This window comes from Macrobrachium rosenbergii, unplaced genomic scaffold, assembly GCF_040412425.1.
Source record: "Macrobrachium rosenbergii isolate ZJJX-2024 unplaced genomic scaffold, ASM4041242v1 13902, whole genome shotgun sequence".
NCBI classification, from domain to species: Eukaryota; Metazoa; Arthropoda; class Malacostraca; order Decapoda; family Palaemonidae; genus Macrobrachium; species Macrobrachium rosenbergii.
Window position 1 is genome coordinate 966,699 of NW_027100722.1, and position 61,377 is coordinate 1,028,075.

A 61,377-nucleotide genomic window follows, 5' to 3' on the forward strand; every position below is an offset into this window, starting at 1 on the left:
TATGGGCTGTCGCATGACCGAAGCAGCAGAGGAACGGAACTGATACACCTGTCCTCAAGACCAACCTCAGGAACTTCCTTTGAATCTAGGTGTGCATTGGGACGTGAAAGTAAGCCGCCTTGGAGGTCTATCAAACCATCCAATCCCCCTGATGTAAAAGACGCCATGACCGACTGAGTTGTCTCCATGGAGAATTTTGTTCTTTTTGAACGAAAGATATTCAACGCATCACGTCCAGGACGGGCCCCATCCCCGATGCTTTCGTAAATCAGGAACAGACGGCTGTAGAAAATCCTGAGATAGAGGGGCATGAAGCGTTCTATCGCTTCCTTCTCCAGCATGGCTCGATCTCTCTGAGTGAAGGGCGCCTAGTTCTCATGTGGAGCCAGCGAAAGTACGCCTGTAAAGAAACTGAGCCTCCACTATGAGGTTTAAAAGGAAGGGATGGCATATCCTTCCTTTAAAACTTGGATCGTCCAAGGGTCTGCCGAGATCCGTTGCCACTCTTGCCAGAACCTTTGCAGTCTGACTCCTACTGCTGAATGGGGGACAAAAGGTTCATTTCTTCTCTGGGGCCGTAGAGGTTCTAGGCGTGGCTTTGCCTTTTCCTCTGGCCCTGCCAAAAACACGTCTAGAGGATCTTCCTTTATACTGTCCAAACGAGAAAGCAGGAGACGGGAAACACTGCCAAGCATTGGGTGAAGTGTAGGAAGCACAGGTCTTTCCGCTTTCTTGGCAGATCAAGCATAAAAGATCTTGTTGACTTCTTGGCCAACGCCCGGGAAATTGCAGCAACCAACTCTTGCGGAAACAGATGTGCCTTGTCCAAAGGAGAAAACAAGAGAGCTGACTCTCTGGTTTCCAAGAAACACCTTTTGCTAAGAAGGAGCACCAAAGTTGCTCTCTGAGAACTCTGCCGTAAATAAAGAGGCAAGTTCTACTGCACCGTCGCAGATGCCCCTATCAATGCAGTCCACTACTCCTACCACATCATCCAAGAGCTCAGAAGGAAGATTAAAATCCTTAATCTTCCTGGCTAAGGCCGCAATCGCCCAGTCCAGGAAGCTAACTATTTCAAGAGTCCGAAACACGCTCTTGAAAACTTGATCCAGCAGAATTAAGTGCGGTCCTCCTACTGGCATCCATGAGACTGGAGAAGTCCCCCTGTGCGGAGGCAGCCACACCCAGGGAAAACATTTCCCCAGTCTCGTACCAACTCCGGTTACGGAAGGAACGACGAGAAGGAGGAAGACAGGAGACGTTCTTTCCAATTTCTCTCTTCTCGGCCAGCCAAGCATCCATCTTCTTAAGGCCTTTCTTCGCCGAGACGGACAGGACAAGTTTCGGTGAAACCAAAGCTGAAGAAACAGAAGCCTTGTCCCTCTTTGTACTGGGACCCAGGAGACGCAGGAGCCGGGCGAACGAATCAGGAAGTTCCCACAAAGAACTTCAAGAGCTTGTAAGAAGAGAATTCATGGAGACTTCTCCTCCTTACACTGCTCCTCTAAGCCCGAGAGGAGTTCGTCAGATACTGGGGATAAGTCCAGCTGGACAACGTCTTCATCCAAGTCCCCTTGAACTGAAACTTGAGTTACACGAGCGGGGGCTGGGAGGCTCGTGACATATTCTTGCTGTGTCACCGAAAGAGTTTGGAGCATGTTGAGGAGCTTCATCGGAGGCGCCTAAAGGAGGCACAGTTGGCAAACAAACTGGGTGGTGCCAAAGGAGGAGCCGCCGAACCATTAACGACAGGTGGCGCTACGAAGCGCAAGCGGCGGCGCTACCGGAGCGGCTGACAGAGTAGTCGAGGCGGGCGCCGCTGGAATCACAGGAGGCGCCAAAGGAGGTGCAATCGGCACAGCAGCCAAAGGTGTTTAACACTGAAAGGTAGAGAGGCATGGAAGCATTTTTGGTTGTGAGATGGTTCTGTTGAGCTCACACTTGAATCGTTGCATTCAGCAAGCAAATAACTTTCTCTTCTTAAACAACTCAATCAACAACAACATCCAGCATCACGTGACACTGGTCATATGACCAAGTTGCTATGCTGCGTACAAGAGTTCGTGTGTTACAGAATCTCGATTTTGTGTCTAATTCACCAAAAATTGTCTGGTTGTTCATTAGCAGAGCTTAGATCGGGATCGTGAAGACATTATCTTTGGAGTGTGGCGAGCTCTAGAACTGGCAGAATAAGGTACAGTTAGACTCTTCGTTTTTCTATGTGAAGTGAACTTATGTTTTTTACCATATTTCAAGACATTTTTGATTTTTGTGGGAAGTGGATGTAGCATTTTACTATTTTCAATATTCTATTTTATTGTGTTCTATATTTTACCAGTATGCTATTTACTCATGCATTTTAGACTTTTCATTATTATGTTTTTGCACTTGTATATTTTTGGGAGTATTATCTGTGTTCATTTTTTCGACAGATGTCATGGGTGTGGTTGTGGTGATGACTTTGTGGGCAAAACATGATGTTATCATGCTGGTGTGATCATAGAGAGAGACAGACGCAAACTTTTGCAATGTCTAGTATTTTATGTGGGAGACCTGAGACTAGACCTTACAAAGTCTATAATGGAATCTGTGAGAATTTTTGAATTTGCAGGCTATTAGCCATAATCAGATTTTTAGTTGGACTGAGACTAAATCTTGAGTTAGATGTTTTCTTAGTTGACAATTCCATTTATGATGCATTTTAATCTTTGCTTTGTTTATTCATTGCTTGTTGGGTTGCTTAAATAATAAATCTATTTTGAGGGAAAGATTGAGTTTTCCTATATGACCCATTTCATTTCTTTTTAATGTGGAATGAGAGAGAGAAAAATCCATGCAAGAACGAAAGAGATCTTTGTGGGTAAGAGAGAGAGAGTTGAGATATGATTGCTTTAAACACACCTATTTCCATACACTGGGTTATGGGTGTGAGGTCTTGTTAAACTATATTAGGGCTGTACTGTACTATAATGTATTAGGGCTGCAACAGTATTTTATCTGAAAATGAAACTGTTTAAATGCAAACATAGAAGGTTGCAATATACCTTAACATACTGCATAGTATCAAGAGCTGAAGCATCATCTTCAAAGACATCTTCTTTTTCATGATGTCTATGGGAAACTTCATGTGCTAAAGAGTGGGCCTTGCTTACAGCAGATTCCATCTTTCGTCCGAGGAATTTTTTGAGCTGCATCCTGTAATAAACTGGGTTTAAAAATCCAACGCAGTATATGAAATGAAGTAAAAGTATGATATTGCTAGTTTCAGATGTTGCTTTTACCTCTTCCAAAATATTTTGCAGCCTGCATATTTTTAGTTTCTTCAGCCTAACCTACAACAAGACATTTTTAAGATAATAAAGTTTTATATATACTTAACCAGTAATTACTTAATTAAGAGTTTCTACTCAAACGGCAGCTAGAATTTTGAATTCCGTGGCAGCGATTCTTTTGTTAGTGTAGGTGACTAGACCCCACCCACTTTCAGGGTAAGAGAGAGGAACACCACCAACAAGACAATTTGTTTATGCAAAAAAAAAAAAAAAAAAAAAAAAAAAGACATGCGCGGGGAGGAGGGCAGGCTCCATCTGTAATTACTGGGTATATATGTTTATCATAAAAATAAAATTTTTATAATAAAATATAGTTTTGTATATATTTACCAATTAATTACATAGCTATAGTTTCCTATTTAATGGCAGCTTAGATTCAAAATTTCGTGGGTAGCGCTTCAATAGTTTGTGTAGGTGATCACCCCGTCCCACTAACAGAATACTGGAACGACCTAGCAAACAATTCTCATTCATTTCATGCCTTATGTCCATCAGAGGGGAGGTGGGTGGGCTCTGATTCTGCAATTACTTGGTAAGTATATATAAAACTACATTTTAATATAAAAATGTCATTTTTATATACTGTAAGTAACTTACCAAGCAATTACATAGCTGAATCCCACATTGACAGGAGGTGGGATACATGGCCATAGTATTCTACTCCAAAAACATTAAGTCATGTAATGAATTTGAAATAGAAAAGTTGCTGGCTTTGAATACAAAGCTTGTTGTTCCTTATTAGTTAAGAGAGCCTGCAGTATAAAACTGCAACTGGTTAACGCTCAACTTAACCTGTAGTGGCGCAGCGGTAGAGCCAAGGGTCACCTCTACTTCAGTGGGAGCTTCAGCAAACGAGTACTCTGATGCCTACCAAAGCATCAGTGGAAGTTAGGTAGCTAGAGTTATCCAATAGCTCATAAAACTTTAATGGGTGCCCTTGCCCTGGGCGCAGTACCAATGTAAAGAAAAACAACCAGATACACTTTCACCTACACTGAAATAACACCACAACCCACCCACTGAGAGTGGTGGGTGCTCCAGGTACTTTGTACCTCCTGGCTCCTAAAAAAACTCTATACCTCACCAGAAGGTGAAGACAGTAGGAAAAAATCTTATGCTTCCTCCTGCCGTACCATGCCAGTCATTATCCTGTGGTGCTGCAGAATTTACACACTACTTAGTTGGCGCCAGTCTGGAGTTGATGCCAGGCAAGCTGTGGAAGCTTGCGGATTGGTATGAATATCGCTGGTGCCAGACTGAAGCTGGCGCCAAGCGAGCTGGGCGCCAGGTGAACTGGGCGCCAGGCGAGCTGCTGGGAGATCACAAAAGCCTTAAGCTCTAAAGTTAGTGCCAGACTGTAGCTGGATGCCAGGCAAGGTAGCAGCTTGAGGCTCTGGAAGCTCTAAAGCTGGCGCCCAAAGAGTTGGGTGCCAGCAGAGCTAGAAGTTCAGGTTTCTCTTCTTAAGATAGTGAGATGTGAAGGACGATTATACTTCCAGTAGGTCGATGGAGAATGGAAGCAATGGCCATATGTGCCTGTGAGACGTGAAGGATGATAAACTTCCAGTAGGCTGATGCCAAATGGAAGTAAGGGACATATGTGCCTGAAAGCTGAAAGCTAAAGAAGTAGAGGCTGCTCAGATGACCTTAAGTTTCACTAAAAGAAAGCAAAGTTGTTCTTCTGAATCCGAGTGTTTCAGAAATTCTCTTCTGAATCCGAGTGTTTCAGAAATTCTCTTAAGGATGAAGGACAATGCGATCTAAATCCAAGGGAGAGGGGTTCTTGACCAAACATCAGAGGACAAGAAAGTCCTCTAGATTATCAAGTCCTGTTCAGGTAAATGCCTAAAACTCCAATTGGACAAAGAGTTCACTCTTTTCCCTCAGAGTTGGTGAGTGCTCCTGGGTGCTTGGAGCATGCGGTGGCACTAGGTTGTAACTGGTGTCAGGCAAGCTGGACACCAGGCGAGTTAGGAATTCGGGAGCTGGACGGAGCTCCTGGAAGCCAAGGATGTCTGTTAAGCTCTAAGAGAGAAAGAACGGAGCCAGGTCTCGGATGGATCCTTGTTCTTGGCTAAAATCAAAGGAAAAATCGAGGATAACATATCTCTTGCTTCCTAGCTGGGTGCTGTAACGGTATGCTTAACAGTTACCAAAATTCACTCATAAATTTCCTCTTCAAGTATCCATATAATACCGATATGAAGTCCACAATAGGGTGGAATCATACCAAAACTCAATAAACAAAGTGCAAGAATGAATTCAAGGGGGGGAGTAAACAAACACCACGAAAAAACAAATTTAATACAAAAAATAAACAGAAATTACACCTGAACCTCTTTAATATAGGTAATAAATAAATCACTTTCACTCTTAATAATAATAATCCAAAATACACCTACACTTAAGATAGTTACTAACACTCAAAACCAAAAATTAGGGGGTCCAGAGAGGAGGAGGAAATTGTAAAGGAAGAAAAACCTAACAAGTTACAAGCTAATTTTCCTATAAATAAACTTGTCACTTATTAGCCTCCTGAATATGAAGTTTTCATAATAAAACTAATATTGTAATACTTACCTGAACACCTGAATTAGCCCTGGTTTACCAGCCCGAACTATATCCCCAACTCATTACCCACTAAGTGGGTAATTAACTGTCAGCGTTACCAACGCTTACAGGAAAATCCTAACAAATGAGTTACCTAAGCGTGCCGTTGGCAACGCTGCTGCAAGTCCCGGCTGTGTATGGCGAGAACCCCAATTGCGTTATTCATTAATCATATTGAAGTGGGGAGGAGGGTGGAATCATTCAGGTGTTCAGGTAAGTATTGCAATATTAGTTTTATTATGAAAACTTCATATTGCAATACACTCCTGAACACCTGAATTAGCCCGATTAACAAAAATTTAGTGGAGGTGGGTTCAATTAAGTCAGACCGACCTACCAACAAGTAAGGCAGGTAACTCATTATCGTCTATTCTGCATAAAAAACAACAACAAACCTCACCTGGTAGTCTACTTAACAGGTGGGGATGCCTGGAAGGAGAGAGTACCCTTAACGTCAGTCTCGAGTCATGGTACTGTCTGGGTCGAGCTACTTCCCATGTGGTATTCAAGGAAAACCTCCAACGGAAGAAGGAACTAACTCCCATGTGGCTAATCAAAGCCTCGCATGTAGCGGAGCCTGGCGAACCTCCCATGTGGCTATTGGTAGCCTCTCATGTATGGAGGGAACGACACGAGTCTCCCATGTGGCTATTGTAGCCTCTCGTATGTGCACGGAGGATAAGTTGAATGTGCAGTCGGACTTCCGAATCATTGCCGTCCGTTGCTGTCGATGCTGTGCCGAGAGGTTGAATAAATCTAGCTGAAAACCACCTGGTTATACCTATCCTCAGTTTCGTAAAAGAATTCGATTCACTGACAAAACTACTCCCCTATCTTATGCTGTCTAACCTTGCCCTACTCCCCACCCCACCTTTCATCTACCCTTTACTAAAGAATTGAATTGGCCACCACAAAAGGACCCAGCGGTAACCCTTATCCGACGAGAATTGAATATCCTTAAGGTAGAAGGAAGTGAAAACTGATACTGATTTCCAAGTAGCTGCTTCTAAGATTGCCGACACCGAGAAATTCTTGAGAAATGCCGACGATGTCGCTACCCCTCTAATACTATGAGCTCTTTGGCGTTCAGAGGAGTTCGATGGTTCGAAAGAGACGAAGAATTAGCGGCGCTTGTTGTATTACCTCTCTTAGGAAAAAACTATAGCATTCTTCGAGATCGAGTGTGAAGGACGTCTGGGAGAAACGAATAACGTTCTCGGGTGAGGCAACATCTTTCTGTGCGTGATAAATAAGCCTTCAGCGCCCTGACCGGACATAATAGCATTTTCTGAAGCGTCACCTCCCACGAAATCTTCTAAGGCGTTACTCCTAAACGCTCTGGGTAAAGGATTCGATTCCGATTCCGATTTAGCTACGAATTCCGCAAATATGACAGAAAAATATCTTTCCTGAGAAAGATACAGTTCTTGAGACAGCTCGAATCTCTCCTACTCTTCTAGCTGTACAGAGCAACTAGAAATAATACCTTCTTCGTTAACTGTCTTAATGACAGTGACTCTAATGGCTCGTATTCTGACGACCTAAGGAGAGTCAAACCGCCGCTAAATCCCACGATGGTGCCTGAAGGGGAAGAACTGGACGTTCTATCTTAAAAGACCTTAAGAGATCGTGAAGTATTCTACTGGTCGCCAATTCCGGGAGATGGAAACGGAACGTACTACTAGCATTGATCTGTAACCGGCGATCGTAGAGTACGAAAATTTCTTTTCTTTCCTCAGAAAAAGAAGAAAGTCCGCTATCTTCGCCACCGTTGGTAGAGAAATCACGATGACCTTGGTTCCGGCACCAACTGCGATAAACTGCCCACTTGGCCTGATATAGTTTTCTGGATGATCTTCTCAGACAGAAAGACAGTTAGCGAGCCACTGCCTTAGAGAGTCCGGCATGACGTGCTGCTCGCTGGATAGTCTCCACGCAGCTAGCTTCAGCACGCAGAGGTTCCGGTGGAAGTGATGGAAGTGCGGCTGTCTGAGAAGATCTTTCCTCTCTGGCAGGAAAACCGGAACATCTATTAGTAAATCGAGAAGGTCCGGGAACCAAGGTCTTTGAGGCCAAAAGGGCAAATCAACGTCATCTCGGTGTTGCAGGAGATCCTGAGTTTCATTAACACTTGTTGAATCATTCCGAACGGAGGGAATGCATACGTCTGCATGTCGTTCCAAGAATGCAACATGGCGTCCGCCCCGAACGACATGGGATCTTCTACTGGGGAGAAGTATACTGGGAGGCGAAAGTTTAGTCTCGTAGCGAACAGGTCTATGGTTGCTGGCCATTTCTTCAATAGAAGTTGAACCTCCTCCTGCACTAACGTCCATTTCCCCTAGAACCTCTTGCGACCGGCTTAGGCGTCCGCCAAAACGTTGAGTTTCCCGATACGAATTGAGGAACAAGAGTAGTCCTGTGGCACTCGCACCAGCGGAGAATTCTCTGGGCGACTTGATTCAAAGTTTGTGATTTTGTCCCCTCCTTCTTGAGGTATGACACAGTGATTCGTTGTCGCAAAAGAGCACTACCGTCCTGTTTGCTTAACTGATCTGCGAAGCAAACTTAGAGCCTCTTCTACTGCTCGTAGTTCTCTGTGGTTGATGGACTCCCTCCGATCCAGATTCGTCCAAAGGCCTCTGGCCTGACATTCCTCAGGGTTGCTCCCCAACCCTGATCCGAGGCATCTGTGTACAGATGGAAATCTGGAATGGGGAGTCCAATCTTACGATCGATGGTCAGATGATATTCTTCTGACCACCACCGAAGATCCTTCAGGCAAGAATCGTCCCAGACTATGAACGCGTTCTCTTCCGAAAGTCCCAGCGATTCCTGAGACATGCCTGAAGAGAACGCATCCGGAGACGAGACCCTGGAATTAGGAGAGAGAGGGAGGCCATCTGCCCAGCAAGCTCTTCCATAGGCTTACAGGTTGCGCTCTGTTCGATCTGAATGTTTCTAGTTGGCTCAGCATTGCCAAAACTCGTTCCTCCGTCGGGAAAGCCCTCAAAACAGCGCGTCTGAATCGTTATCCTAAGTACGTTTTTGTCTGAGCTGGAATCAAAGAGCTCTTTTCTAAGTTGATGCGTATTCCCAACTTTTGACACAAATTCAGTAAGAAGTCCTCGCCTGCAAAACTTCCTCTACTGACGAAGCCTGAACTAACCAATCGTCGAGGTATCGCCTCATCCTGAAACCCCGACGATGCATTATCTCTGAAATAGGAGACATCACCCTCGTAAAGACTTGAGGTGCTGTGGTCAGACCGAAGCAGAGGACTCTGAACTGAAATGTTCCAGTTGGACCCGAGAATCGAAGGAACTTCCGAGATTCCGGATGGACCAGAACTTGGAGATAAGCGTCCTTGAGGTCCACTGAAATCATCCAGTCGTCTCTCCCGGACCCGACCGCAGCACCGACTGAGAAGTTTCCATATGAAACTTCGGGGAGATGATGAACCGGTTGAGACTCGAGAGATCTATGATGGGTCTCAAGATCCTCCCGACTTTGGAGCCACAAAAATCCGACTGTAAAAACCTGGGGAAGAAGGAGCGGGTTCTAATGCCCCTTTTCCCAGAGGGCTCGGACTTCTGCTGCTAACGCTATTCCCCTGATGGAGGAAGGGGAATAACTGGGGAAGATGAACCGGTGAGCTGGATAGAGGAGGCAGGGAACGAAAGGACTCTGTACCCTTCCTTAACACCTCCACTACCCAACTCTCCGCGCCATACTCCTTCCAGGATTCCCAGAATGGAGCTAGGCAACCTCCTACCGGTGCAGACGAGGGAAGTGTCTCCTACTTCCGAAAACCCTTCTTAAGGACAGAAGGTTTCGGATCTGAAGCAGAAGCTGAAGTCTTGGATGAGAAACGGACTTTCTTAGGGGACCTGGTTGGTGATTTGGAACAGGTCCGCTTGGCTGGAGATGTCATCCTGGAACCTCTCGGAGATCTAGAGGACTGTGCTGCCACTCGAATCATGGCTTGCTGTGACTCGACAGCTGAAGAAGAGAAACGAAATTTACCATCGAAGCTACATCTTCCTCCTGAAAAGACTGTTGCTGAGCGCCAAAGGTGCTCTCAACAGAGCCCTTTGTGAATATCTGGATAATGCGGAGGTAGATGGTTCAGAAAGAAATCCTCCTTTTCTTACCAAGAAGGTGTTACAACCGGCCGATATATTTGCCTGATAAGCCAGTCCCATTGACACTGAAGTGATGAGATTGTCGAACAAAACCAGGTCCGAGGGAGAATAACCGTCCTGTTTAAGGAACCCCATTAAACCAGATAACATCCACATCGAATGGGATAGAGCCTCTGACTGAGAACGAAAAGTGTCTTCCAAAATACCCGCTTCTCTCGCCGTGACGGAAACCAAACGATTCGAAGAAGGGACCCTAGATAGAAGAGCTTCCACTGATTCATTAAGAGGTACCCTAACACCCGCAGAAGGGTTACCCGCAACCTTATAAAAACCCTTACGAGAAGGAAGTAAGGAGGAATCCTGCCTACCCGACCCAATTAATGCCGCTAACCTACCGTCCGCCTCCCTCAATGCCTGCTCGACACGGCCAAACCAAACTAGATTCTTTGGTGCATGAGCCACCACTGGTTTCGTCATGAACAGTGACTCAAACATTGCCTGATTAGGTTGAAAAGGTTCTTCGGAGCCTTGGACTGTGGGTAAAGAGCATGAATGAAGTCCACCATCCGCTTGTATTCGCTCTCTCGCTGAAGGAGAACAGGCTTCCGCACCGGATCCTCTTCCTCGCAAGAGAAATCCTTATCAGAAAGATCCGACCGAGTCGGAGACAGGAACAGAGACAGGCTGACCCTAGAAAACGCTGGATCAGTTAACCCGAACACGAAATACCTGAGTGCGCAAGACGCACACCTGGGAATCAACCGCAATGTTGGGCAGCCGAGAAGGGTTGCGCAAAACCCGCACTCTCCAACAATGGTGGAGCTACGCTGAGCCAGACACACCTGGGCGAACCACGCCCCCTCAGAAAACGGAGAAGCCGCAATACTCGCCAACCCCGAACTAGGCTGAATAACAGAAGCATGCTGATGAGGAATCGCCGCAGCAGACACTCCGCTATTTTGCGGAAGAAGAACAAGGTGGAAAACTCATGTTGACCAAGAAGCCAAACCCGAACCTACAAAACCGTCCCTAACGGAGGAACAGAGACACCTGTTGGAAAGGTAGAGAAGGAAGGTACAGTAGGAGGGAAGAGAGAAGAAGAAGCCACACTCGGGGAAACCACCGGAGACCCTGCCGATGACGTCATACATGTAGGGAACGCACCAGACGGACCGGAGCTCACAGGAGTTTCGCATGGGAAACTGCGAGGTGCCGAACCCGAAGCGATTGTGGATGATAGGTTACCCGAAAACCTAGCTACTGGAGTGATTGTTGAGACTACCGGGGCCGAAACATTGAACACGGGAACAGTCGCACTACTAGATGTCTCAGTAACAGGCTCCGGAAGACGAGCGAACATATGATTTGTGGAAGATTGTCCCGAAGGCAAGTCCGTTAACGGTAGAGAGCTCGGATGAGCGAGAGAAGAAACCGAAAGTCTCCCCGAAGAATGACCCGAAACGGAAGGTTGAGAAAAACCCAAAGAAGAAGATTTTGAAACCATAGGAGAAGAGATGTCCGTGGATACAGAAGAAGCCATAGATTTTAAGGAAAGAAAATAGACTGATTCTGTTCCCCTGATAATCCTGTAAAGCATCATTTGTAAATTCAGGTAGATTTTTCAAGACATGCTCAAAAATGTTGGAAACCCAATATTAAAACAATTTCTAACCAAAGATCTGTAGCCTTTAGAGAGTCCCAACAGATCAGCATTATACTCTGCAATGTTCAGCAATTGATCAATTGAATTGGACTCTGAAAGGGACGAAGGTTTGTCCTGAGGGGAAGAAGAAACTTGGAAGAAGAGAAAGGGATACTTTCCAACCTATCCACACTAGAAGAGCTAGGAACCAAAATTGAATCATCCTCTACCGAATTCGCAACCTTTTTGTTGCAGAGAGCCTACTGCGGAAAAAAGAACCGCTGTTGGATCCAACAATGGAGCCACCAACCTTAATGACACCTGACTCCAACTGCACCTTCAACTTATCTTCCTGCTTCTTTACTACCGTCCTATCTCTAACTGTCTGCGTCAATCCTAAATTAGATTTTACCTTAGGACTTACGTTACCAGGGTGAAAGGGGAAATCTGCTGCTGACACTGCCTGCTCCCGCCGGGGGGGCCGGTAGATCCTACCTTTGAGGTTTGCGGTTCTCCATGACCCCGCCACCCGTTAGGGCTGATTCTGGAACAGGCAGGGGAGCTGAAAAAAGAGCGATTAGGTTCTGTGTCCCTATTAACTTTTTCCTGATCCTTTATCTCTGTTAGTTTTGACATGAAACTTGAAAACAAACTAGACATGCTGGCTGACAATTTGTCTTCTAATTTCCTAAATAATTCTGACTCTAAAGCCTCTTTGTCAAAACCCTGAGTTTCTACCGCTGAATCCTTTACGTTTACTCTTAGAAGCTAATGATTTCCTATGCTTGAGATAATCCTCCATCTGTGTTGTCGACCATGACCTACACTCGTCACATCGCAATGTGACGCTACATTGTACCTTCCTGCAATTTATGCACAACGAATGTCTGTCGTTTTTAAGGGTACTCATCCTTTTCTTGCAGGCGGTGCACGAACGATGGGCTGCGGTGTCTCCAGCGGTAGCGATCTCCGTCGTCACGGCAGAAGCAGAAGTGGAAGCCGAGGAGTTGTCCAAGGGTGGTGTCTTATCCATTTTATCCATTTCAAAATCCAAGCCAGGCCAAGTCAAAACGGGAGAAAGAACAATCCAGAAGAGGAGGGGGCGATCAAAACCAGTCCAAGTCGTTATCCAATCCAAAAACGAAAATAAGGGAGTCGGGCTAATAACCAAATTTCGCCTGATGTAGGACAAGTCCTAGCAGCACGGCGAACAAAAAGCAATTGGGGTTCTCGGCCATACACAGCCGGGACTTGCAGCAGCGCGTTGCCAACGACGCGCTAGGTAACTCATTTGTTAGGATTTTCCTGTAAGCGTTGGTAACGCTTGACAGTTAATTACCCACTTAGTGGGTAATGAGTTGGGGATATAGTTCGGGCTGGTAGGTAACCAGGGCTAATTCAGGTGTTCAGGGAGTGTATTGCAATAAATAATTTATATTCTACTCGAAGAATAAGGGTATCCTCCACGTCTGGAGTAGAATAACAGGTGGTCAACCAACTCAGGCCTAACCAAGCAGCCACAACAAATCCACAGCCGTGACCGACACAATTCAAAGGCATAAAAACCTTACCATGGGATAGCGAGATCCCCCTGCTTTATAACTGAACCAGAGGTGGTGCGGTGAATCCGAAAGGACCTCCAGATTGGTAATCCAGAGAGGTCTTCTAATTTGAAGATCAGTAATCCAGTATAAATCTTCAAGTTCTGAAGATAAGTGAAATCCACCAGCAGAGGCAGCAACCAGCAAGAAGCAAGTCACGGTAATATCCTTAATCTACGAAGCAAGGCAAAAATGTTCCGCATAGGCAAAGGTCCAGAGAACAATCACCTGTTCTCTGAACAGAAGCTACGAAGTCACCCCCATAAACCACAGGGGAGGGACCACACACTTACAACCTCCTTGAAAAGTAACACAAAACATTAATAACAAGCAAACAATTGTTATACTCAAGAGGAGGTCCATGACAAGTGGAACTTACAAGACTAGTTTTAACAAGTTAAATAAAAACTAAATTTAATCATAATACTTAATGAAAAAGGATCACATACTGACAGTGTGAAAAAGGCTTGTGAGGTCTTTGAGAAGATGAAAGATCCAAGTCTCTGTGCTTAACCAGAGATAAGCATAGATTGGTACCTCTTCAAGGAAAGTGAGAGAACCCAGATCTTCTCAGAAAACAGAGGTAATCTGCAGCAGGGTCAGAGGTATCTAAAAAGAAGAGATGAAGTGTCTGAGCCACCAGCTTTGGAAGACAACCACCAAGTCTGGGAGACAGAGGAAGAGGGTGACATCTGAATCTTGTAATGGCCTCTGCAACACGTCTTGACTCTTCGGAAGACAATCCTATGGACAGTCCAGTGCCTGTCTGGGCAAGAGCGGGCCCCCCTGGTAGTATCTCTGAAGCTAGATTGTCTGAGAAGACATAGTTTGGGGAAAAGATCTTGAAGAGTTCATCAACAACTGAAAGTAACTGGAAACTGAGCCTGACACTGTTCAGTGCTTTCTCGATCATGTAGAAGGTTCCTTGAAAAGGCAAACAGGTCCAAGGTTGGCTTGCTTCATACAGTAAAGCGATTCTGACAACTCAGGATCGAAAGGCCATGATAAGGACAAGCTTCTGACAGCCCAGTACGTCCTTTGACGCTTGGTCCCCGAATAAATCAAATGACTAGAAGACTTGACTGACTTGTCAACGGAGGAAGAACTCTGCTGATTGGTTGAGAGGGAATGCTGGATCCAGCTTCCTGCTTAAGTAGATGTGTTAGGACTGAGGTCTAATCCAAATAGACTGCCATAGAGCTAGGGTCGAGCAATACTAGGGCTGTAAGAGAAAACGCTTTAGCTCTCCAAAGTATAAGTGAGGTTTCGTTCTTCTTGGGGAGTGAGTCCTAGGCATCTTCCCAGTTCTTCAAATGGGCTCCTTTGACCAAGATCTGAGGTGCTGTGAAGAAGACCAGAACTAAGCTCAGCAAAAGAAGGAGTTCCCTTGCACAAGTCATGTTCAGACAGCCACCACTGGAAATCCGACTAAAGAAACCTGGGCTAAGAAACAGCACAAAGGTGTCAGACTGTGTTTTCCTGTCCCGGTAAAGGTTACTGTCAAGAGCTTCTGAGCCCCTTTCTTTGAAGATAATGAAGAAGCCAGTTGACATTTAAAGACTGAAGTAATGCCCAGACAAAAGGGGATAGTCAAATACAGGAAGAGCTAGTAATCAGGAGAGGGCAAAGCACAGATTCCCAATTAGGAAGCCCTGTCCTGAAAGGAGGAACTAAAAAAGTCTGGAGTTTGGATGGGGATCTGGAAGAGTGCTCCCTGAATATCCAAGCTCCAATCCAATCGCCCTGGAGAATGGGTGAAAGAACTATCTGGACTGTCTCCCTCTTGACCTTCATCTACTGTCTAAGAGAGAGAAATGAACTGTGGTCATGCAGCCCATCGTCAGAGCCGAGTACAAGAAAGTGTCGAGCACTCCGAAACTAGTGCTGGAATGGTGTCATTTGGGAGCGATAGCCTGTTGCAACTGTATGAATCTCACAGTAGAAGAGAGCACCAATGATCTCCTTCTAGAGAATACAAAACGAGTGGAAAAAATTCTTCCAAGTCTATACATGACACGGCAAAGAAACAATCCAGAGGGTTGAGCCTCTGGTGCTGGGTGCTCTGACACTGGAAACTTGGAAGCTACTTTTGGTGGACGGTGTAACAGGCCCAACAAAATTACTAAGTTGGTGCCGAATGGTCTCCAATGAAGCATAGGAGTGAACGAAATCGAAAAAACAAAGAGGTAGTGTCTGTAGTCCCGAGTGTGGTGTTAGATAACTGACAGCTGGCTTGAAACAGACAGGAGAATGAGTGGACATAGGACACAGGTCGACATGCAAACGTGAGCCCAGACACTGGACACTTGGACACAGACACTGGGTGCTTGGATAGTAGTCGCTTGACCACTGTGCACTTGGACACTGAACCTCGGAGGCCACTGAGTACTCGGACACTAGGATAAATACGGACGCCTGGAACCTGGGCTCTCGGAAGGTGGGAACTTGGGTGCTCGGAACCTGGGAGCTCAGAACTTGGAACTTGGGAGCTTGGAACTGGGGGGAGCTTGGAACCTGGGAGCTCGGAACTTGGGCGCTCAGAGGTAAGGAGCTCGGAATTTGGGCATTTGGAACTCGGGAGATTGGAGCTCGGGAGTTTGGAACTCGGGAGCTTGGGACTTGGGCGCTCTCTGACTGTCTGGGTTGGGAGAGCAACGACGACAACCACTGACGCACCAAAACTGGGAAATACTGTATATCTTTACGATGGCTGAGATAAAAAAAAACACGCCATTGGCGTCACTAGTCCACACTGTGATCCATAACTAACCACACTGGAATCCTGAAAGTGTCAATGGAGCCTCCTGTCCACACTGGGACTCTTTTCTTGTTCACACTGGGATCCATAAACTGAAAAAAAAAAGCCATCGGCACCACTACGGCCAAGGCAAGCACATCTTTATGGACACCTTTCCAATGGCAGTCCGTCGAGACAACTGGCTCGACTGAGGGGTAACTATCCGGGGCAAGGCCCTTTCAGATTCACATGGACTGACAGTATGCCTCCTCCCAGGTGCAAGGGAGTCTGACAGGGACTGGGTTTATGAGATCCGATAGGGCCGGATAGTTACCTCCTCCACTACACATCCAACAAGACGCCTTTCCAGTGGATGTCTGCAGATACCTGGGACCGCAACAGGCTCAACTGAGGGGGCAACAACCCGTGTGGAACCCCGACCTCCCTTGGACTTCCAGTTTGCCTCCTTCCAGGTGCAGGCGAGTTTGACAGGGACCTGTCTAGAAAGCACTGGGGGATGAGTAGTCACCTACTTAAGACTGGCAAAGGTATGGAAAGGGAAGCAAGGGCACCAGGTGTGGGAGCATGTGGTAAGACGGCTAGTAGGAGAGAATTGGCGCCAGGACACTAGTGCTGGCGCCAAGCACATGAGAGAGTGCTGGGGGCAAAGCTGGCGCCCGAGATCGGTGCCAGCAAGGTTCGTAGTGTGAGCTGGTTCTTGGCTGTCGAGAATGTCAACTCACAGCCGCCAACAAAAACCCCCAATTCTCTCCTTACTACTTTCTGCTTAACACTTTGAGTTCTGCAAAGGATGGTGTGACAGTTACGTCAAAAATGATTTACCGGAGGCTTCCAGGAGGCATAGGTCCGGCAAATAAATCATAATTGCAAAAGTTACAGGCTTAATGAAATGGCAAAATACTCAAGAACTATTTTCAAGGCAATTATCGGTGGCTTGCACGAAGCATATGGCTGATAAACAAATCATAAATTGCCAAAATTTTGGCCTAATGAAAGATAATAATGCAATGTTGTAACATCTGAAAATTACTTTAAAGCAATAACATTATTGGCGTCTCACCAGTAGCCTATGGTTGGTAAACAGTTCATGAATTGTGAAAGCTAATGCCTAATGAAAAGGCGTAACATATGCCGATTACTTTATAGTGGAATGCCGTAACATACGAGAATTACTTTTAAGGCAAAACTATCATCTAGTATATTAAGGCCGTAAAACAATCGTAAATTGCAAAGGTTATGGCCTAATGAAGAGCCTAATATACATCAATTATTTTATAATAAGAGTGTCTAGACCAATTATTTTATAATGGAGTGCCGTAACACCCGAGAATTTTAAAAACAAAATTATTATCGGTGGTTCGCTAGTAGTTTATAGCCGGAAAACAAATCATAAAGTGCCACAGTTATGGGCTAATGAAAATGCGAAACATATAATTTACTTTTATAATGGAGTGTCATAACATCCAAGAATTACTTTTAATGCAAAACTATTATTGGCGCCCCCAGAAGCCTAACCGGTGAACAACCCATCAATGCAAATGGTGTCACTTACCAGTGGCTTGATGAGGACTGAATCAACATAAAACAAAGTAAGAAAAAACTTATCCTGCAAGATTTCAGCTTGAACGCTAAAATACACACATTCTGATGGTTGATTTAAAGAATCCTCCATCAGAATCCAGTAAAATAACCGGATAATAATTTAAAAAAAACTACTGCCAGACCAGGTGTTGCCACCAAGGACGGCAGGGAAACAAATGAGAATGTTTGCTAGGTCATTCCAATATTCCGTTAGTGGGACGGACTGATCACCTACACAAACTATATTGAAGCGCTACCCACAAAATTTTGAATCTAAGCTGCCGTTGAAGAGGAAACTACAGCTACGTAATTACTTGGTAAGTTACTTATATAAAAATGTCATTTTTATATAAGTAACGTACCCAGTAATTACTTACTTAGCTGATTCCACATTGAAAGGCAGAGGGGAATCATGGACAATAGATTAGGCTAGCACTGAAAAAATGTTTGTTGTTTCCTTACCTGGTGAGAGAGCTGCTGCAGGTAGATACTGCCTCTGGTTGGTGCTCATCTCAACCTGTAGCGGCATGGCAGTATGGCCATAAGCGCCTCTACTGAAGTGGGCCACTTCGCAGTGAAGGTGTACTCCGAAGGCTGACGAAGTATAAAACAAGCTTTGCGACGAAGGTGCTTACTGAAGGTCGACAATCATACATGATTAACCCTGCCCAGGGCACAGTACCAAAACAAAAATACCAGAAAACAAAGTCACCATACACCAAACATTTAAAAACGTAGAAATTAAAAGACTACAATACATGACCTCTACCCAACACTAAAAAACTGGTGGGCACTCCAGGTACTTAGCACCCTCACAGGCTCCCCTAGAACTCAACACCATGTCCAAGGCAAAGGGACAGAAGTAAGAAGGGACACTTCCTACACTTCCTCACCCAATACCACGCCAGTTAGAGACACAGGTCCCAGGGCACTGCAGTTTTCCTAAATCGTCTCAACGTCCCACAAGTAATACATCACAAATACTGATCTACACTCCCAATACGTTGCTTGTAAGATCACAGAGAGGGAAAGGTTGTGCTTGAAAGCTGCTGAAGTAGCAAATGCCCATACATCGTGCGCTCTAACCTTTAAAAGTGATAAGTCAATTAAAAGTCATAAGTCATTCTCCGCTATTTGGGAGTGTGACTCAATGATGAGATCCCTCAAGAAAAACGAAATGGTGTTCTTCAAGGGATTCTTCACTGAACACCACAGATTACTGAACTGTCCTCTAATCTTCTCTGTACGATGTAAATAGTACCTGAGGGCTCGTACCAGACACAAGTCTCTCTCTTCCTCTTCCATACCTAGGTTATCTGTTAAACTTTTAATTGTGAAAGAACGAGGCCAAGGATGAGATGGGTTCTCGTTCTTTGCTAAGAATCCTAACAAGAGGGAGCAAACCGTATCCCATTGAGAAAAACCAATCCTTTCGTCTACTGCAAGCAGCTCACTTATTCTTTTTGCTGTGGCTAAGGCCACTAGAAAAAGTCTTCCATGTCAGATCCCTAGGCTCAAAACAAGGACTAGCAAGCCACTTATAGACTACATGATGATTCCAAGAGAAGGTCTCCTCTTTTCTAGACTTGGAGATATTAAAGGATTTAATGAGATCAGACAAATCTTGATCGTTCGAAATATTAAGCCCTCTATGGCGAAAAACAGAGACAAGCATTGCTCTATACCCCTTTATTGTCAAAGCAAACAGGCCATTAGAAGATCTCAAATAGAAAAGGAAATCTGCTATTTGAGCGATAGATGTTAAGAGAAACTTTGTTTCTTCTACAACAAATCCTAAACACTGACCACTTGGCCTGTTAGATATTATCGGAGGAGTTACGTCTACATTTGGCGATAGCCTCCGCCAATGACTTGGAAAACCCTTTCGCTAAGATGAGCTTGCAGACAGTTGAAATCTTGTCAGGGCCAGAGAGGATAGACTTTGATGGAACTTCCTGAAGTGGGGTTGTCTGAGAAGACTTGGAATCTTGGGGAGGCGTCTTGGGAAGTCTACGAGGTGATTGAGCACGTCTGGGAACCACTCCTTCAGAAGGGGGCAATGAGTGTCATTCTTACAATGCGGTAAGAGCGGAACTTCTTTAGTACCTCTTGAATTATCCCGAATGGAGGAAAGGTGTGAAGATCCAGGTTGGACAGTCTAGTATCATCACATCCGTCGCACAAACTAGTGGGTCCAGGGAAGGGGAGCAGAACAGAGGCAGGTAGTGGTTTCTGGATGTTGCAAATAAATCTAAGGTCAGCTGACCCCATAGATTCCAAAGGCTGGAACACATAGAAGATCTAGAGTCCATTCAGTGGGCAGAATTTGTTTCTGACAACTCAATTCGTCCGCCAGGACACTGCACTTGCCCTGAATGAAACGAGTAACCAAACAAGTTTGATTCAGATCCGCCCAGCATAGAAGGTCCCTCACTACTTCGCAGAGAGAAAATGAGTGGGTTCCCTCTTGATGATTCATGTACACCAAGGCCGTGGTGTTGTCCACATGGACAGCCACCGTCCTGTGGCGGACCTCTATTGCAAAGTGGTGCAGACCCAGATGTATCGCTTTTAACTCCTTTATGTTGATATGAAGTTTCTTCTCCTCTGAGGACCACCTTCCGGAGACTTCTAGGTTACCAAGGAGGGCTCCCCAACCTAGATTCGACGCGTTGGAAAAGAAGTCTAGGTCGGGGCTCACCGGGAGAAGAGTTTCCCTTCCGTGAGTTTTTCTTTCGACCTCCACCACCGCAGATCCTCCTTTATTTCTGAAGTCATCGGAAAGAAGTGCTGATCTTGATGAACCTTCCAATCTCAGCAAGCTCTTAGGTAAAACTGGAGCAGGCCTCTAGTTTTACCAACTTTTCCAGAGAAGCCAGACCCAAGAGTCATCCACTCTCTTGCAAAGTGACAGAGGTCTACTTTCCTCAAGCTCTTGAAAACTGAAAACAGAGTCTATCTGAACCCCCAAAATAGAGAATCTTCTGAGTGGGGGTCATCCGCGACTTCTCGTGATTCAGTAAGTCCCAATTCTTGAGTTAAAACAAGTCTTCTGCAAGTCCTCCATGCAATGCTGCTCCATGGTCGAATGGAGTAGGCAATTGTCCAGATATAGCAATACTTACTCCCGCTAGATGTAGCCATCCCGCCAGGGGAGCCAACACTAGGGTGAATAACTGTGGGGCAGTCGAGAGACTGAAACAAAGTGCTCGGAACTGATAGACTTTATTCTCAAATAATAACCTGAGGTGTTTCCGTGAGTCTATGTGGATCAGAATATGAAAATGCGGACCTTGCATGTCCAGGGAGATCATCCAATCTCTCTGACGGATGGACACAAGAACTGAATGAGTGGTCCCAATGTCGAATTTTGTCTTTTTTTTTTATGAAGACATTCAATACACTTACATCGAGCACTGGCCTCCAATCTCCTGAAGCTTTGGGCATTACACAAAGACGATTGTAGAAGCTCTTCAACATTACATTCTTTACTACTTCTGTGGTTTCTTTGTTCAGGAGAGAGGAAACCTCCTTTGAGAGAGCCGAATATCTCTCCGATCCTATGGAGTAAGCCGTCAATACGACGGGAGTACTGGTCAAGGGCGGCCTCTCCTTGAAGGGGATGGAGTATCCCTCCTTTGGTATTTTCACTACCCACTGACCCGCCCCTCTGTTGCTCCATCTCTCCCAGAAGAGACGTAGCCTGGCACCGACGCAAACCTAACTGTCCCTCGAGATCTGGACTGGGGCCTCTGTTTGCCTCCACGAAAGGGCCGAGGCTGAAGAGGGGAGGTGGGTTTGGCAGAGAAGGTAGGCCAATCCCTTTGGCTCTTAGTTGATTGGGTCAGAAGATCCTGCAATTGACTTCCTGAGTAGGCTTCCTTACTGTGGATTGTGGGAATAAGTGCCGTTTGTCAAGCAGGGAAGAAAGAAGAGCCGATTTCTGTGGAGTCGTCACGCCTTTCGACATGAAAGAAACCCAAAGTTCTCATTTTTTTAGAATGCCCATAGCATAGAGGGCAGCTAGTTCCTGGGAACCATCCCTAATTGCCTTTTCAGCACAGGAGAGGAAATTAAGAAGTTCCGAAGAGTTGTCTCTCGGAAGAGTGGGATCCCGAATTTTCTTGCCAACCACACCAACACACCAGTCAAGAAAACTCAAAACTTCGAAAGATTTAAAAAGACTCAACAAATAGTCCTCCTCCTGAGCTGAAAAGAAAACCCTGGGAGAAGCATTGATGAGTGCCGAGAAGTTCCCCTGGGAGGAGGCAGCCACTCCCAGGGAAGGAGCTTCTCCCATCGCGTAAGACAAACAGCGCATACGTGCAAAACCTGAGGGTGGTACGCTAAAGCAGGGCTTCCCTTGTTCCCTCTTCTCAGAAAGCCAATTCTCCACCTCGCTTAGAGCTTTCTTCGATGAGGAAGAGAGAACCATCTTAGAAAGTCTCACAGTCCGAAGGCTGGTTACTCATCATGAAAGATGAAGCTGGAGAGGAAGGAGCAGCAGGTGTGAAAAAGTCCGGGAATTGCTGAAGAAGGAATTTGTGCGGGGACATGTATGGAGTCGAGGTTCAGTCCTGATCAACATCATCATCAGAAGAGATCGGAGACAATACCGGGTTTAGCTCAGGAGCTGTCGGCGCTGAAGGTTATTGAAGAAGTTACAGGATAGTGTCTAATTGACGCTATAAGGAACCAGTGACAGGTCTAAAGCGGAAGAGGGAAGATTCATAGAAGAGCGAATCCCCAAAACAGGTCGATCAAGCGCTTCAGGGTGTTCAACCACTTGGGGAAGCTCAGGAGGTTCCGGGCACTTGGCTGCTACTGGGCGCTTGACTGCTACCGGGCGCTTGGCTGCTTCAGGGCACTCAGCCGCTCGTTCAGCGTGAAACGGACGCTAAGCCTATCCAGGACGCTCGGAAAGAACAGGGCACTTATGCGAGACAAGAAGCTGCTTGCTTGAACTGCATTTAGAGTCCAATGGGGAACGCCGCCAAGAGGAAGAGGAGAGTCTAAACCTTTGCTCCTGGCGCTGAGGAGAGGAGAAACACTCTGGACTGTCCCACTTGCTGCAAGAAGACTGAGGACTGAAGGAAGGCTCCCTCAAACTCTTGCAAGGAAGATGCAGGGACAGATCTCTACCCGATGAGTGTCCTTCAAGTGGGCAAGCTTCGTCAGGGAAGCACCGAAGGCACCTCTTATGAGGCGAGGACTCCTCTGAGCTTGACAAAAGCCGAAGCACATCCGAAACGCCTTTCCAACAGCTGTCTCTAGTCGCAACCTGGGATACAACAGGTTGGACTGAGGGGACGACTGCCCGTGGGCATACCCCACTGACCTCCCTTGGGCTACCAGTATGCCTCCTCCCAGGTAGAGGGGAGCATGGTAGGGACTGTTGCCTATGAGAATCAGTGGGACGAGCAGCCGCCTCCTCCACTGACACTTCACTTTTATCACTCTTTTCCAATTTGTCCAACAGGACACACACACTGGCACCCCTAACTGGACCACTGTACTCACTACCAAATTCAACCGTTGATCAAATTTATTTTCAAAGCTGGTAAAGCAATCGGGTTCAGAAGTATTGGAGCCAGGAGGAGTAGGTGGTTTAGGAGAAAGAACTGAGGCAGGTGGGGAAGGGTTAACAACAGGTGAAATAACAGTAATATCGTATTGTTAGATTTAGGTGTCAAAGACTAACTATTTTCCCACCGGCTTTAGCGGCCGCTTTTCTCTTTCGGTCCCTCTCTAATTTAGCTAAATGTGAAGCTACTGTCTTCCATTACTGTTCCCCCCATTCCCTGCACTCGTCACAAGTCAAATTAATAGAGCAAACCTGCCCTCTGCAATTGGTACACATAATATGAGAATCATATGTCAATTTTGTCATCCAGGTATTACAGCCTTTACTGCAATACCAGAAACTAGAACTAGTGTCAGACATGCCTAAACTAGCTTGAATGTCACAATTGTGAAAAACGTCAAAGAAAGTCAACATCAAATAACAATGCTGAAAGGCTACCGTAACAAAAATACTTCACTAAATGGGAAGAAACCAATGAATAAAAAAACCAAGGTACTTCGTCAACACCAGGCGTAGACTCTATGAGCGGCAGGAACAAATTGTCTTGTTGGCAGTGTTGTTCCTCTCTCTTAGCCCAAACTGGGTGGGGTCTAGTCACCTACACCAACAAACTCCAGCTGCCGTTCAAGTAGAAACTCTTGGCTAAGTAATTACTGGGTAAGTTACTTATATAAAACTTAAATTTAGTGGTACACTTAGCTGACCTGCTCCACTGCCACTGAGTGAAGGATTAATAAGAATTTTGTTATTTATTGAAATCACCATTGAAAATTAGCTAATTTTTAACAAATTCATAACTGTAATGCAACTCTTAATAAATGTGTGTTAGTTATGATAACTAAAATTGGCAAACAGCTGTTTCTCAATGTTAGTTACAGTAACTAACATCAGTAAACAGCTGCTTCTTGATTCAGTTATGTCAGTACTCGCTGTTGTTTATGCCAGTGTTTTGCATGCAACAGTAAGTGACTTAATTTTAACAAATAGTAATGAACGACTACCAGTTAGATTTAGTCAGCCTTGTGCTGACACGGGCTCTTGCTTTTCAGCAGCCCGTAATAGTAATGAATTCTTGGACAAGCCACAAGTTTTGTATACCTGGCTGAATGTATGGAGGTTTGCACTTAACCTACCAAACTTCTGGTCCTAGGCCTACTAATTAGTTATGAGGAACTTAGATATATATGTTAAGTATTAACAATGGAATCTACCAAAACTGATACAAGCATAGGAAGTTAAGCCTAATATAACCTACTAAAAAATAAACTCACATATAAAGCATGGCCTTGTGTAGTTTACCAAAAATGCACCTTGCACTATACACAATATATGTGCTGAAATTATGTTCTGAGACAAAATTATAAGGATTGCAAGATACACGAGACTGGATAATACATGAGTGTATACGCAAATTGCGGTTATTTTTAATGCTGTACAGTTTTGAGTTTTACAGAATGTTTTTGTTGCAGATAAATTGTCCTTGTGTATTTACAGAGCAAGCTTCAGTTCTGAAACCCCCCAAAAATTCCAAAATCTGATACACCACTGCCCCAAGGGTTTTAGATAAAGAGACTGTGAACCTGTACTGTACCTAAAAATACCATTATCGAACTACAGAATTCAGAGAAAATTGAAACTCTTGGATACATACATCATGAAAGAAAAATCTACAAGTAACCTTTCCAATGACACAAAAGCACCAATCAAAAACTTACATTTTCTTTTTCACTGCAGAACCATCTGCTTCAGGGAGTTTCTTTATATTTACATCTAAGACACTTGCTTCATGTGATTCCTGCCCATCAATATCTGAGTTACTGTGAAAAGAAATCACAAAGTATTAAAGAACATGATAACTTGAAAATTACTGTAGAAAATTTTCTTAGGTTCCTTCACTGATATGACATTCATCTGGAGACTGTAAGGATTACTAACAGTCTCTGATGACCACCAATACTGTGCATGCAGCTAAAATATTCCTGACACTCTCACCACATGCTTTACCTTTCCACTTACTGATATGTATTGCCAATGAAAGAGAAACATCACTTAGAAATAATGTATATATGTATTCTTTTGTGCCTGTTGTTTAAGCTGGGAAGCAAGCGCTTGTAGTTTGTGGCCGTCAACTTCCCGCCTTTCATCGAGGCACGCTTTGCTAAAATGCATTCCTTTAAATTGTGACTAAAACTTGGAATGTCATGTCATGTTTCTGTCAGACTATCTTCTAGTTAGTCTGGTTGATGAAAACACTACACTTACATGCTGCTACATTAACCTGATACTTATGACATTCTCCTTATTTAGAAGAATTAGACATATACGCTACTAATATCCTTATACAACTAAGCAAAAATAAACAATGCTCTCTATGAAACCCCCACGCATGAGAATTAATCCATCAACAGATGAATCCCAATTCATTCTACATGAACTGATCAAAACTTCAATAAATCTTACCCATCATATTCACTGGTGAGCCCCATGCTATGAAGAGAAAGAGGGTTCACATGTGACAAACACTCTTTAGCATCCTGGAGGAATGGTGTTGTACTTACTTCCCCTAACATTTCCTGAAAAAAAGAATATCAATATAAAACTAATAATCTAAAAACCTTCACCAGCAAATACGGTATTTCTTCTACTGAACTTAACCTATCTGTCACAAATACAATGTACTGATCCAAAGTAAATTCATTTAAATCTCCTCCTTCAAGGTTGTTCAAGGAATTAAGATCCACATTAATTTTCCATTTCATGTACAGTAGGTCCTATTCATTAGCTTATTAACTGATCCTGTCATTTCTGCTTAGAGAATGATAAACAAGAACTAAAAACTTCAACAATTGGTAGAGTAAATATCATAGAAAAATAGAATGCTCATAAATAAAACCTCTAAATCAAGGACCATTCCTTCAACAAAACTTAAAATGAGATCATTGTGGTTCCTTGTAAGTAACACCTTAAACATCCCTTCATTTATGTAAGCAATGTCAGAAATTCCTGAACACATTCATTCTCAAGCCCAGAAGAACCTGACAGGAAGCATCAGTAGCCTAATAGCCACTTACAAGAGCATCACGAAAATCTGCAGTCTATACAAATACCGGTAGATCTAAGCCGGCTGTCCGCGGTGGGCTAGGTTATGGCAGTTGACATTTTTTTATAGAACTTTACTTGCTGAACAAGAATTTAAAGTAATATTTTGTCGCTCGGCTGTAATTAAGCTGTAATTTACCTTAGAACTGTAGCCGACGGTAAGGGGGACCGGTTGGGAATCTGGGTCCTGGGTGGGTAAAAACACTTTCGAGAATAGCTCACGGTGAGGGGAACCCGTTGGGAATCTCGGGTTCTGGGTGGGGTAAATAACTTGGGAAAAGGTTTGGGCAACTTATTGTTGTATTTCCAGTTATATACGTCATTTGGAACACGAAAAACAAGCGTAAAAATAAGGGGGAATAAATGATCAGCGCGAGCCGTTACAAAGGTACTTTTCACATATCACTACTACTGCTGATTCCAGGCCATGTCACGCAAATGGGTCTTACAGGGGAGCTTTCGGTTCATCCAATGCCTCCAACTGAGAGAGTTGTTGGTGGGTTTTTGGCGGGTGGCTGTACCCAACCAATCACGTTGCAACGCTACCCCAACATTACATTTCACCCAGGTGGAGAATTTGGGGATACATAAACTCAGTTACATGTATTCCTTTTGCTCAACTGTTTTATAACCGTTTCCTATTTGTTTTAGCTTGTGCCTACAACGTTCTTCCAGTACTTTTCCGTTCACAAATATATTGACGTCTCTTCGCAACATGATTTTACCATAAATAACTTACAAAATTACTTTACATTTGTCGGCAGACACCTGAAGCATGTATATGGGGTAGGAGGAGAAGGGTCTTGCAGGACGTTTCGCTACCACTTTCTCTCAGTGACGTTAACAGAAAACTTTTTTACATAATTTGTAAGCCCTGTGGTTGGCGCGGCGCCAGCTCAATATTACCGCTTGCCAGAGCATATTTGAGCCTGCCAGATTATTTTTAAAAATGCGGATAAGGCGCCCAGCGCCATTCCGCTACCCCAAAACTGAAAGCAGAAATACACTTTTAGCACCCCCAACTTCATCCTTCCTACCCTGTTCCGGTGCAGTTCACCGACACAGTTCACTCACTCTTCAACCCAGCATGATGACGGACGTCACCCCGGAACCTCCCCGCTCCTCTGAGCCTGTAACCAAGTGCAATTTGCCTCTTACCTGTGTCAATTGCTACCTTAGTTATAAGGACTACATTGTACCGGGGACAACTATTGTATCTGATTGCTGGGGAGCTTATGACTGCCTGAAGGACGAAGGCTACGTGCACTTAACCGTCAATCACTCCATGAACTTTGTGGACCCAGTAACTGGTGTGCATACAAATACTATTGAGAGGAGGTGGAGGAACTTCGTGAGACGACGCCTAGGTACGGCAGTAGGAGGTACAACTCGTCGGGTACTTGGCAGTAGCCCATTTTAAAATCCACTTTGATGACCCGAAGACGAGGCTCACGCAGCGTTTGTAAAGGCGGCGGCTGAATTGTACCCTCCACCCCTTTAAGGTAAGGTTCCTAAACTATCTTCTTTATTAGTAGGTAGTTAGGTCACCTGTGTTTTGGTGTTATTAGGTTTTAGTGCTTTTCATGTAGGAGCGTTATTATTTTTTGGGTAACTGTCATTTACCGCCATGTTTCTACATAACAGTCCTACGTCACTTTACCAACTTGTACCTTTTGTGCAGTACCTCTCCTTCCCCTCCCCCCCCCTGCTGAACATATGGCTCCCTAGTGGTTACGTAACCCAAGATGGCGGATTTGTTTACCGTTTACGTTTCTTCGCCCCGATGGCAAGCAACGGTTAGTGTGTAGTTGAGGTAGCCTGTGGCAGTTGACGTTTTTCAGTGTTGCTTTGCTTGCTTTGCATGAGTTTAGGGTAATATTTTGCCCGTCGGCTGCAGCTAAACTGTAATTTACCCTTGAGCTGTATGCGCCAGTGCAGGGGACCCAGGTACCGGTGTGCAGTCTTCGAGGGTCAATTACGCTTTAGTTACAGTCGACCGACAAAATTTTACTTGAAATTCTTGTTCAGCAGGTCAAGTTCTATAGAAAAACGTCAACTGCCATAGGCTACCTCACCGCGGACAGCGGGCTTAGAATTACCCAAATACCGTTTCATAATAGCAAAATCACAACTTTGAACCTGCTGAATACTTATAAGGTATTATTTTACTTATGGACATTAATTGCTTTCAACATAAAATATAGGTTTTTCTGTTGTATTATGATGTGATTTGAATGATCTTGAGGTTTATTTCCATCGCAAATGAATACTTATCCTTCCCCGGCAAATGATATACTGTATACAAAGTTAATAAAATTACGACTTGTCAGAATACTGCACCCCCTCTCCATAGCTAATAAGGCAAAACTGTGTTTACTGATTACAGTTTTGCCGTATTAGCTACGGAGAGAGGGGTGCAGTATTCTGACAAGTCGTAATTTTATTAATTTAAACTTATATCATTTGCCGGGGAAGGATAAGTATTCATTTGCGATGGAAATAAACCTCAAAATCATTCAAATCACATCATAATACAACAGAAAAACCTATATTTTAGCAATTAATTCCATAAGCAATTAATGTCCATACCTTTTCATAATAGCAAAATCATAATTTTGCACCACTTATAATAAACTATCTATAACACGGAAGGTCAAAACTGAAACTGGCCTACCTTCCTGGGTCACCTGAAATCCAGCTCTCAGAAATGGCTCAGAGGCTCATCACACAAACACTTCCTGCGACCTCACAAGTCGAGCAATATACCCGCAGCAGCTTTACTCCAGGCGGAAAACAATCATCATGAAAGATAAATACGAAAACACCTACCGTCGACGAAGAGACAAGACGCAAAAACTTATATATGTAGTCACTGACGCCGACCGACGTTTATGGATGTAAACAAAGCGAAATGCTTTAGGCTCGTCACCCGACGTCACACAAACAGACGGGACAGACATTTCGTGCCTCCTGACCACTCACTGAATATACCTGTGGGCAGAAAAAACCAACAATCACGAAAGAAAAACACGAACATTAATCCCGTCAACAAACGGCCAAGTCTGCCAAGACTGGTCAGCAAAAATACTTTAGGCTCGTCGTCACCTGCTTATTTCCACGAAGGCTTCTTCTTCTTCCCAAGCAGCGAGCGCCCTTTTCATATATTATAGTGTCATTTTATCAGAACTTACTTGAATCGCCGACTTGTCTTTCGAACATCCAGTTTGTTCGAAGAAATGAACGCCTTTCTTCACTTATTTTGGGAAGAAGTGCTGCTGCACCCTACTTCCCTCAAAACCTGTGGCGTCCTTTGGTGGGGCCATGGGCGGGCGGCCCGTGCCCCCGCTGTCAGATGATTGCCTTCCCTTTCCCCAGTTGAAATTCCCTTTGTAGCTAAACGTTAACCCTTACAGTATTTGAATCAGATGCATGTCGTATGAGTTGAAAATTAATTGAAGATTGGGCTCTCTCATTTCAAATACAGGTTTACTAATTACTAATACTATCACTTTCCTTCATTCACATGGATGCATACATTCGAGAAGAGTATATTTCACTCATTACAGAACTGGCACATTACTTTTGTGTCATTTTCTTTGGCCCTCCTCAAAAAATATCTTGGCCCCACCTATGCCCGTCCCGACTTACGAAACGCCAGCTACGAGCCTTCACCACTGCTCAAAACCGCCGCTTACGTCCACTTTGTCTTTGAGGAGCGCTCTTCCATGAAGGGGCACGGGCACTCAAGTTCAATTGCTACTACTAAGGATCATAAACTTACTTCTAAGGAATGAAATAATGCTTACTTTAAGCATAAAAATGCATGCTGGAGGAAAATGAGCTATTCAATTCATTTAACAGTATAGCAGAGCATATTTTCCTTGCTTTGGTCGTGTTTGGTCAGCCTTTCAGGAAATTCAAATCTTAAACAGTGGAAAAACTAATGATACACCAGCAGACCTGACATACTCAAGCAATATATTATTATTATTATTATTACTTTCAATGTTAGGCCTCTGAACGCTGGGCTGCGGCTTTAAGGATACCCACCACCTTCTTTCATTTCACATTATATCATATTCAAAGGCTGCTTCTTCTTCTTCTTCTTTGCATTTTGACGTTCATAGCTTCTTCTGTCCACCCCATCTCATCTCATCTCATCTCATCTCACCTCACTTCAGCTCACCTCACCTCACCCCGTCCCACTTCACCTCATCTCAACCCACCTCACTTCTCCTCACCCCACTTCACTTCACCTCACTTCACTTCACCCCACCTAACCCCACTTTGCTTCACCTCTCTTCACCCCACCTCACTTCACCCCACCTCACTTTACTTCACCTCATCTTAAATCACTCCACCTCACCTCACCTTATCTCACTTCACCTCCCTCACTTCACCTCACCTCAACCACTTCACTCCACCTCACTTCACCCCACCTCACTTCACCTCACCTCACCTTATTTCACTTCACCTCACCTCACCCCACTTCACCCCTACCACACTTTACCTCACCTCACTTCACTCCACCTCACCTCACCTCACTGCACCCCACCCCACTTCACCTCACCTCACCTCACCTCACTTCACTCCACCTCACTTCACCCCACCCCACTCCACCTGACCTTATCTCACCCCACCTCACTTCACCTCACCCCACTTCACTCCACCTCACTTCACCCTTACCACACTTTACCTCACCTCACTTCACCCCACTTCACTTCAACTCACCTCACCTTATCTCACCCCCCACTTTGCCTTACCTCACTTCACCTCCCCTCACCCACTTCTCTCCACCTCACCTCACTTCACCCGACCCCACTTCACCTCACCTCACTTCACTCACCTCACCCCACCTCCCCTCACTTTGTTTCACCTCACCTCACCCACTTCTCTCCACCTCATCTCACTTCACCTTCCCTCACTTTGCCTCACCTCACTTCACCTCACCCACTTCTCTCTACCTCACTTCACTTCACCCCACCCCACTTCACCTCACCTCACCCTACTTCACCTTATCTCACCTCACCTCACCTCACCTCACCCCACTTCACTCCACCTCACTTCACCCCTACCACACTTTACCTCACCTCACTTCACCCCCTTACCTCACAACCTCTAGTACACCCTCTCTCTCTCTCTGTTTCTCTCTCTCTCTCTCACCTCTATATATATATATATATTATATATATATATCTATCTATATATATATATATATATATATATATATATATATATATATATATATATATATATATATATATCTTCTTCGTTTAACGTGCTTTTTCCCATTTTTCATATGCTAAATCTTTTGAAGGACTTTGATTTGACTTCGGCTGCCCTAGCTCATGCTAAATCCAATGACTTGCACATTACTCCAAAATATTTTAAGCAATAATTCATCTTACAGCATGTTATACAGTATAACTAATTACACCAATTGTGTCTATAGTAGTTTTCAATGTTACTTAATATCTTGAGTTGGGAACATTATCTTGGGGGGATTATTCATCCAGCGCAATCAAAGGTGCAGATCTTTGGCTTCTAGGTGACGAAAAGAACTCATGGAACAATAAAAATTGACCAAAACTTGGCTTACCTCTGAAAGGAGACGATACACATCTAAGTAGTGCCTCTAATTAAGCCAATGTTACTCAATGCAAAACACTGTTAGGTCACCAAAAACCATCTCAAATAAAGTGGCCAACAGAACACAGAAACTGCATCCTCTATTGAGAGCAACAGGTCCAAGAGCACCCATGCCATGAAGTGCATATGTAGGACTTCTTTCTTACAACAGATTCGGGTGTTTTGTTTACATCTGGGAACTGACAGTCTGCTTTCAAATTGAAGCCACCCTCTTTTCTCTCCTACGAGCAAAGTTCACAGATTGTCCATAGAGGTAATAATTCATTAACACTGAAATGATTACTGTTATCATTTTTAATTGAAAGTCATTGCTAAAGGGGACTGAGTTTGACAAATGAACACCAATCACGTGGGTATTTACTGGCTGGTTACTTTTTGCTGTATGCTTTTATCTATTACTGGTAAGGGTAATCACCCATTTTTGGTTCCCCAACTCATACCCCTAACATTTTTGGGGAACAAAGTGACCAAGTGGGGTGTGGGGTTTTTGAAAAAGAAAAGTAAGTACCAGTACAAATGGATCAGTTATAGTATGCTTCACATGCCAAAATAAAATTAAACGTCAATGTTGACCTCACCCAAGAAGTGTCAAGGATAATCCAACCTAACCTGACCTGACCTGACCTGGGGCACAGTGTCCCACCTGAACAGACTAAGGCTCTGCCTCTAGATCACCATACCTGTCTTCAATTTATTACCCACCTCACGTAGTGGGGGATGGTTTTATGCCCTTAGAAAGTTTAAACAGCTATCAGTGACGTTGCTGTCCTCAATAAGGCTCGTCATGCCCAAGCTGACGCTTTCTGTGAAGTCCCGTCTTCGCTGTCAAGGGCATTGAAGGATTTAAATATTATGATTTTGAAAATAAAGCTGCTTCCTTTTTATATTTAGGCTTTAAAGGTAAACATTTCTAAAACAATTTTTAAGATCCTGTGCTCAAGTTTAAGAGCAAGGAATGATAATCCATATTTATATGAGAAATGCTTTACCTTTCAAATAGTTTATTACTGAAGTCTCAGCAGGGTTTTCAAGGACAGGCGGCAAGGTATCAGTTTATTCACTGACTAGCTACTACATTTGAAAGCCCATATCATGGGGCTACAGCAATTACACAGTACAAATAACTTATATGTCTACAACAGAAATTAAACTGCCTTTGGTTCAAATTTTGTAGATTAATTTCATTGGAGATGCTTTGGTCACAACCTAAGAAACACAAATTTTGAAAAACAAAATACATTAACATTATGTCAAGGTCAGGATTGCTGCCAAAAGTATCTTAAAACAAAGATCTCATCAAACCCCAAAAGACAAATAATCCCTTCTGACTCCCACTCTGCAAATTTTACCACCTTGCAATTTGCACAGAATTTAAGCATGATCACAACAGTACACATTATATTCTGCACTGACATCAAAAGGCATCAGATAATTCAGTCCATTATTTTTTTGTACAACCAATCCACTCAATCAAGTGGATTTATCACAGCTACAAAATAATTTGTTTCATAAGCATGATAAACAAATAAAATCACAGTATATATCTTATTCTCGTATTGTTTATAAAAATAAAACTTCTTTTTCGTATCTCTAACCTTCATCCAGTTTTACTGGGAAGATAATTTACTCAATGACAACTCAAAGCAAACATGAAGACTTACTTCACAGGGCAGTGAGTGCCACCTAAAAAGTAGCTCTCAGGTGAATACAACCTGCAATGTTATTTGACAAAACTTAAGTTACTGTACACAAAGACTATATACTGTACAAGCACCAGTGACGCAAAGCTTTTTCAAACATAAGGAACCTACATTCCATTGGCTACAATAGAGATCACATTTCTTTAGAAGCATACCTGACAGTAATTGTTTATGACTGTAACCTAAAAAAACATTAATCGCAGTTTTTCTCTCTTTGTACTGTCTCAGAGATCAAACCAGTTATGATTCGAAAAAGGCAATGAAGAAAAGTAACAATGTGAATCTGGTAATGAATAAAATATGGTCTTCAGCCCCGAGCAGTAAATAACAATTCCTGTCTCCAGGAGTAATATGGATAGGAAAAATACAAAAATTACCTGCAGCACATTGTATATACTCCATAACTTTCATATGCTAGGCTGTTACTGAATAAAGTACCATCTTACATTCACATAAGGACGTTAAATAGCAATTGTTATTGCTCATTTAAAAAAAAAAATGTTTGCTTCTATGAAATCCACATACCTCTCCAATACTGTACAAAAAATGACTGAAAATACTGTTGTACATTCTACACAGCTCTCCAATATTGTACAAAAATGACTGAAGAAAATACTATTGTACATAACCAATGTGTATCCAGTATTACAAGGCACTTGAAAAGGAACTCAACAGGAATGACAGTGCATCACAAAATTCCCCCAGCTCAGATTATGCCGAGATGAAAACCAATATACTTTGGTATTCATACATAATGATACCTCAACAAAAACTAATACAGCCATTGCAATTCTCGCATGCTTTTTTTCATGTGGTATTTAAAACGTTAAACTAAACATTGTGACCTTCAATAAATAAATAAAACCTGGATACGAAAGCTTCAGTTCTACTAAATACAAGCTGTATAATTGCTGCTACAATGTACATTATTTAAGAACACAAAAGCAACCCAACTCTGAATCACGAGTATGATGGATGTATACACTGCAGTTATGCTTTACAATGCAGTGACCTTTCTTAGAGTCAGCAAAAAAAAAAAAAAAAAAACTGAGACTGTATCATTGCAGCCTAAGTAACGACCTTAACACTGGCATGAATCAACAAATCAACAGAAAGAATATGGGTATCTGAGAAATAACTAAAAAGTTATTTATAAAAACACTGCAACAGAAAAATATGACGGCATTCCTCAACTTTTGTATCCTCCCAGCTCAGATGCCTCAGCCAGAAGGCATAAATCACTTCTTAAAAGCCTACCACAAGACTTGCAAGCACCAGGGCTGCTAGCAGGGAGAGTCCAAGAACATGCTGGGAGGCACTTCCTGTAAAAGAAAAGGTATGATGACATTCTTACAGAAGACAGATGATGCTTGTGCTGTTTTTTTTTATTGTTTTAAATTGCAATTTATTAACTTGAATGACTTAAGTGCTATTTATAACCAACCATAATGTTCCTTTAAAGAAAATTGCAATTATTACCATAATAAATCTTCATTACAGGTGACATGTTTCAAAAACAAAAAATATATCTTTACAGCAAATTCATTACTCTAGATACAAATCATCAAATTATCTTGACTATATTACTAAGCCTAAACAACCACCTTAGTGAAATGCTTATAATAATTAAAACAGCAACTGTGGGCTAGAAAAATTTAGGCTATCTGCTTTACATTTCGTAACCTTTCAACGAAGAAAAACCAAGATCTTATGCTATATGTTCTGTGAATAAACCAAAAACTTTTAACATTTACAGGGATGCTGCGCTTCCTATCGTATTTTTTCTTGCAAATAAATGGCTTCAGTTGATAGATTTACGATACACTCAAGGTGCATCTCACACTGGTTCAGTGCAGCTCTCCGAGAGCAATGAAGTCTATCAGATGAAAGCATCTACATCCAGAGACATTATTGCGGAGGCAAATTCTCAAGGGGTATCGACTAAAGAAGCGAGTATGCATGGGTCACCTACTAAGAACCTCATCTTGACAAATTGAAATTAACATGACTGACATCCTGTGTTCTCTATAAAACTGGTCAAAATCTAGCTGACCCAACTAGATCATCTCATTCTTTGCCCAAAGTCCAGCAACACAATTGTTTGTAAAACAATAACCATATCACAAAAAAAGATATCAAAAGTAAAATCGTTTCTGAAGGCAGAAGGCTGGCAGGCTCCTCTATGGTAGTGATGAGCTGTGCCAGAATTTCTAGCTAAGACAGTAAATTTCATTAGTCAGCATAAAGATTACTTAATCTAATTCATAAAGACATTCCATATTTTATGAACAAATTAACTGCAGTCACTACAACTGAGCATTTAAACACACAATTATAATATATATATATATATATATATATATATATATATATATATATATATATATATATATATATATATATATATATATATATATATATATATATATATATGGACAGATGAAATGTTACAAGAGCATATATACAAAGCATGTGTAGGTGTGGCATTAAGTCTCCGATGGTATGCAGGTGACCGTTTCCCAAGAAGGAGGGAAAATAAACAATTCCCTAGTGGTTTTTGGCCCCATTGATTCTCGTCTGGCGATGAGTCTGGTGGTCGTGTTCCCTGGAATACCTGCTTGAGAAGAGGCCTGAGGATTAACCCATCCATGTCATCTGATTTCCAATATCCTCCTGACAAGCTCATATTGTTGGTTTGATTGATGATAGCAGATTCCGGCAACTTTCTTTTTGTACGGACAGCTACTTTTGAAAACCAGTTCCACCCCACTCCAATTTATGGAATGGCCTTTATCCCTGATATATAGGAAAATCCACGAACTCTCCGAAGCATACTGCACTGATCTTTTGTGCTCTATTAATCTGTGTGGGGGGGGATCTACCCGTCTCTCCCACGTAAATCTCATTACAGTTGCGGCACAGAATCTTGTAAAATCTGGCTTCTTCACCTTTTTTTTATTTAAGAATACATTAATGAGCGAGTTCCCGATGGATTTGGGATAATGGAAAATAAAAGGATTGTTAGACCTGAGTTGTTTTCGTCGTATGGAAGCTTATTTTGTTGTTAAAATCTATTTGTCTGTTGTGAGTGGGACCTCTGTAGTATATTTTATTCACTTTGTTAACAGCCCTCTCGATAATGTGTGGTGGACAGAGCAGCTGCGTTAGGTGTTGGCAGATCGTGTTTAATTCTTTATCTAGGTACCCATTTGAACATATTCTAAGCGCCCTGAGGAATAAATTGCACCCTACCATGATCTTTACGGAGACATCGTGGTAGCCTAAGAAATGAATGTAGGAAACAGCGAAAGTGGGTTTCCTATATACTGTGAAAGCATATCTGTTCTGTTCTCTTATGATCAGTACATCTAGGAACGGCAATTTTCCGTCCTTTTCCCATTCTGTTTTGAATTTTACGGTCGGAACTAGCGAATTTAGTCTATTAAAAAATTCATTAAAGTCTCCCCAGCTATTGTCCCAGAAAGTAAAAATATCATGTGTATCTAAGCCAGATCATATTACGGGGTTTGATAGACGACAAAATTTCTGTTTCGAAATATTCCATGTACAAGTTTGCTAGAACAGGGGACTGCTCTGATTCTTCCTCTTGTTTAACCCATGAACTAGTCGTTCATACCGTCTAAAGATGTGCTTGACAGCTGGGTTGAAGCCGAAAATCTGTAAACTTTGATGTTCCATCCCTACCTTAATTTCCATCCTTCCTGGGTCAATGACCACCTGCATGCCAACGAGACTTACTGCCACGCCTACAAACGTTTTGTATATATACCCTTGTATCTATCACCTGCCCATATTTTACCAGTGAACAGGACACAGAAGGAAGTGCTCGGAATATATGGTTGAAACGTTCATACACTTTATGGGCTTTTTTATCTTCATATTATACTGTTGTATTACAGTGAAAGACATTCGTTCATATATATATATATATATATATATATATATATATATATATATATATATATATATATATATATATATATATATATATATATATATATATATATATATATATAAAGTCGACCCTTGACAAGACAGACTAATAGAGGGCCAGGGTGTCCATCTTAGCCGATAGTCCGGTTTAACCACCAATATCTATATGTATATGTATAAATACCTATAAATATACTGTATTTCATTATTTTATAAAGAGTATGAATACTAAACCAAGGCAGAAACGTTTGAATTAAAGCTCACGGTAAAAGATGAAAAATGAATAATAAAACATGATAAAAATGATAGAATTCAGCCGCATATGTAGATGCCTGGGCAGAGACATGAAATGTAGATTACAGGTACACAATCCTTCACCCGAAATCCTCGGGGCCACATGTGTTTCGGGTTTTGGAATTTGTCGGATTTTTCGGATTTTGCTAACACTGAATCAATGTTGTTGAACCTTACCTGATAAGAGAGCTGCTACAGGTAGATTCTGCAGGAGCATAATCAAACATTATTATTGCAGCAAAAATATATTTAAAATTTTTTTTTTAATTTTAGTTATTTATTCATCATACTTTATTATTATTTATAATAATATACTGTTGAATGAATGCGAGATACTTAAGATCATCAGTAATAAAATAGTGGGGCAATTAAGACCATAAATTCACCAACACATTTGTTTTCACAAAACATTCCGTAAAACGCTAAAATATACATGATCAGAATAACTGAAATTCAACTTGTGAATGTTAACGATAAGTAAGACTATAAAACACATTTAATCATATCGATCTTGGAGAGGGTTGTTTTTTTATTGTACTAACGTCGTCATCAGTTTGCAGTTGCAAATCTGAGGACGGTCCAGGAATAAGATTTGCAAGAGACGAGACATCAACCTGACAGACTGTTGTGGGATTTTCCATGCCACTATATTACAGTTAAAAATATTGTTAAATTCATGTTTTCATGAAGAAACAATTATATAAAGCAAATTATTGAGTAATTTTTGCCATCAGCAGTTAAATAATCACGATCAAGGCAACGTTCAAACTTAGCACCGTCGCGACATATGTCTATAAATAGAACAGAAGTAGAGGGCTGTCCTTGGCTAGCAGATCTCCATGGCAACTAGCCAGCCAATCAGGTTTTAGCTGTATTTTGTCTGAGAAATGATATTTTTATGATAAAATAAAGTTTTGTACATACTTACCCGGCAGATATATACTTAGCTATAGTCTCCGACGTTCCCGACAGAAATTCAAATTTCGCGGCACACGCGACAGGTAGGTCAGGTGATCTACCATACCCGCCGCTGGGTGGCGGGAATAGGAACCATTCCCGTTTTCATGTCAGATTTCTCTTCCACCTGTCTCCTGAGGGGAGGCTGGGCGGGCCATTAATCGTATATATCTGCCGGGTAAGTATGTACAAAACTTTATTTTATCATAAAATATCATTTTTTGTACATGAAACTGCATTCGTCAGATATATACTTAGCTGATTGGCACCCTTGGAGGAGGGCAAGAGACAGCTAAGAACTAAAACGGGAAAACAACATATGTTGTAGGAATAAACAAAAACCATGGTTCTTACCTGATTGGGCAGAAGACTTCATGGATACTGTCTATGAGTCTGCATGCCTCAAGAGCTTCAGCGAGGAAGTGACCTAAGACTGACAGCCCTTCTGGATCATATCAATGGGGATAAAACCCACTTACATGACAGAGCCTGTTATGGATCGTGTCAATGGGGATTAACCCACTTACAAGACAGAGCCCTCTACCTGAATCATATCAATGGGGGCTATCCTCTTACATGACAGAGCTAGGTAATAAAAATACAAGGAGCTAAACAACCAAAACTGACCACCTGACCAAGCCTAACCTTGTTAGTAATACGAGATGAAAAAGAGAGAGAGACCTTCAACACTCTTTTTCAACCGACCATAAAAAACACAACAAACCATTAAAAATAACACTAAATTAAATAGGATTAGCTTCAGCTCCTTGACCCAGCACCGAATCCGCTGGATACGTAAGCTCTAGAGAGAAGCACTTCTCATATGTCACACGAACATCTCTCAAATAATGAGAAGCAAACACTGAGTTACATCTCCAGTATGTAGAGTCCACAATAGACTGGAGGGACCAAGACTTGTGGAAAGCTAGAGAAGTAGCTATTGCTCTCACCTCATGAGCATTAACTCTTAGGAGCTGAAAATGTTCGTCTTTACATGAAAGATGAGCCTCTTTGATAATATCCTTAATGAAGAAAGCCTGGGCATTCTTGGAAATTGCTCTTGAAGGATCCTTGACAGAACACCAAAGACTTTCGGTGTTGCCTCTGAGCTGTTTCTTTCTCTCCAAATAATGTTTAAGACTCCTTACTGGACAGAGTGTGTGTTCCAGCTCCTGTCCTGAAAGATCGGAGAGTCCTTTGACCTCAAAACTCCTAGGCCAAGGTTTTGAAGGGTTCTCGTTCTTTGCTAAGAAGAGAGGCTGAAAGGAGCAGATTGCAGAGTCCTTCTTAAAGCCTACAGAACCTTCCAAAGCTTGTAATTCGCTCACTCTTTTGGCGGAAGCAAGAGCGAAAAGAAACAGCGATTTTCTGGTCAAATCCCTGAACGAGGCAGATCGAGGCGGCTCAAACTTGTTAGACATTAAGAACTTTAGGACCACGTCCAAATTCCAGCTGGGAGGTCTAGGGACTTATTTTAGAAGTTTCAAAAGACCTTATAAGATCGTGAAGGTCTTTATTATCCGAGATGTTCAGACCTCTGTGTCTAAAGACTGAGACAGCATGCTCCTATACCCTTTATGGTGGAAACCGCCAGGTTACATTGCTCCCTTAGGTAGAGAAGGAAATCCGCAATCTCCATTACAGAGGTACTGGAAGAGGAAACTTTCTTAGATCGGCACCATCTCGAAAGACTTCCCACTTAGACTGGTAGAGGCGCAAGGTAGAAGATCTTCTAGCTCTGGCGATAGCCTTAGCAGCCTTGTGCGAAAATCCTTCGCTCTAACCAGTCCTTCGACAGTCTGAAGGCAGTTAGGTTTAGAGCGGGGAAGGTTCTTGTGATATCTGTCGAAGTGGGGCTGTTTGAGAAGATCGCTCCTGAGAGGAGCGACCTGGGAAAGTCTATCATCCATTCCAGTACCTCTGTGAACCAGTCTCTGGATGGCCAAAGGGAGCGATCAGGGTGAGCTTGGTGCCCTCTGACGAACTGAACTTCCTGATTACCTCCCTAATATCTTGAACGGGGAAAAGCGTAGCCGTCTCAGACCGTTCCAATCCAGGAGAAGGCCGTCTATAGCTACTGCTCTGGGGTCCGAGATTGGGGAGCAGTAGTTCTCCAACCTCTTGTTCCAATGGGTTGCGAAGAGGTCTATATGAGGTCTCCCCCACAGGAACCATAGCCTTTCGCATACCTCCTGATGAAGAGACCACTCCGTGGGAAGAACTTGATCTTTTCTGCTGAGCAGATCCGCTCTCACATTTCTTTCTCCCTGAACAAATCTGGTGAGGAGAACGATGTTTCTCTCCCCCGCCCACAACAGAAGGTTCCTTGCTGCAATGTACAGGGAGAAGGAATGCGTCCCTCCTTGCTTCCTGATATAAGCCAGGGCTGTGGTGTTGTCGGAATTGACTAGAACTACTGATCCCTTGACCAGAAGTTCGAATCTGGAAAGGGCTAGGTGAATGGCTACCAGCTCTTTCATATTGATGTGCCAGGTCTTCTGATCCGTGTCCCAGGTGCCTGACACTTCTTCCGAGCCTAGTGTCGCTCCCCAACCCGACTCCGACGCGTCTGAGAACAACACTAGGCGAGGGCTCGGCGGTTGTAGAGGAATTCCTAGACCCAGCTTCTTTGGGTCTAACCACCAACGGAGCTGTTCCTTTACCAGAGATGATATTTGGAAGGAATCCGACAAGTCTTGGGACTTCCGATCCCAAGATTCTTTCAGGAAGAACTGAAGAGGTCTGAGGTGAAGCCTTCCCAGAGAAACGAACTGTTCCAGCGAGGAAATGGTCCCCAGCAGACTCATCCATTCCCTCGCCGAACAACTGTCTTTCTCCAGAAAGTCTGTCACCTTTTGAAGGCAGCGTGCCCTTCTTTCCAGGGAGTGGAAACGCTCGAAACCCCGAGAATCCATCCGAATCCCCAGGTAGACAATTTCCTGCTGAGGAATCATCTGAGACTTCTCGAGGTTCACAAGAAGTCCTAGAGATTGGACCAGGTTTAAAGTCCGAGAAAGGTCCTCCAGACAACGGTTCTTGAACTGGACCGAGTAGCCAATCGTCGAGATACAAGGGAAATCCTCACCCCCTCCAAGTGCAACCAGTGAGCACATTCCTGAGAATGGTCGTGAACACTTGGGGAGCTGTGGAGAGTCCGAAGCAAAGAGCCCTGAACTGAAAGGTTCTGCCGTCTACCATGAACCTTAGGAACTTCCTGGAGGAGGGATGGATGGGAACGTGGAAGTAAGCATCCTGAAGGTCCAGGGACACCATCCAATCTCCTTGACGAAGAGACGACAGAACTGAAGACGTCGTCTCCATAGAGAACTTCTTCTTTACGACGAAAGAGTTCAGGGAGCTCACGTCCAAGACCGGTCTCCACCCTCCCGAGGATTTTGGAACAAGAAAAAGACGGTTGTAAAATCCCGGGGAGTGAAGATCTTGCACCGGTTCTATGGCAGACTTTTCTAGCATTTGATCGACGGCTAGAAGAAGGCTTGCCTCCGCACAGGATCCTTGTATCTCGCCAATAACTCCTCGGAGTTGTAGTCAAGGAGGTTTCGAAAAAGAAGGGAATGAGGCCCCTTCCTCAAAACAGAGAGGGACCATTCGTCCGCTCCCTTCTGTGCCCAGGCTTCAAGAACTTGAGAAGTCTGGCACCTACTGGAGTCTGGAGGACTTGATTTTCACTTGGACTTCCTGGAAGGGAGTCCTGAAGGCCTGGATCTTCTCTCAGGTCTACGCCTCCTAATAGACCTGGATGAACGAAAGGGCTCCTGAAAAGGGGGCTTCTCCTTCTTAGCAATAGGAGCAGCGGGTCTCATCCTCTTCGACGACTGAGCCAGAAGGTCTTGAGAAGCCTTCTCAGACAAAGAACGAGAGACTTCCTTTACAGTCTCTTGTGGGAAAAGATGGCTAGATAGAGGAGCGTACAAGAGGGAAGACCTCTGGGAAGGAGAGACCGATTTAGAGAGGAAAGCGCTGAAGACTGACCTCTTCTTAAGCAGGCCAGTGCCGAACAGGGAAGCGATTTCCATCGAGCCGTCCTTAACAGCTTTGTCCAGGCAAGACAACACACTGCTGAGGTCCTCCATACTGACTGAATCCTCTTGAAGACTTCTCTTGGCTAAGGCCCCAAGAGACCAGTCCATGAAGTTGAACACTTCCAGTACGCGGAAAAGGCCCTTGAGGAAATGGTCCAGTTCACAAAGTCCCCAAGAAGCCTTGGCCGAATTAAGGGAGAGTCTCCTGGAAGAGTCTACCAGCGAAGAAAAATCTGAGCCAGCAGAAGAGGGGAGTGCTAACCCCATAGGCTCCTTAGTCTCGTACCACATTCCTGCTCTTCCCGAAAGCCTAGAGGGAGGCAAAGAGAAGACAGTCTTGCCTGCATCCTTCTTAGAAGTGAGCCACTCTCCGAAACCTTTAAGCGCTTTCTTCATGGAGATCGTAGGACGCATTTTAACCAGAGAGGAAGATTTCGAAGCCTTGGTGCTAGAGAGCATAGAACCAGGCGAAGGAGGAGAAGCAGGCTTGAGGGAATCTCCATACTCCTGGACTAGAAGAGCTGTCAACCTCTTGTAATCAGAAATTGTGATGTCCTTAGGAGATTCGTCCTCCGAAAACGCCTCCAGGCCAGAAGGAGGAGGAGAACGTCTAGAAGTAGCAGGGCATTTATCAGAAGAAGAGCGCCGAGAAGGAGAAGAGCCTTTGTCCACTGGAGAACGATGATCCGGAGAGAAGCGCCTATAAGCTGACTGGCGCCTGACAGAAGAAGCAGCTCGAACCGAAGAGGAGCCCTTGCTGGGAGAGGGGCGCCTAACAGACGAAAGGGAGGCTGGAGAGGAACTTCTACGAGGCGAACGAGCAGGGCGTCTGACTGTGGAGAAAGTATCTCCAACAGGGGAAGACCGACGACGACGATGGCGCGAGCGCCTGGGTGGAGAGGCGCTATTCGGAGACGAAGAGCGCCGAGGAGAGAGGCGCCTACCAGGAGAGGAGCGCCTACCAGGAGAGGAGCGCCTACCAGGAGAAGAGCGCCTATCAGGAGAGGAGCGCCTACAAGGAGAGGAGCGCCTGGACGGAGAGGAGCGCCTGCAAGGAGAGGAGCGCCTACCAGGAGAGGAGAGCCTGGAAGGAGAGGAGCGCCTGCTGCTGGAGGGGCGCTTAACAGGAGAAGGACGCTTCATAGAAGACGACTTGCTGGGAGAAGAGAGTCTCTTGGAGGACTTAATCGGAAGAGAGGCATCCTTCCGACGAGAGGAGCTCTTTGATAAAGAGCCAGCAAGAGCAGCGAGTTGAGCCTGGAGGCCTACCAGGATCTGCTTGGTGGACTCCTGAACACCAGAAGAAGAGGAGGAAGATCTTCGAGTCTCTTCTTCGAAAACAGAGAGCCTTCAGGAAAGCGCTCAGGGCTAGAATCCAAAGGCGTCTCCTCTAGGAGCCTTCAAGTCCTCTTCAAAGGGCCCGCGACTCCTCAGCTGAACTCCAACCACGTTTAGGAGACGAAGAAGCAGAAGAAGAGAAACACTTTTAAGATCCCTTTTCACGGCGATCTAAGGCAGCCTGGGACGCGTCAACAGGCGCTGCCGAAGGACGCCTGACCGTTGGGAGCGCTCTTCATCCCCCTTTGCGGCTGTCGACATTCCTCCTCCACTGGGTCTGGGAGTTTGGAAGAGGTCCAGGCCTGGGAGCAATGCGGAGCCGGTCAGACGCCCCCTCCACTACACTGGGGACACTACACAAATCACTATCACTTATCACTTTCTTTTCCTCCATAGCGCATCCAACTGCATCTTGCGGATCTAAGCCTTCATAGCAGCCATCTCCGACGACGAATCCACAGGTTCGACGAAGGGTGAAGGAGCTGAAACAACTGGAGTGACAGGAGAATCTGGAAGAGTGTTAGGATCTAAATCTACCTCCTTGAAAGAGACCTACTAGCGCTTCTGAAGAAGCCTTCCTAACTCTGTCCTTCTCCAACTTGCGTACATAAGAGTTTAACGCCTTCCATTCCAGTTCAGTGAGACTCTCACATTCAACACACGTGTTCTCAAAAGAGCATTCATTCTCCTACACCTCGAACACACAGAATGAGGATCTACCGAAGCTTTCGGTAGTCTCCATACAATCAGACCTTACACACACACGAAACACCGTGCAACACTCTGATCAGACATTCTAAGAAAATACCAAAGCCGAAATCAAAAACAGTCCACAAAAGCGTATGCCAAGCCAAAGATCCAATACGTCACCAAAGGTCAGTCAAAATAATCCTCAGCAAGCGAAAAATGAAAATCAAAGCAGAAGGAACCAACAACAGATGTTGCGGAACCAGCGACAGAGAAAATCTGACATGAAAACGGGAATGGTTCCTATTCCGCCACCAGCGGCGGGTATGGTAGATCACCTGACCTACCTGTCGCGTGTGCCTTGAAATTTGAATTTCTGTCGGGAACGTCGGAGACTATAGCTAAGTATATATCTGACGGGTAAGTTTCATGTACAAAAAGAACGTTTTAACGATGACATAAGTGGGTGTGTTTTGAATACTATATGTAGTTTTAACAGTGTATGTATTTTGTTGACACCCAAAACAAGCTGACCCTTCAGACACTATTGGGCCACACCAAAGTAGTGCACAGGGAATCTCGCCATCACAGACAACCAAACTTGGGGCCAAAAGTATCTATCACAAAAGGCCACTCTAAATGTCCAACAAAACTAGGGCTTCATTCTCCTTGCTCAAGGAGAATACAGGATGCCCACACAGAAGCCCTTAAGAACAAAACAAGAGCTTGCTGCAATGTGGGACAAATGCTGCAAACATGATAACCCTAACTACCAGCTTGACCAAGACCAGTTGTAAGGAGCAGGTACCAAGCCTATGCCCAACCCCCTTGCCTCCCATCACGCCCCTAGAGGGAGCTACAAGGAAACTATAAGGTGGCAACTTTGGAGTACTAGGTATATGCAACTTCTCACCCAGACTACTGACGTGGGAATGAGAAAACGCCAACCATTAGGAATTTACTTTTTCATGACATCACCACACGCCACAGTGTCAGGAGCAATATGGCTTTACATCTGCAAACTGTAAATAAGATGTGCCACTCCTCCCCTGTAATCTTATTCTTGAAGATATTACTGGGCAAAGACTCTTAAGTATTTAATGGTAGAAAGCACAATTTTATCCTTATCCCTGTAAGAAGCTTACCAGAAGATAAAAAAAAAAATGAATGTATAACCGCCATGGTGCAGTGGTAGCTCAGTGGTACGCTGAGTGGTAAGGTTCTCACCTATCAGTCACTCACTGGTGGCTTGAGGATGACGCTACTACACAAAAAACCAGTTAGAGGTCCGAACCTTGGGAGAGTTAGTAGGAGAATTAAACCAGCACTCGGGCTGGGGTGTTGAACAGTGGACCCAGCGACACACTGGCCACATGTCTTAAGAATTAGGACTTGTACCTCAATGGCTGTCAGCCTAAGAAACAGGTGATCAGTGCCTGCCTATGATTCGCAGAGGCCCACGAGGTTTAACTTTTAATTTAATAAGCAAGCACAAAATATTACAAATTGTTTACAGTCTGTTAATCATTACAAAATCTTTTATACTTTATCTAACATTTTCTTTGACTGTCAGTCACTAACCTGTCATTACTTGACTTCCTTTGGTGGGGCACTCTCGAACGTCTGTTGCAAAAGCTGTAGGTTTCTGCTGGATATGCTCGTGTGATCTTCGGTACATTGCTGCAATCGTGGCTGTACACTATACATAAAAGATTGAAATTGAACACATTTACATATTTCTATAGGATTAAAGCATACCTGGCACATAAAGTACATGTTGAAATATTCATTCACTCAAAATTACCTTGTAAAAAACTAAACACCTTCCTAGTTGACATGAATTGTATCTTCTGTTACTTGCATGCAAAACAAATTAATATTTTAATATTAACAGAAGACAAAAAATTATACACTAGAAAAATACTGCTTGGTTGTAAGCCTTCAAAGGAAAAAGAAAATTAGATCTAGACACATGATAGTACAAGACAAGATCCAATCCCATTCAGTAACAACTGAGCCTTTGTGATGGGCACCTGGAGTTAATAAAGACTGAAAAGCAAATCCAAAGGACACTGTAAATGAACTGGAAACACAGAGAAAGGGATTCTATTTTTTTCTTTGTAAGAATAAGGAGAGTTTTGTCCTTCAATAATAATAAATAAATTCAACGCAACCAGAGTGCCCAAAACAAAGGTGGAGACTTTAGATTACCGACCAAACCACATGTAGCTTATTCCTCCTTTTTCAACAAAAAATCTGTCTCATGCTCCCTCCTTTGATAGTGAGGAGACTGAATTTTTGAGTGGCAAAAAAATTGAGGACAGGAAAGAGTTTCCTGCCCCTGACAGTGATCAGCTAATCTGTGGGATTTATACATGACTACCATAGTCAGGAAGAGGCCATAGATTTTAAGTTGCTCTTGGAAGATGGTCTGATAAACCTCTCCTTTCCTCTGAGAATGGAGGCCCTTCCAACAGCAGGAGGATCCATTTCAAAATCAATCAGGCCGGTATTACAATTAAATTCCTTCACAATTTACCCTTCCACCACCTATAAAGACTCGGCAGACTCATCCAATACGTGAACTAAAAACGTGATACGAGAAGGCATGCCAAGAACTACTTTACAAAGTTTTCCTCATCAGTCTTTAGCCTTATTTCTTGAACAAGAAGTTGTCCAAAAGATATCATGCAGTTACAATCTTAGTTACAGAAAAAAAAAAAAACTGAACACTCCTTATTACAATCTACTTATCTTGGGTATGAGACTCTTCGCTGGGTGAGTCGGTAGAGCTGCGGACTGGCACTCGCTGGGCAGGAGTTCGATTCAAATTATGGCTGATGAAGAGTTAGAGGAATTTATTTCTGGTGATAGAAATTCATTTCTTGCTATAATGTGGTTTGGATTCCACAATAGCTGTAGGTCCTGTTGTTTAAGTAACCAATTGGTTCTTAGCCACGTAAAATAAGTTCAATCTTCGGGCCAGCCTAAGAGAGCTGTTAACCAGCTCAGTGGTCTGGTAAAACTAAGGTATACTTTAGGAAAAGATATGCCTCTCTATTTTACTTTGTTCTCTTATTTGTTCTTATTAATCTAGTTTATTTTCTTTTTTATTTCTCCTTCACAGTTAATTTCTATCTCAGCAAATTTTGTGCCCAAAATCTACAGTAATGCAGCATAGGTTTTGGTCACTGAAACCAAGAACATCTGAAATAAGGCTAACCAATATTCAGCCCAAAGAGGCCCTTCTCCATAAAAGTCACATTTCAATCTCTCCTGAAATCTAATTACTTGCCAGTCCTGAGGTTTGCCCACCTTTGGTCCAGTTTTCATAATGGTCCAGAGAAATTTTGTGTAACCCTGGTAACCAACAGACAAAAAACATAGAAACACACACATACTGAACTAAAAAAACGTCCTTGGTGGACTTCCGTTAATATGATACTCTTATACTAATATTACTGTACCACTGAACCAACCATTGACCATGAAATTTTTTGAACAAATGTTGTACTATTACGACTAAAATTGTAAATTTATTTAGCTTTTCATACCTTTTAGTACAGTAATCTCTATTTTTATGATGCAGTTACTTACCTTGAAAAGACTTCCTGATTTAGTGCCAACAAAATTTTGAGTCCAAGCACAGATTACTTGTAGCACATTAATTCTGACAATTTCTAAGAGGCATCTTCCCACCCTGGCCCTCATAAAATATCTTATGAATTGAGTAATGGATAACTTTAATGAATACCGATACACAGGTAAGTTTTCATCATGGATATTCCTCAATGAGGGGGCGAGTCTATTATCAGTAGTTCTCTTACTTTCCACGTGATTAGGGTGATGGATTCCAACAAAGAATGGGCTCAGGTCGCTTCCACTAACACCTGGTCACTCTGGCATAAGGTACACTAATCACCTGTCAGCCAATCTAAGGAGACTTACTTGAAGAGTTATGGACGATCTTCAAGGCTGACAACTCTCACCCTTTCAGATTTATGATGCTGACTTTGAGCTTAATTCTGACGTCCAGAAGACCGAATTAACATCTTTTTTAGTGTCTGTTTAAAAATTCAGTCTTCTTGAGGTCAGAATTAACCTCAGTCAGTACATTTTGACCTCAAGAAGACTGAAGTTTCATTACACACAAAGAAAGAGGTTAATTCTGACCTCAAGAAGACTGAATTTTTTACACAGATAACTAAAAAAACGACAACTATACTGAAACTATGATTCGGTAATTGCCTTGGTAATGCGATGTATACCTATGTATATCTAGCACTTACCGTGAGCTTTAGCTCTCCAGTAATGAAGTCTTTTTCTCAACCTGGAAACTTAGGCCAAGTTTTGATACCAATAGACCATCTGTAATCTTTTCTACTGGGTAATGTATAAGATGCTCTTCGTCAGCCTGTGAATATGGATAGTTTTACCCTCAGGATATCAAAGTTTAAAAAGAACTTCTTATGTGATCTCTGAATCGACATGACCAATTATGTGAATCATAAACTTAGGATGAGGCCTACTTGTACCTTCACGAAGCTCTGCCCCATTTAAGGACATCTCCAAGAGGTCACAAAAACCCAGAGATACTTGCCTCTTTGTCGTTCATTAACCAAACTACAGTTGTGACAGGAATGGATGGGGCTGCTATACAAGTGAGGTTGACAGTGTTTCCAGCAGCATAAAGGGCTACAACATCTCCCACAATCCTGGGCGGCTCGTCAGGAATGACTGGAATAAAAAGCCTTTCGTATATACAGACTACTGAAATTATATGCAAAAGAAGACATATATTAACCAAGAGAGTTACCAATTCTAAGGATATTAACAACCACATACAACTACAGAAAAACTATCAAGAAATCTGAGAGCAGTGTAATTAAAAGTATTGCATGACCCCAGCCAGCTTCTCACTTACAGAATACCGATTCATGAAATGAAAAATAGAAATTCTTTTGACAAGTAAAATGAGAAGGATTGTTTTTATTGGGAGTCCTAATGAGTTTCAAAAGACATTTTACAGTTTTAAGACCAGTGTGACAGGTAAACCAATTCCTGGTTAAACAAATTGCCATGAATCCAATGCTGTCGAAAAGGAGGCAAATGAAAAGGCGCACGACAGGTGAAGGAAGGCAATAATCAAAACAAGGATGGTCAAAGTGAGGCATCACTCCAGATGAAGAAAGGCCCTGATGACATCACCAAGACTTCTAAGCTTCTTTCAATAAATTCTGTCAACTTGCAGGATGACCTACAGTAAAAAAACAACAATGGAAACCAGTAAAACAACAAACATATTAGAGTAAATACTTTACAAATAAATAACCTTGCTTTGAGATATGCCATTCAGTGCTGGCTGAGATCAAGACAATACATCTACTTCAACGCTGCCACCACAATACATATTTATATGTCTTGGTCATTTGGGCTATTATGTTCAATGGGTAGAAAAGCTACTTCATGCACCTGCAGAAACAATAATGTTTCGCAAATCAATAACGAAAGGCCTGTAACACTAAATTACCAACCACTGCCATACTCCTAGATTTCACATCAGACCTGAAGTCTGGCCACTCCAACATTGTCTCACATTTGTAGACTCCACCTGCACTCAGGTCTACCTCCTTCAGCACTATTGTCTCAGGATTTATGCCAGATTCCTGGAAAGTTCCACTTTTCATGAGCACAAAAACAGTCAGAAAGAATAATTTCATCAGAACAGATATCATTCGAAGTACTGAACTAGAAACGGCATTTAAGGCTTGCATACTTTCACTAAAGCAGAGGAAATTTAACCTGTAACATCTACCCCATATAATTTTCTTTATGTTTCTAATAATAACAACAAATAATATCTCAAGAACCGATGAACGGATTTTGCTAAAATGTGGTGCAATATACAAGGACTGACTTCTTAAGCAATATAAACTTTCAGTGAACACTGACATAAAGTGTCGGTGATTTATTTGTCAAAAAGTATGACACTGAACATTCAGTATTATATTGTGGAAAGCATATATGACAAATTTCACACGACTCAAGTCACTGTCTCGGTTTGTTGTGCCTTTTTTCTCCCAGAAAGTCTAATTTCAACATGTTTTATAATATCATGGAACAACGAGTTATTTTCTTTCAAGTTCACATCATATGACTGAACATTTTGAGCTCTGAAATGAAGGGAACTGCTATTCAGCTAACAAGTACCTTCAAGCTTTTGTCTGCCCTTTGAGTGGCAGGGTCGTGTCGCCTCACAAGTCAAATGTCACATTTTATACTGTTCGCTGAGAAGTACCATTCTGCCTTTGAGAAATTCACAGAGTATAGCTGCACAGAGCTCTGCAATGCAAATATGACCTTTGATAAGTAAGGGAGTTTCCTTAATCTGAGAAGTGATTGACTTATAGATTTCAGGCATCCATGCCAAACACTGGGGCAACTAAGGCCATTCAGCACTGAAAAAGGAAATTGACTGCAAAAGGTTTGAGAGGTGTAACAGGAGGAAAACCTCAAAGCAGTTGAAGCACTATGAATCAATTGTTAGGAGAGGGTGGACAGTAAGACAGAGGAAAGAGACTATGAGCGGAGGTACAGTAAAAGGAACGAAAGGGGTTGCAGCTAGGGGCCGAAGGGGCGCTGCAAAGAACCTTAGGTACTACCTACAGTGCACGGTATGAGGTGCACTGACGGCACTAGCCCCCTATGGGGATTAATCTGAGAAGTGGCTTGGAGAAACAAATCAGCTCTCGTCTCAGAGTGAAACCCAGAAACAGTCCAGTAAGAACGATGTGCTCTGGGTGAATATATTTGGTCCAGTTAAAAACAAAACAGCCAGACTTCAAAGTGATATTCAGGACAGTGGTTTCTCTGTTGTTATTCTAATGATCATCCAGATCTGGTTGCACTGGAGGTGCTGATTCCCTTGCAATGAAGACAGAAATCTCGGTTTTCAGCAATGTCCACTTTCATCAAAAGGTCTGCTTTCAGCACATGTCTACCGTAGGGCTCATTACCCGCTGCATGAACGAAGCATAAAATGTTTGGCTGATATCTGAGCACTTATTCTTTCCAGAGAAACAAAATGCTGCCTGGGTACTTCATTTCCCTTATTTAAAAAAATGACAAAAAGAGTTTCGGACATAAAAACTCTCAAGAAACAATCTCACGATATCCTCTAACTTAGAGAAAGGGATGACATCTATAAAGTCCTGATGCTTGTCAAAGGTTAGCAAAATAATCCTGAACACTTTGTACTTCACTGGCAAATGGTGTGTTACTAACTTCCAGTTGGCAAATGAGTGTGTTACTGTGTTACTAACTGGCATCACAGTTGGCAAATGAGTGTGTTACTAAAGCGGCATCAAATAACCCATTTTGTATAACTTATCACGGTTGGCAAATGAGTCCATTTTACAAGACCTCTCCGGCACCAGGACTTTCCTATCAGACATGTCGCATGAGTAATAGGATACTGCAGGGTCAAGTAAGTGTGTTACTGGCAAGATGGGTGTGTTACTAAGAAGTTGGCAAATGAGAGTGTTACTAAGACATCACGGTTGGCAAAGTTACTCATCACAGCTGACAAGCCAAGATGAGGACAGGTCCCATTAAGTTCATGTGTTACTAACCCGTTAGCAAATGAGTGTTATAACCGACATCAAAAAAGTCTGAATATCACATGAAGAGATGGTTAACTTTAACCAGCTTGGCAAAGATCTAAACAATAAAATATGGCATGTCGCATGAGTAATAGATACTGCAAGGTCAATGAAGATTGCGCTGGATAAACTTAGGTGTGAAATAAATGTATGATGTATTCAATTAATTGCCATAAGCGTATGATGTGTTCTAACGAGTATGAAACCGATAAAGGCACAGTGACTAAGGATCTGCCTCCTCTTTGTAAAGTAAAGCAATGAGCAAATAATATATATTCTTAACAATGCATCACTTACCAGAACCTCAACTCTGTCGTTCGGGATGATCAGTACTTCGGGGGCTTGTGAGGGCACGTATCTGCAAATAACCAGTCAGCCTCAGTTTGGCACTGAACAAATTCCAACATACAGTCAAACAAACTTGGCATCATGCATTTATAAAAACAAAGACTCATCAAAATGCTCAAACTCACACAAACAAACTTGTGTATATGTGTATGTGTGAGATGGAAGTTGCTCCACTTATTTATCTTGGTTTAGCAGTTACACGATAACTGTGTAAGTCAGTGGTTCTCAACCAGGGGGGAATTTCAGTTGGGGGCGGATTATGACCAAGGATTTTCAGTATTATATGCATATTATTTGGAATACACCTTCTGAGGCGGACAATTTTGGAAGGGGGATGACATTCTGACATATGATAAAAGGGTGCATGGGACAAAAAAGTTTGAGAACCACTGGTGTAAGTAGCGATTTTGTTGTTTTTCTCTGTAACCACATCCAACTGAGAAACCTGGCTCATTTTTACAAATACGCATTTACATTCACTAGACATCATCCCAACAAGTTTCTTTGAACACCAACGAGAAATCATCAATCCACTGGATAAGTCAGGTAAACGTGAGGGCGAGATTCAGTTCAATAATAAGAACAGGAGTGTCTTCTCTCAGAATATATGGTGTAGTACTTATAAATGTCAACTCTTAGATTCTACAGAGCTTTCAAGTGTTCTACCAGTTCTCTGAGGTCATCTTTGACACCCTTCAAGAAAATCGAAAGACCAAAACCCGTCTCTTTTGGGCAAAGTCTCGAATATGCACTTTCCCGTTTTGAGCCTCTGCCTCGTTTGTGACTACATATTGACTTGCTGTTTCAGGTAAGGTAGAGAGAGAGAGAGAGAGAGAGAGAGAGAGAGAGAGAGAGAGAGACTTGATACTAAACTGAAACAGGAAGTCAGTGATCTCAAAATAGGAGTCGACATTTCTGTGCACATCATAGGATGAAGGAGAAGACACTCTTGTTCGTATCTAGTGAAAAGAACGACACCGCAGCTTTTAGCTTATTCATCCAGTCAGTCGACGACTGGTCGCTGAGATTCAACGAAACTTGTCGGGAACTTTGCCACAATGGGGACGAGACGCTGAACACACACCTGCAGGAAGCTGTCCCCACCCTCCTCACCTGTAGATTTCCATGTCGTCGAGGAACCACGTGACTTTGTAAAGCTCGCTGTCGCCGACGTCGTACGGACACTCCAGAGTCACGTTCGAATGCCTGTGGGGATACGGGGGAACGAGCACATCCTTCACGGGGGAGCACACGGCTGCTACTGCAGCACCTGCAGGAGAAAGGAAGGAAGGAACCATCATATCTTTCACTTCAACCTGCACCGAGGGAAAGTAATTCCTTCAAGGAATAAAACGAACAAAATGAGTTTGGAGGAATACAAGAGTCTGGAATACTGAATGACGCAGCAATATCACATCACAAATACAAGTATGACTTTCTTTCCCAGCTCTGACAGCAGTCAGTTCTCACTGCTAGTAGCAGACTTCTGAAGCCTTCGCCTCTTATACCACTGTCAGTCAACACGAGCTGAATGTCGGCACTTTTCTTCGCCCAGAAGTCTTTTCAGAAGGTCAGAGCAGCATAGATAAACTGTTTCTTCAGAACAAGACAATTGTACACCTGATATCACACGGATACTGTAGTGTATCAGTCGAGTCCAGAAGATATACGTAAACGTCTCACAACAGTTGAAGTCAGCGTCGGAAACACCCCGAGAGAGAGTCTTGCCATTCCTTCCTCGTGTCTTCTCTTATGTGTGTCTACTCTAACTTCTTCATAATTAAAAGTACATTTCTACCACGCTAGTAAGAGAAAGACCCATTCCAAGTCACTGAGTATTCAAAACTTGAATCTCAAGATAATTATGGCAATATTTAATTCCTGCCTTGCCTGTCAAAGTTGGCTTCAAGAGAAACTCGCATTCTCTGGGGGGGCCATCATTTTCACGTGTTACAAGAATAAGCGAAGACTTCTGTGATTTTATTGACAAGTTTTCCATATATTTAGCACAGGATTAAGATGGAAAAAAGAGAACACTGGGTATACTCATATCGAGATGAACAGTTTCTAGACTACCACAACCAAAAGGGGTCGAGAGAGCAAGACAAGTAAATGCTACCGGGAAAGTCAGCGAAAATCCCAGAAAAATAAACAAACCTTGGAAGGAAGGTTTGAGAAACTCAGCCAAAAGACATATCAATGAAAAATGTAAGAAAATGCTGAATCCAAAAGGCAAGTGAAATCTCATAAAAAATAAACTAAATAAACAAGAGAGAGAGAGAGAGAGAGAGAGAGAGAGAGAGAGAGAGAGAGAGAGAGAGAGAATCATGGAAGGCACTGGTAAGAAGCCATCACAATCTTCTGACGGCACATCTGCCCTTCCGTCCCAAGACACTGAATAAGCTCCCCACTATACAGTATAGTTCAAAGTGGCAGAATCCACTGGGGCAATAAATGTCCCAGTGACAACGGAATCTCAGTGGAATTCTAATTGCTAGACCCACCAGCAACGTTTCTGTGCAACCTACTGTTTAGGGTAACTAATATTTCCCATCACGTTTTGTAGGAGCAAGGAGTCCACTGGAAATATCATAGTGTCATAAAATCATAACTTTCATAATTATGTAACGAGAAAAACCTTTGATGGAATCACACAAACTGTGAAGTGTACAAGGTCCAACATAACTGTGTAACTGTTACAGAATTCAAAATATCATCTAACATGAACTGAAATACTATATATACATACAAGCACACATACACAATATATATATATATATATATATATATATATATATATATATATATATATATATATATATATATATATATATATATATATATATATATATATATAATATATATATATATGAATATGTGTGTTGTGTATTCTAAAAGGTTACAGTGTGTATGTGTTTGTTTGTATATATAGTTTTGTAGTTCATGTTAGATATCATTTATATATATACATATATATATATATATATATATATAAACAAAATATATATATATATATATATATATATATCAATATATATATATATATATATATATATTTTTAAAAATTTATTTTTAGATTGTTTTACCTCTGAACATTTAGGATAGTAGTATCAGCCTGATCAAGACAGGGAAATTGTTTTGTCTCACGCTTTAGCAGCTCTAGTTCAAACTAACTATCCGTTGAAAAAAGAATAAAGTAGCATTTAGCCATTTTTTCCCCTATAGGAAGATTCCAGCAATATCAGCCTTAAGAATAGGTGGTCCTATTAGGTCCCTTTTTCCTTCCTACCTGTCTCACTGGATCCAACGAATGTTTTTAACAAGAACTTTGTGGACACCTAAATTTGACTGTTTTGTTATATAGGCCACTTTTTGTCAAATTGATAGAAACCAGATTTTTATACGCTTCGGGCAGACATTATATGGAAGGTGGCCCAAAGATTTCTTTTCTATTCTTCTAATTATTAGTGAAGTGAAGAAGCAAATTAAACTGAGTTTTATTTTAGGATTCCAGTTTTCAAACTGTTTTGGAAAGGAATTGTCGATCCAACGTTTTTCCATATCAAAAGGTAGTGTCTAGGAGGTGATTTGTTCAAAAACGTTTTGTCGCCCATTCTTTTATCTTTTTCTGTACGTTTTTAAGTCATTTGCAAAACATTAATTTCTGACCTTCATCCCCACTTACTGTATATGTGTTTACGAAGTCCAGATTGAGCTCAATTATTATATTGTTAGCTTCAAACCCTGTTATTCAACCCGAAAATACCATCTTATTTAGGAGTGATGAAAATGAAAGGTTAAATCACGATGCTTTTTATGCCTTAGCATCTTTAATGTTTGGAAGAACTATTGTTAACGCAGATTAAAATCAAATTCATCTCAAATATTCTTGTTAAGGTTAATTACTAGAATTAACTGGCGACCTTTAAAAAACCTTAGACAAAACTTAACGAAATGGGACAATTTGAGGGTTAACTTTTCCCTTGAATGGCAGGTTACGTGTAATCTTGGTTTGTATTAATGTAATGGTTATGTAAAATGTTTGCATATAATTGAATGTTTAATACATGATCAACCAAGTGTTTCACACGTATAATTTTAATAACATATATATATATATATATATATATATATATATATATATATATATATATATATATATATATATATATATATATATATATATAATGGAAGTTGCTTTGCAACAGCAAACGACGATATACATAACACCTTATGATCCAGGAATGACCTCCTTACAAAAACAACTTATTAAAGAACCATAACGTGACCCCACTTTCGAATCAGGCAATCACAGAATCCTTTGATCATCTACCTACCGATCTACATTAGAACTAAATATATCATAAGGGCGGTGCTTTGTTTGTGACCGATTCCTTTCAAAGCACCGATCCTGCAAAGGTAGCATGTGCCTTTGTGGCGCTCCAGCAAAGCACAGGAAACTACACAAAACAAAACAAACTTCTGCTTTCATATCGCTTACCCAGAGAACATGAATGGCCTGCACCTTTCATAAAAAAAAAATATTAAAACAAATTTTAATACATGCTTTTAATAAAATGCACGAAAAGGTAAAAAAATGATCGTTTGAAACCCACCAGGATTTTATTACAATTCATCATATCTATCTACAAGAATAAAAAAAATATATTTCCTTTCTTGTGGCATTTCCTTCCATGTTTGGGGGTCACGCTTTCATTTTGTAGACATGATTAATTGTTAGAAAATCCTTGTGTGTTTCAAACAATTATTTTTTTTTTACTTTTTAGAGCATTTTGCTAAAAGCGTGTTTTAAATTTTTTTCTTCATATTTTTTCATTTTATACTTTTTAGTTTTGACAGAAATTGTAACCGATTTATGCTTGTAGTTACCGATATAGATGTTCGTTTATGGGGAGGGGGAGGGAGGGAGGAAGAAGGAAGGGGAAGCGGAAGGAGGAGGGGGAATGGGAAGGAGGGGGAATAGGAACGTGAGAAGGGGAAATGGGAGGGGAGTGAAGGGGAGGAGGGAGAGGGAGGGTGAGGGGGAGCGAGGAAAATGGGAAGGTGATGGAGTGGCAAGAGGAGGGGAGGGGTGGAGGAAGGGGTAGAGGGGAAGGGGGAGGGGAGCTGGGGGAGGTGAGGGAAAGGAGAAGGAAGGGGGGGAAGGGAAAGGAAGGGAAGGAGGAAGGTGCCGGGAACTGGGAGGAAGGGGGAAGAGAGGGGAGGGGTAGGGAAGGGGGAAGGAGGGGGGGTAGGACAAGGCTAAATGAACACCTGATCCTGTGCTCCAGAGGCTGGAGGGGGAGGGGAGGGGAAGGAGGGGGAAGGGGAGGAAAGGAGAGGGAAGTGGGAAAGGAGGAGAAGGGAGGAGGGGAGGTGGGGGAACTGGGAGGAAGGGGAAGGGAAGGGGGGAGGAAGGGGAGGGGAGAGGACAAGGCTAAATGAACACGTGGTCCTGTGCTCGAGGGGAGGAGGAGGGGTATGGAGGGGGAAGGGGGAGGAAGGAGGGAAGGGGAGGGAGGGGGAAAGGAGGGGAGGGGAGGTGCGGAACTTGGAGGAGGGGGAGGGAGGGAGGGAGGAGAGGGATGGGAAAAAAAAAACTCAGGATTATCGTTTTACAAAATCCTGTGATCTGTAATGAGCGTCTGTGTGGGAGTTTATCTGGGCTACAGCTAAACCTTCTGATTTCGAGCCAACATTCTGCACGTGCCGTGACAAAATCAGCATTACACAATTGCACAACGCTGACCACAGGTTTCTCATACTGTACCATTTTCACATTTGGTGTGACCAAGTAAAAAAAAAAAAAAGCATATTCTAACCTACGGATCAAGATAAACTTCTATTTATACACGGCATAAAGTTACCTATTCTTGTTTGGCTAAGTGCCTGCATTTCACTGTCAGGGCTTGGCGTCATGTTCATAGGCAAAATTATATCATATATATATATATATATATATATATATATATATATATATATATATATATATATATATATATATATATATATATATATATATATATCACCAACAAACCTTCTACACCTCGAGGGCTATCCTATGGATCTGTTACACATATTGACATAAAAATAAAAATTTTAGAGGATACTCACCTTGCAGAACCAGCAGGAATACTAGGCTGACACACACCGGTGTCGTCAATCCCTCCTTAGGTGCCATTGCTTGTTAGTAGTTCATGAAGCCAATAAAGGAATCAGTCCAATTTGTTAGTTCCACACAAACGATAATTTCAAGATCGTCTCTCTCTTTCCCACCGAATGAAATGAAGGTTTGAGACAGCTGTTTCTACACGGCTTGTACAGAAGGAAATCTTATATCTCTCTTTCATATAACTCGTGTAGGATTTAAAATGCTCAGGCCTTCTACTTTCATTGGGATAAAAATCCAAGGGTAACCTAAGAAAAAAAAATAGCTGATAAAACTTGTCACGAATGACAAATATCAATAAACAATCAAAGATCCTAAATAAAAAAGAAAGAAGCACAGTTGTGGTTTCTACAGAGAGAGACGCAAAAGCCTCAGCTGAAGAGGACCAACGGCAATTCCCAGCCTCATACGGCATGTCACTTCAGCGATGACATGACCCAGAAGCAAAGAAATGCATCAAATCCCCACCAGCAAGTTTCATGCCACCGCCATTCACGTCAACGTGGCTGCCTGCCTCTACAATAGACGCACACAGAAGCGTTTCTTGTCCACAGATTTGTCGACTGTGGTCAAGAGTGAGCTCAGGGAACTTCGTCAGACAAAAATAATATAACCAAAAATATCGCGTACGGTTGCTGTCACTTCAAAATACTCAATTCTTAACCGGGTTAGGTCACAAAGTGGGAAAATCATACCGACTGTCACCGTGTCACGCAGGAAATGTCTAAATATCACGATGTTCCAATCGCAACTGACAATTACAGTGTTGCCAACTCGATTTGACAGCAAAGGCACCAAAAAGGCGCTAGACTTTCTAATTAATGCACTAAAAAAAGCACCGAATAAAAAATAACACGTAATTAATAAAGCTTATGCTGTACTTACGTGTACTGATCATCATTAAAGATTATATACGTGGTTCTGCTAAATTTAGAAGTCGTCTTCTAACCTTCCAATAAAGTCGTCATCTGCATCTTCATTTTCATCAGCTTCGAGACTTCCAGTTTTCTTGACAACATCACTTGGAAGCTCACATTGATAGCAACATTGCCCGCGCCTCTTCAATCCATATTTACTGGCAAGAATGCTATTTAAGGTAGAAATCCTCTTTCCTTAAAAAGAGCTAAAAAAAAAAAAAAAAAAAAAAAAGGCGCCAGCGCCAAACGAAAATTTTTGGGAGCCGAAATAATTGAAAGCGCTCCAAATCAAGCTCGAAAAGCGCTAAATTGTTTTATTGTATTGTTGTACGAAGGAGCTGGATCGCTTGAGTGTGATTTGTGGAATTTGCTGTGTGTGTGTGTGTGTGCGTATGTGTGTGTGTGTGTGTGTGTGAAATTTGCATTGTTGTCGGTTGCATGATTGTTGGGAGAAAAACGCTAGGAAGCCGTGAACTGGACCCTTCACGAGCGTCGAGAAAGGGTTCGATGTCTGTGCCACCAGCCGCCTGCGAGAAGGATTGTTTTTGGTGTCGCTGATAATAAACAGCCTGTGTTTGGGAAAGACTTTGGTGGTGGTGTGTCCTGTGAATTTGAAACTATCAACCAACGCAGAGAAGTGAATCCACAGCGTGTGCCTTATTAATTAGCAACATTCTGCCCTCTGTGTCTGAATCTACGGAAGAAGTCAGCTGGGCACGTGGTGTTTGTTCACATGCAATGCAATTCATGTAGCATTTGCCGTGATCGTAGCAATTTCATTTTGTCATAGAAGTTTTGGTCGTTTCGCATTGTAGGCCTTTTTCTTATTGGGATTATTTTGTGTTTTAGATGTTTGGGCAGAGTGCAGCTGTCAGGCGCCTGTTGTGGCTGCTGGTAGGCAGCCTGTCAGTGGGGAGGCCGGATGTGAGCAGAGTGGTGATTTGTGCGTAGATGAAACGATTTGTTTAATGTGGATTTATTGTTTGAAGAGCTAAGTATGTTTTTTTTTTGTACGATAAACTAATGAAAGCTGTTTGTTTGCAGCAAATGTCTCTGAAAGGCACTGAAGCTTTATAAGTTGAGAATAAAGGAATTGAGGCTTGAAGAGAGACTGATTTTAAGCTACCCACTAGTCAAAGACCTGGCTCCTCACTTCTGCTGACGATTGGTCGTGAATCCTAATAGGTTAACTACTAATAGGACCCTCAGAGAGCAAAGGAGAATTTGACAACTGAAATTGCGACTGCTGTTGTCTGCGACAGCTGCATTCACCGGATTTTACAAACTGAATACGCGTAATTGACCCTA

The 61,377-nt window shown here is 42.7% G+C and overlaps 2 protein-coding genes across 6 annotated transcripts in view; both read right to left on the reverse strand.

Moving 5' to 3' along the window:
- The window catches only part of LOC136837949 (WD repeat-containing protein 44-like), a 37,287-nt gene extending 7,973 nt beyond the window's left edge, over nt 1–29,314 (reverse strand). The window contains exons 1-4 of the mRNA XM_067102817.1: nt 29,182–29,314; nt 25,714–25,826; nt 24,969–25,070; nt 3,045–3,195 (exon numbers count right to left, since the gene is read on the reverse strand). Coding sequence (XP_066958918.1) covers nt 3,045–3,195; nt 24,969–25,070; nt 25,714–25,823 — 363 coding nt within the window. The 5' untranslated portion in view covers nt 25,824–25,826; nt 29,182–29,314. The remainder of the gene's footprint in view (nt 1–3,044; nt 3,196–24,968; nt 25,071–25,713; nt 25,827–29,181) is intronic.
- Nucleotides 29,315–33,042: 3,728 nt separating this feature from the next.
- On the reverse strand, nt 33,043–59,921 carry LOC136837961 (uncharacterized). 5 transcript variants are annotated; one of them, XR_010852820.1, is made up of 9 exons: nt 59,848–59,921; nt 59,098–59,400; nt 54,097–54,253; nt 52,933–52,993; nt 50,505–50,640; nt 49,575–49,711; nt 49,264–49,388; nt 46,556–46,673; nt 33,043–35,023 (listed from the first exon to the last, which is right to left on the reverse strand). XR_010852820.1 is itself a non-coding variant. In XM_067102827.1 (9 exons), the coding sequence occupies exons 2-9, from the start codon at nt 59,162–59,164 to the stop codon at nt 34,891–34,893; spliced, it is 837 nt and encodes a 278-aa protein (XP_066958928.1). In that variant the 5' UTR covers nt 59,165–59,400; nt 59,848–59,921; the 3' UTR covers nt 33,043–34,890. The 5 variants fall into 5 exon arrangements, 4 of the variants coding, with proteins under 4 accessions (XP_066958928.1, XP_066958930.1, XP_066958929.1 ...); XM_067102827.1 differs by lacking the exon at nt 49,264–49,388 and adding an exon at nt 38,127–38,154; XM_067102829.1 differs by lacking the exon at nt 49,264–49,388.
- Between the last annotated feature and the right edge of the window lie 1,456 nt (nt 59,922–61,377).

Coding starts and splice junctions, on each gene's coding strand:
- LOC136837961 (XM_067102827.1), bottom strand. CDS start 59,164: ATGGCACCTAAGGAGGGATTGACGACACCGGTGTGTGTCAGCCTAGTA. Junction 49,712..50,504: donor TAGGAGTATGGCAGTGGTTG/GTAATTTAGTGT, acceptor TTTTTATTCCAG/TCATTCCTGACGAGCCGCCC. Junction 35,024..38,126: donor TGTAGCAGCTCTCTTATCAG/GTAAGGTTCAAC, acceptor TTTCTTTTACAG/GAAGTGCCTCCCAGCATGTT.